Source organism: Lotus japonicus, chromosome 2, assembly GCF_012489685.1.
Source record: "Lotus japonicus ecotype B-129 chromosome 2, LjGifu_v1.2".
Taxonomy (NCBI): domain Eukaryota; kingdom Viridiplantae; phylum Streptophyta; class Magnoliopsida; order Fabales; family Fabaceae; genus Lotus; species Lotus japonicus.
Genome location: NC_080042.1, coordinates 48,122,031 through 48,194,119, shown reverse-complemented (window position 1 = coordinate 48,194,119; position 72,089 = coordinate 48,122,031). Strand labels below are relative to the sequence as shown.

The following is a 72,089-nucleotide window of genomic DNA, read 5'->3' as shown; positions in this document are numbered from 1 at the left end:
ATGGGATACATGGTATTGTCAAATAATAATTCATCTTCATAGAGAATGATTCCCTCAAGGACGTTTTGAGAAACTCATGTCTAGAGTTAGATAACCCATTCAGAGTTACCAGAAATGGTGAAAAGGCCTATAAGATCAAAATATCAAGGGATTATGGTAAAAATGTAAAATGTCAAATACTCAACTTTAGGACGAGTCTTTCAAATTTCAATTGGGTGAGAATGATTGCTCATAATCCTTGTGTCACAAATGTCAAGTTTTTTTACAAGTCTTCAAGTCAAATTGTCATGTTTTCTTTAATGTTTTGGAAAAAATAAGTGCATACTTTTTTGAAGTTAGAAATTGTGTAATTAATAAATAATTATAAAAAAGAGAGAAAATATAAATGGCTAGAAGAGGAGTTACACCACTACTAGTTTGGTGCCTTTGTGATGGTTGTTGGCAAGTTAGTTTTGGTATGAAATACTATTTTTTCTATTTCAACTCAGGAATCTGTTGTCCACATTTGATGTCTCATTTTTTATCCATCAGTCAAATTGTGTCATGTCATTCAAATATCACCCATGTAACTTGTAAGAGCGTAACATGTAAGAGCACCAGCATCAGTAGATTTTAGGGGTTGCTATCTAACTTTTTGTGGAGAATGGGTTACGCACACCATTGCAGCTTAATGGTTTCTCCACCATAGCATGCAAGAGTTGCTTACTGCAACAACTCTGAACGGTGAAAACTTAATCAGAAATAATATTATTATATTTATTTAGGGTAGACTGTAGGGACCATTTGGAAATTTTTTAGAATTGTTGGGTTGGAGTAAAAAGTTAGTAGAGTTGGTTAAAGTGAGGTAGGTGATGTAGCATTATGAAGAATTGTAAAGAATGATATAAAGTATAAATTAGAAATTCTAGTGGGTTGCTTGGGTGATGATGCTTTAAGGTTATATTTGTCATTCGCACACGTAGGCACAATTTGATTGGTATGACGGGAAATGAGACATATCTTTATATCCCTCAACTCAATAGATCTTAGCTGGATTCATATGATTTAAAGAGTTTTGGTTCACATACTTTAAAATACTCACTTTCATTTTTCGCCATCACGTTTACCTCATTGCATTGCTTCCCAACTGTCTTAAATAAAGGATAGATTGTGATAGCACGAAAATTGAAGGAATGAGAATGCTATCTCTGTAGTATATATTTGAGCATCCCGGAGTATCTTATCATTAAGTAATCATACTTTTTATTTTTTTTATCATTGGAGCAAGTCTAGTGGCACTCCAAAGAGCTTAAAAATAAGGTCTGGTGTTTCAACAAGCAACCATATCTTACGATTAAAATAATATTCTTTCTCTCTTTTGCATTACCTATTATTCATTCTCTCATACATTAAGTGAAAATAATATGAAAAAAATAAGAAACTATATCAATTGTTTAAGCGGTTGCTCTTACTATCTTAATACGGTGATTTTTTAAGTGACCCTAAGATTTTATATATATTGACACGCAGTAAACACAAATATATAAATAACACAACGTGCATATATATAATACTTTAGACCTATATGTAGATGAAGGGTGGTTGGCAAAATGTACCTCAATCATTTTCTCAAAGACAAGTTATCCATGCTAGGAAAATTTGAAGTTACAACACTATTTTTCGCAGCATAATCATTGTTAATAGAAGCACTTAAGATTCTGAACAATAATTATTTACCTGCTCAAATATTACCTCTATTCTTAAATAATTGATGTGAGGGTTGAGAAAGATAATAAATATTGTCTTGTCCACCATTAATTAATGTTTCGTAATTTTTATGTACTAGATTTGGAACAATGCTATATCAATCTTCTTGTTACTTTTTTAAAGAAGTACTAGTTCTTTTTTATATTTTACTTATATCAGGGTAATTACTGTCTAGAATAATGATTAGTCCTCTCATTGTGAGTGTTTGGTGCTCTAAGAGGTAAATAGCTGACCACCATGGGCAAGGACCAAACTTCTAACCTCATGGTTAAAGGATGGGTGAGTAACCACCATGCCACACCTAATAGTTCCATTCTTTTTTATCCGTCACATTAAAGTTTTAACACAATTATTAGGAAAATATTAATGGTTTTATCTTTATTAAAATTACTATTTAACTTCATAATAGGCCTTATCTCCCTTATATATTTTGACTCATCAATTTTCCTACCACCATTTAAAATTATTTAAGGTAAGAGTGTAATGGGCAAAGCAAAATTGATCTTGCCTTGAAATTTTAAAATTAACAGATAAATAGGAACATAAAATCTTTCAAAACTGAGATAAAATTGATTCAGTATAATTTTAATAAAAAATATATTTAATTTTACCAACATAGAATTATTAAATATTTTTTATTTAATGATTAGGGAGGTTATTAGGAGCATCAAGTACTATAATTTAAAACAATTCTTAAACATTTGATTAAAATATGATGTAGCTTTGAAGTCGAAGTTCTCTACAGCTGGGAGATAATCAAAGGACCAATTTGACCACAACACGAGGATCACATTGAAATAATTTAGCATCATTGGGGCTGAAATTTCAGAGCAATTCTAGGGTCAGAGGGTGCACTCTCTATTAATGGGTGACCACCTAATAACACTATGAATCTATGATGTGGTACGTGGAATATTTATATACCACATTTCTTTAAGTGTACTCTACTCTTATTAGTGTACCACACACACAATAGTACATACCACTTTCATACACCCTTTTTTGTAGCAGTTTTTGACACCCAAAAAGTTATGTGGTGGTAAAAAACCGCAACAAAATGGGTATAAGGGCTGTAAATATGAGTGTCTATTTTTATTTAAAAAAAACACATAAGTAAACTGAAGTGAAAGAATTGGAGGGAATGTGAGCCATGATATCTCTCTATTTTTTATATAATGTTAAGCTTGTGAGATGTTCTAAAATTTATGAAGATAGATGTAAACATAAATTCAAACATGACAGCATCATATTTTTCAAATTCTATAGATATATGCTCATTGTTCTCTCTCCACTCACTCTTCCTTTGCATGCTTTCATCACATCCAGCCATGTTATTTTCAAAAATGCATGCCTCAATTGAGTAACAAGTACTTGGTCCTAGACTCTTTTGGCTACTGGTATGAATTTGCATTATTTCTTTTTTCATTGATTGTTATTGTGTGTTTATTATGTTATTGTTGTGATATTAATGCTTAAATGCTTCTCTTGTTTCTTATTTATTTATTGAAAAGAGCTCAATGCACTGTATTTTGTTTGTTTTTTTTTTCCTGATTCTCTCTTCCTTTCTTTCTGATTCTCTGAACCAAAGAGTTTCTGGTGTAAGCACCACTGTCTATATATAAATCATAGAGTGAGACCGAAAAAACAAGTGAGTGGCAGTGAAAATAGTGTTAGCACTTTATAAATCAAGGTTGGAAGTTATTTGGTGGATTTGCACGTATTGAGAGCTGAAAGGTGTCTTTTGTATTTGGGAAAATGTTTGGTAGACCACCAAGGTGTTTAGACTCTCTGAGAGAGAAAAGAGAAGTAATGGATGCAAGATATGATGTGATGTGATAGAAAAGGAGAGATAGAGAATAAAATGAGGTGTTTGATTAGTGTTTGTACTGTTTATGTATCATAACTGTTGTATTTGTATTTATTTCACATTTGGTAACTCTTGAAGTTCGCCACGTCATGCTACTGTCTCCACAAGCTGGCTTTCTACATTCTTGACTGTAATTCGACATGATTGATTAGTGTTCACGTTCAGAGATATAAAAAAAGTGATTATTGGACCTTTTTTACTTTTTGGTTAACAGAAAACCAGAAAGGAACCAGAAAGGTAGAGAGAGTAACTGAATCTGGTATTGTATTATTGAAAGGGTGAATACAACTATGACTTGACTACTATATTTATACTAGAAGCAAAGCTTCTTACAGAAGCTATTACTATTATACTCTAATACTCCCCCGCTCAATGTGGGTTCCTTGCAAAGGAATCCTAACATTGAGCTTGTCCTTGAGCTCAAGAAACCTAGTAGGAGCTAATGTGCAACATCCCTGTTAGAATATAATATAAAACCATTAAAGTGACCCTTACCCAACAGCTTAAGCTTTTGGGACAAGTGGTTGTTTGACTTGGTATCAGAGCCTCTAATGGCCGAGAGGTCTAGAGTTCGATCCTTGCTCCCTTCACTTTCTAATTAAAAAGTCGAATTTAATTAAGCACATGGTAGGTGGGCATGTGCATTTATCCACGCTACAAGCCCAAAGGGCTCTTGCGTGAGGGGGCGTGTTAGAATATAATATAAAACCATTAAAGTGACCCTTACCCAACAGCTTAAGCTTTTGGGATAAGTGGTTGTTTGACTTGGTATCAGAGTTAAAGTTAGTCCTAACACATGCCTTGTGTTTAACCATTACGCTCGGGTGTCGCTTACCACCTAAATGTAGTCAGATCGGTCCTAACCCATAGGTTTAACCTTACTATCTACTACCAAAGAAACACTCTTGGTGTTCTTATGTGAAAACCTGATCTTCCGATCATTATGGTTTCACCGAGGCCCGATGTCCCACCGCTTTAGCCTCAATGTGAATGAATGATGCAATATGGTTAGCCAAACGTCGTATCATCCTCACAACGCAAAGTATCTAGCTAAGAATATTGTCTCTAAAACACCCTAAGGTAAATGCCGATTCATCGACCAAAACTCCAACAACAAAAAGAGTGCAAACACCCTTGATGACTACTCGAGTCACCTGACTTATCCTGTAGATGGTCGAAAACAGCTCAGCGAGCAAAAGAGTATCAACGTACTTAGAAACTTATTAGTCTCCCAGGCTTATCCTTTAGGTAGCCTAACAACAAGCTGCTCATCGAGCAAAAGGTGCCAAAGCACACAGGGTTTCCCCAAACTAGGATCGTCGATACTTCTCATTTTCCAAAACTCATTTCCAAGCCCTAAGTCTTCTTCAAGAGATTATCATCATTATTTTAAAGTGTTCTAGTTTTGTTTAGTGTATTATGAATTTTATTTGCAAATCAATTTTATTTTAAAGAGATTATCATGTTTCTTCAAGAGATTATCATCCCAGCGACACGATCGTGTCCCGTCGCAAACCGAGGAGGAATCGCTGGATCTTGAATCAAAACATGAAGATTGGTTCCACTTGCTGCTTCCACAGCAAGAAATTACGATCACAGAGTTTCTCAGAAATCGTATACGATGACAGAGATGGCAGCTTGAAGCGGTGCGGCGGCGGAGACGGCGGTAGAGGCGGTGGAGGCGGTGGAGGTGGTGGAGGCGCCGTAACTGCTTCCATGGTCTACAGAAACGGTTAGGCTCTGGATACCATAACAGAAAACCAGAAAGGGTGAATACAACTATGACTTGACTACTATATTATACTAGAAGCAAAGCTTCTTACACAAGCTATTACTATTATACTCTAATATTGGTTTTTCTCTACGGTTCAGATAATTCTTTTTCTTGTAAAATCAGCTTCTTATAATGTTAGCAAGTTGGCTTCTTTTGCTGAAGCTTATAGACGTACATATGTTTTGAGTTTAACTATTGTTGAAGTTTCAGGACAAAGTTTTCAATGATATGCTTTTTGTTGCAATTGAAATTACAGAGTTTGAGAAGCAAAAGAAGCTGGAAGTAATATGGAAGGTTTTTGGAACATGATTTGTGGTGGGGATTCTGGTTGTTCTGGGACAGGAGGAGAGCCTTTCTGTTATGATTTCAAGCTTATGAAAGATCCTTCCACATGCATCAACCATTTGTTGACCATTTTCTTTGATGTGTTACTTCTGATAATGATGTCACTCGTTATGATCCACAAGTGTTTGTCAGAACCAGTTCGGGGTCTACTCCGGGTAGAAAGATTACCAAAGTTGCAGCTAGTTTCTGCCATAACTAGTGGCTCTCTTGGGATGTTGCATTTGTGCATAGGCATTTGGGTTTTTGAAGAGAAGTTAAGGAAAACCCACAGTGTTCTCCCTCTAAATTGGTGGTTACTAGAATTCTTTCAAGGATTCACATGGATGTTAATCAGTTTAACTCAAAGTTTTCAGCTGAAACAAATTTCAAGAGCATGGTTGTGGGTGTTTTCTATTCTTGTAATCTTTGTTTCTGGCATTTTCTGTGCTTTATCCATATCTTATGCTTTTAGCAGCAGAGAACTTTCCCTCAAGGTAGCTTTAGATGTTCTGTCATTTCCAGGAGCAGCTTTACTCCTCTTATGCACATACAAAACATGCAAATCTGAAGACACTGACAGAGAAATTGATGAAAGCCTTTATGCCCCTTTAAATACCAAGTTCAATGAAGTTGATCCTGTTAGCTATGTAACTGCATTTGCCAAAGCTGGATTTTTTAGTAGGATGTCATTTTGGTGGTTGAATCCATTGATGAAAAGGGGTCAGGAAAGAACACTTCAGGATGAGGATATGCCAAGGTTGAGGGAGCCTGAACGAGCAGAAAGGTGCTATTTCTTTTTTGAAGATCAGTTAAACAGGCAGAAGCAAAAGGACCGATCATCATCACGTTCATCCATTTTATGGGCAATAGTTTCTTGCCACAAGAGAGAGATTTTGATATCAGGGTTCTTTGCACTACTCAAGGTACTCAGTTTGTCTTCTTGCCCTGTAATCCTGAATGCCTTTGTATTAGTTTCTGAGGATAATGGAAGTTTCAAATATGAAGGTCATGTATTGGCCATATCACTTTTCTTTATAAAGATCATAGAATCCCTATCTCAAAGGCAATGGTATTTTCGTAGTAGACTAGTTGGTATGAAAGTTAAATCATTACTTACTGCAGCCATTTATAAAAAACAATTGAGGTTATCCAATGCTGCTAGATTGGTTCACTCTGGTGGTGAGATAATGAGTTATGTGACAGTAGATTCTTACAGAGTTGGAGAATTTCCATTTTGGTTTCACCAGACTTGGACAACGATCCTCCAACTATGTATTGCACTAGTAATTCTCGTTCGTGCTGTTGGACTTGCAACAATTGCCTCATTGGTGGTGATAGTTCTCACTGTTCTTTTCAATGCTCCAATAGCAAAGTTACAGCATAAGTTTATGAGCAAACTGTTAAGGGCACAAGATGAAAGATTAAAGGCTAGTTCGGAGGCTCTAGTGAATGTCAAAGTGTTGAAGTTTTATGCGTGGGAAATCCATTTTAAAAATGCTATAGAAAGCTTAAGAAATGTGGAACTTAAATGGTTATCTTCAGTGCTGTTACAAAAAGGATATAATGTCATTATCTTTTGGTCTGCACCCATGTTTGTCTCTGCTGCTACCTTTGTGGCATGTTACTTCTTGAAAGTTCCTTTACATGCAAATAATCTTTTCACTTTTGTGGCAACTTTACGTCTTGTGCAATATCCAATTGCAACCATCCCAGATGTTATTGGAGTTGTTATTCAAGCAAATATTGCATTTACCCGGATTGTAAACTTCCTTGATGCACCAGAGCTGCAGAGAGAAAAAGTCAGAAACATGTGCTTTGACGAGAAGCTCAAGGGCACAATTTTAATTAACTCTGCTGAATTTTCATGGGAAGGTAATGCATCAAAGCCAACATTAAGAAACATAAATTTAAATGTTAGTCCTGGGAAAAAGATAGCTATTTGTGGAGAAGTTGGCTCAGGCAAATCAACTCTCTTAGCAGCAATTCTTGGAGAAGTCCCCAATACCAAAGGAAATGTAAGTTTTTGCTCCTTTTACGCTTATTACAGATTTATGTTATTTAGTTCCAAAACTCAACTTTCATTTTAGCAGTATTTTTAAATTGATGTCAGATTCTATTTTGTGATTTACAGATTGAAGTTTATGGGAAATTTGCTTATGTTTCTCAAACAGCATGGATACAAAGAGGAACAATACAGGAAAATATTTTGTTTGGATCAGCTTTAGATGTTCAAAGGTATCAAGAAACACTTCATAGATCCTCCCTTGTTAAGGACCTTGAGTTGTTTCCCCATGGTGACCTCACTGAAATAGGCGAGAGAGGAGTTAACCTAAGTGGAGGTCAGAAGCAGCGAATTCAACTAGCCCGTGCTCTTTATCAGAATGCTGATGTATATCTCCTGGATGATCCATTCAGTGCTGTTGATGCTCACACAGCCACAAATTTGATCAATGTAATGATTCCTTGCTTTTTTCACAAACTGTATTTGTATCTTCAACATCATTTTTACTGAATTTTTTTGAAATTTGACAGGAATACATATTTGAAGGACTTACCGGAAAGACAGTTCTACTTGTGACTCATCAAGTTGACTTCCTCCCAGCATTTGATTCTGTTTTGGTAATTTCTATCATCTTCAGGCTTTGTATTTATTTCTTTATTGTGTCTCTAACTATAAATTGTAAATATATAACAAATTTGAAGTTATATTTTTTTGTAATCTTTGGTCTCCACAAACATTCTGGAACGGAGACAGTAACTTTTATCTCTGCAGTTGATGTCAGATGGAAAATCCCTACAAGCTGCTCCTTATCACAATCTATTGACCTCAAGCCAAGAATTCCAGGACCTAGTCAATGCTCACAAAGAGACTGCTGGTTCTGACCGGCTTGTAGACGTTACTTCTTCCCAGAGACATTCAAATTCTGGTAGAGAGATTATACAATCTTTCAAACAGGAGCAGTTTAAAGCATTAAATGGTGATGAATTAATTAAGCAAGAAGAGAGAGAAAGAGGATACAAAGGGCTCAAGCCTTATTTACAGTATCTGAATCAGAGCAGAGGTTACATATACTTCTCTGTAGGCACTCTTTCTTTCCTTATGTTTGTGATTTGCCAGATAATTCAAAACTCATGGATGGCTGCTAATGTTGACAACCCCCACGTCGGAACGTTGCAATTAATTCTTGTTTACTTGCTCATAGGACTTGGATCCGTAATTTTCTTAACGATTAGAAGTTTTCTTGTTGTTGCTTTGGGTGTTCAATCATCAAAATCGTTATTTTCACAGTTAATGAACTCCCTTTTCCGTGCACCAATGTTTTTTTATGACTCCACACCTTTGGGAAGGATACTTAGTCGGGTAAGCTTCCTAGCTAGTTTTTACCCTTCAATGAGATGTAGTGAAAATATCACTGTTTGCTTCCTGGTTTAGGTCTCGGCAGATCTGAGCATTCTGGATCTTGATATCCCATTTAACCTCACTTTTACTTAGGATTTTGACTGTTTGCTTCCTGGTTTAGGTCTCGGCAGATCTGAGCATTCTGGATCTTGATATCCCATTTAACCTCACTTTTGCTGTGGGAAGTTCTATGTGCTGTTATGCTGATCTTTTAGTCTTAACAGCCATCACTTGGCAAGTCTTGTTTATCTCTATACCAATGGTTTATGTCGTAATACGCTTGCAGGTAATGTAACATATTCTAATTTTAATTATATTACGAATTGCAGTAATTAAACGGTGCTTCTTTTTAAACTAACTAGATCAGAAAGCAACCATATTTAACTTCACATATTCATTCTTCTTTGAAAGAAAGGGTTGGGGGGATGCTTTAGGTAATTTCTGGAATCTTTTGGTAACATGCTTAAACCACAGAATTTACAAATTTTTTGGTTGGTATCATGAACCAATATTGCAAAACTGAAGCAGGAATAACTCACAAAACCTACCAATATTAAGGTTAAATTCAATTTATTTAAGGAATGGAAATGTTAACGGACCTTATTCTTCACCACTTTGTTAAATCATTTATATGGTATCATGATGACCATCCCAAAAGCTCAAGGTATTGAGTAAAGAGTAAAGACAATAAATGATTTTTATATTTTCAATAGTTGGATATAGTGAAAATGTGAAGGATTAATCTTCTTTTTTACAATAGAGACACTACTATGCATGTGCAAAAGAATTTATGCGGATGGATGGCACAACAAAATCCTCTGTGGCTAATCATGTAGCTGAAACTGTTGCTGGATCTATGACAATAAGGGCATTTGCGGGGCAAGATCGTTTTATCAGGAAGAATCTTGATCTAATTGATGCCAATGCTAGTCCTTTCTTCCATAGTTTTTCCTCAAATGAGTGGTTGATCCAACAGTTAGAAACAGTCTATGCGATTGTTCTTGCCGCCACGACACTTTGCATGGTTATGCTTCCAACTGGGACTTTAACTTCTGGTGAGAATTCAGTTATTGTTACCATATTCTTTGAGTCTTGTAATGATCTTATGAATCATCTTCTTTTACCCTATAACAATAGCATTATCTCGCTTATGCAAATCTTTTATATTCATTATCTGTTATATCAGGATTTATTGGCATGGCTCTATCTTATGGCTTTTCACTAAACGACTCCTTAGTATATTCAATTCGAAGCCAATGCATTTTAGAAAATTACATAGTATCTGTAGAGAGGCTAAATCAATACATGCATATACCAAGTGAGGCCCGAGAAGTCACAGAAGAAAATCGTCCTCCAGTTAATTGGCCAGCTGCAGGCAAAGTAGAAATACAGGATTTGCAGGTAGTTATTACTTAAAATTTGCAGCATAAAGTTCAAAAATACAAAAAACTACATAATTTAACTTGCTTGCTTATGCCGCAATAGATACGATACAGGCCTGGGGGGCCACTTGTACTACATGGTATCACATGCACATTTGAAGGAGGGCACAAGATTGGTATTGTTGGTAGGACAGGCAGTGGAAAGTCCACACTTATGGGTGCTTTGTTTCGTCTTGTCGAGCCAGCAGGAGGAAAAATTGTAGTTGATGGCATAGACATCTCTTCTATTGGCCTTCATGATTTGAGATCAAGTATTGGAATTATACCTCAGGATCCTACCCTTTTCATTGGAACAGTTAGATATAATTTGGACCCTTTATCTCAACACTCTGATCAAGAAATATGGGAGGTAACACTAATACCTGCAACATTATGCTTTTCCATGCTATTCATAGAAAATGTTGACTAATTTGTAGCTTCCATGAAGGTTCTTGGCAAGTGTCAGTTGCGAGAGTCTGTGCAGGATAAAGGTGGCTTAGACTCTTCAGGTACGCTTTCTACATTCCAATTTCATTAAAAGGCAAATGCTCCCGCTATGTGCGGGATTTGCGAAAAGGTCTTAGTTTGACCACTTGGTCTATTGTAGACAGCCTTACGTTGTTTTACATAAGAGGCTGTTTCCAGAACTTGAACTTGTGACTTGTCTCTTGGCAACAAGGTTTTTACCGTTGCGCCAAGGCTCCCTTGTTAGAATTTTGGGTCACAAATGTAACTTTTAATTGTGTTAGGGTCATTATTTAATTAGCCAAAACTAAAGTGGTCTATTTAATATTGATCTTATGGCTAAGGGCATATGTGTTATGAAAAGGTATTGTGCGGATACCATAAGGCAATATTCTAATTTGATGAGGGGCCAAATTAGAAATATTGAAAACATAATTGTAACTGATGCAGTTACTTATAGGGTTATGGTCCCCAATTGTAGACACAACAACGTAACAACGTGAAAAGTTTCTCTTCATCCCCATCAGAAGAGAACATAAGGAAACCCTAAAGGTGATCTACAATTGGAAGATCACAACCCCAGATCCTTCAGCGATTCCCATGGCTCATTCAGGTACGCTTCCGCTCTAGATCTTCATCATGTTTTTTGGGTATGGGTTAATCAAGTGTGGTATAGGATTATGCTCCTATTTTCTATATGGGTAGAAAAGCATGTGGTTAGGAACAAATCCTTATTTGTTAGAAACCTACAAGTGGTATCAGAGCCACCCATACTTGATTCAGGTTGAATTTTGGTAATTCTTAAAATTAGGGTTTCAATTATGTGTTATTGGTTTTGAATTTCATGTCTTTTACCATCGGTTAAAAGATTTCATCTTTTAATTGTGTTATTATGCGTGATTGTTGGTATTATGAGAATCGGTTGATTTTGGTTTCACATGTACAGCGACAGAGATTGTATATATGCTATTTTGATTTCACGTATTATATATGATGTCTTGGTTTCAACATGTATAACTTGAATATCATGGATTTTATATATGCAAATTTAGTGTTTTGTGTATGCCAGTATATACAATTTAACAACGTCGCTATGAGCATGTCAGTATATGCAAATTCAGTGTTTTATATACAAGGTATTTATACTTTACACGCAGCATGTGATGTGTATTTGGGTATAATATCTTGGAGTTTCGTAACAAGTTTAGTTGGAGATAAAACACTATTATGTATGTACCAAATTCAGTTACGTTCCCAGTTTCTAATATGGATTATATATATACACATTCAGTTTTGGTTATGAATCCAAAACTTTGTTTGGAAGACATATAAGTTTTGGAATATATACTTGCTGGTTTGGAATCAAGTACATTCAGACTTTTCACTTGAATACAAGCCATCATTCTTTTGTTAAGAATGAATTTTAGGCTAAATTAAAAAAAAGTAAAATTATCAGTGTGTTCAAATTTTGGCTATGGTTTGTATTTTTATACAATTGTTTAATATTTTAAATGAGTCAATTAAAATAAGAAAGTCACAAAAGTGACCTCTTTTTATGGAGATTGCTCATAATAAATATTAAAAGTTTGTGAGTGTGTATGTTTATCCATGCGAGTATTAATGGACCCCAAAGAAAAAGTTAATGCTTGGCCGGATTTCATACACACCTGTGATGATAAACATGTGATAATTTTAAGGGTTTACATGTGAATGATAAATCAATCCAAAGAAGGGTTTGTTATTTGACATGATTTATTATCAATGTTTGATCATCACAACAAGAGTACCACTAGCAATTAGTATTACTGTCAAAAGACATGATATTGATGGCGCACTAGGTATCTTGAGATGGGTTATGCCATTATTTGAACGTATTGATGATTCAATTTTTCTTAATGTGAGTATATTTATAGCATTTGTTTTTGTTCTATTTTCAGCTACTATCGGTTCGATATCTGCTAATCTGAATTCGGTTCCGATCCTTGATGGAACAAATTTTAAGGATTGGAAAGAGAACATGGAAATTGTTCTTGGCTGCATGGATCTTGACCTTGCACTAAGGGTGGAGAAACCCGCTTCTCCTACGGAATCTAGTACCTCTGAACAGAGGAAAGATTATGAGAAGTGGGATCGCTCCAATCGCATGAGTCTTATGATCATTAAGCGCGGCATTCCTGAGGTCTTTAGGGGTACTATCTCGGAAGAGATAAAAGGTGCCAAAGATTTCCTTGCTGAAATTGAAAAGCGCTTTGCAAAAAGCGATAAGGCGGAAACAAGTACTCTTCTTCAGAACTTGATTTCCATGAAATATCAGGGCAAAGGAAATATAAGGGAATACATTATGGGCATGTCAAATATTGCTTCAAAACTTAAGGCGCTAAAGCTTGAGCTGTCGGATGACTTGCTCATTCATTTAGTATTGCTTTCTCTTCCTGCACAATTCAGTCAGTTTAAGATATCTTATAACTGTCAAAAGGAGAAATGGTCTCTTAACGAGCTCATTTCATTTTGTGTGCAAGAAGAGGAAAGGTTGAAGCAAGAAAGGAAAGAAAGTGCTCATTTTGTTAGCACCTCTAAAGACAAGGGCAAAAGAAAGAAAACTGTTGAGCCCAAGAATGAAGCTGCAGATGCTCCAGCACAAAAGAAACAGAAAGAGGATGATACCTGTTACTTTTGCAATGTGTCTGGGCATATGAAAAAGAAATGTACTAAATATCACGCTTGGCGTGCAAGGAAAGGTACATTTTTTGCTTTGGTCTGTTCTGAGGTCAATTTAGCTTCAGTACCTAGAAACACTTGGTGGTTAGACTCTGGTGCAACTACTAACATCAGTGTTTCAATGCAGGGTTGCCTAAGCTACCAGAAGCCAAATGATGTTGAAAGATACATCTATGTTGGAGATGGCAAGACGGTGGAGGTGGAAGCTATAGGGCATTTTAGATTATTATTGTGTACTGGATTTTATTTGGATTTGAAAGACACTTTTGTGGTACCGTCATTTAGACGGAATTTAATTTCAGTTTCTAATTTGGACAAATCAGGTTATTCATGTTCATTTGGAAACAGTAAAGCCGAGTTGTCTTTTAATTCAAATATTGTTGGAACCGGTTCACTTATTGGATATGATAATCTGTATTTGCTGAGCACCGTAGCCACCTATAGTGAATCCCTGAATGTGGAATCACGTGGTACTAAGCGTAAAATTGATAATAACAATTCAGGAGCATTATGGCACAAGCGCCTAGGTCACATCTCTAAAAATAGAGTTGAGCGGCTAGTGTCAGATGGAATTTTGGATTCCATTGACTTCACAAACTTTGATGTTTGTGTTGAATGCGTTAAAGGTAGACAGACCAAAACAAAGAAATTTGGTGCATATAGAGCTACAGGCGTCTTGGAATTGATACATACGGATATTTGTGGACCATTTCCAACACCTTCTTGGAATGGTCAACAATATTTTATATCATTCATAGATGATTATTCGAGATATGCATACTTATTTCTTATACATGAAAAGTCTCAATCATTGGATGTGTTCAAATCATTTAAGGCTGAAGTTGAGAACCAACTCAACAAAAGAATTAAGAGTATCAAATCTGACCGTGGTGGTGAATATTACGGTAGATATGATGGTTCAGGTGAACAACGTCCAGGGCCTTTTGCCAAATACCTAGAGGAATGCGGAATCGTCCCACAGTACACCATGCCAGGGTCACCTAGCATGAATGGTGTGGCTGAAAGACGAAACCGGACTCTTAAGGATATGGTAAGGAGTATGATTTGTCATTCTACTTTGCCAGAGTCACTCTGGGGAGAGGCACTAAAGACTGCAGCTTACATTCTAAATAGAGTGCCAACTAAAGCAGCTGCCAAAACACCTTATGAGCTTTGGACTGGGCGAAAGCCTAGTTTGAAACATTTTCATGTATGGGGATGTCCAGCTGAGGCAAGGCCTTATAGGCCAAATGAAAAGAAATTGGAATCCCGAACAGTGAGCAGCTACTTTATTGGTTATTCTGAAAGATCCAGGGGCTATAAATTTTATGATCCCAAATTAAAGACAATTTTTGAGACGGGAACAGCCATGTTCTTTGAGGAAATTGAGTTTGGAGGGGAGAACAAGATTAGGGACTTTGCTTTAGAGGAAGAGTCGGTAACAATTCCAAAACTGATTCATACAGTTGCTTCTGATGAAGCAAGTACGGAACCTCTACAAGACATTGTTGTTGAATCTCCTCCTACTCAAGATGATATGGTGGTTCATGAAGAACAAACTCAAGATCCTCAAGAACAAGTGTTACAAGAACCAATACCTTTGCGGAGATCCACTAGAGAAAAGAGAAATGCTATTCCAGATGATTACATAGTCTTTCTCCAAGAACATGAGGAAAATAATGGTATGATGGAAGCTGATCCAATCAACTTCCAGCAAGCCATGCAGGATTCCAACTCTGAAAAATGGATTGAAGCAATGAAGGAAGAGTATAAGTCCATGCAAGACAATAAGGTTTGGGAACTTGTCCCATTACCGGAAGGTGTGAAACCCATTGGTTGCAAATGGATATTCAAGACCAAGCGGGATTCTAATGGTAATGTGGAGAGGTATAAGGCTCGTCTTGTGGCTAAGGGTTATACTCAAAAGGAAGGGATTGACTTTAAAGAGACTTTCTCTCCGGTTTCATCGAAAGACTCTTTTAGGACAATCATGACTCTTGTTGCACATTATGATTTGGAACTCCATCAAATGGATGTCAAGACAGCGTTTCTCAATGGAAACATTGATGAGACAATCTATATGGTGCAACCAGAAAACTTTGTGTCAGGAGACCCAAAGAATACGGTTTGCAAATTGACAAAATCCATTTATGGACTAAAGCAGGCATCTCGTCAGTGGTACCACAAATTTCATGAAGTAATTCTCTCATTCGGTTTTGAGGTGAATGTTGTTGAAGATTGTGTGTATCACAAATTCAGTGGGAGCAAATATATTTTCCTGGTTCTGTATGTTGATGACATACTGCTTGCCACTAATGATATAGGCATGTTGCACAAAACCAAGAGATTTCTATCAAGAAAATTTGAAATGAAAGATCTTGGTGACGCTTCCTTTGTATTAGGAATTCAGATACACCGAGACCGATCTCGGGGTATTCTGGGATTGTCACAAAGGAGCTATATCGAAAAGGTACTTAAAAGGTTTGACATGCAGAATTGTACATCAGGGGATACTCCAGTTGCTAAGGGAGACAAATTTAGTCTCAGTCAATGCCCAAAAGGAAACTTAGAAATTCAGGAAATGCAAAAGATTCCTTATGCATCAGCTGTAGGGAGTCTTATGTATGCTCAAGTTTGTACGCGTCCAGATATAGCGTTCATAGTTGGGATGTTAGGCAGATATTTGAGCAATCCAGGAATGGATCATTGGAAAGCAGCCAAAAGGGTTATGAGGTATTTACAGAGAACAAAAGATTATATGCTCACATATAGGAGGTCAGACCAATTGGAGATCATTGGATATTCTGACTCTGATTTTGCTGGATGCCAAGATAGTAAGAGATCCACTTCAGGCTATATCTACATGTTGGCTGGTGGTGCAGTTTCTTGGCGTAGTGCCAAGCAAACTCTCATAGCTTCATCCACCATGGCAGCAGAATTTGTAGCATGTTTTGAGGCATCTAACCATGGGATTTGGCTGAGGAATCTTGTCACTGGGCTGCGAATTGTGGAAGGAATTGAAAGACCGCTTAAGTTATACTGTGACAATAAATCAGCCGTCTTATTTTCCAACAATAATAGGAGCTCGACCAAGTCAAAACATATTGACATCAAGTTCCTAGTTGTTAAGGAAAGGGTACAAAGTGGACAGATTTCTATAGAACACATAGGGACAAACTCCATGATAGCGGATCCTCTTACAAAAGGTCTTCCGCCTAAGGTCTTTCATGAGCACACTGCTCACATGGGTGTTTTGCAGTGTGAGGAATGCTTAGTTTAGTGGGAGTTACTCATATATAAATTTTGTGTTCTATGTTTGGTATTATGCATGCATACTCTAGTATTTGGATATTTTTTGGTTAATTATAAAGTTTGATATTCTGTTATTTATGCTTTGTACAATAAGGTTATTGAATGATCTCACTAAAGTAAAGTAGGACCAGTTGAAAATTGACAAGTACAGGCCACCTTCTTGTGATTTTCATGCTGCACATTTCATAATGAATCTATGTCATTTAGTTATGTCAGTACTAGTAATCATTGATGGGTTTAGTTATGATTGATATAACGAAAATCACTTTGGTTCTATGTACTGGCATGGCTAATGGACGAGATTATTTGGATATGCTTAAGGTATATAATGACATTTTTGAGCTCATAAAGTCTAACACATGTGTAGAGTTACATATGTGACCAGTGGGAGATTGTTAGAATTTTGGGTCACAAATGTAACTTTTAATTGTGTTAGGGTCATTATTTAATTAGCCAAAACTAAAGTGGTTTATTTAATATTGATCTTATGGCTAAGGGCATATGTGTTATGAAAAGGTATTGTGCGGATACCATAAGGCAATATTCTAATTTGATGAGGGGCCAAATTAGAAATATTGAAAACATAATTGTAACTGATGCAGTTACTTATAGGGTTATGGTCCCCAATTGTAGACACAACAACGTAACAACGTAAAAAGTTTCTCCTCATCCCCATCAGAGGAGAACATCAGGAAACCCTAAGGGTGATCTACAATTGGAAGATCACAACCCCAGATCCTTCAGCGATTCCCATGGCTCATTCAGGTACGCTTCCGCTCTAGATCTTCATCATGTTTTTCGGGTATGGGTTAATCAAGTGTGGTTTAGGATTATGCTCCTATTTTCTATATGGGTAGAAAAGCATGTGGTTAGGAACAAATCCTTATTTATTAGAAACCTACATCCCTTCTACATTTAAATTTCATTGTTATGACTTAATTTGATGCTAGGCATCACATTTTTCCTTGTTACTAATAAGTAGAAACAAAATGTTTCGTAGTTGTTGAAGATGGATCAAATTGGAGCACTGGGCAAAGGCAGTTATTCTGTTTGGGGCGTGCTCTTTTGAGGAGGAGTAGGATATTAGTGCTGGATGAAGCAACTGCATCAATTGATAATGCAACTGATTTGATTCTACAGAAAACCATTAAGAGTGAATTTGCAGATTGTACGGTAATCACTGTCGCCCACAGGATACCAACCGTGATGAATTGCACTATGGTTCTTGGCATCAATGAGGGTAAGTTGTGTATTGAATGTTAACTAAGCAGTCTAGTTAATCTCAATTCTCAAATGATACCATATTTGCTGTCTATGCTTGAAGTTTCACAAATGAAGTTCTACTACATACAAAGATTAGAAACAAACGTTTGAGATGTACTTGTTTCAGTTTAATAAAATGAAATGTCTATTTCCAGGAATGCTAGCAGAGTACGATGAGCCAATGAAATTGATGAAGAGAGAAAGATCTTTGTTTAGGCAACTTGTTAAGGAATACTGGTCTCATTTTCAGTCCGCAGAATCACATTGGAAGTTGTGAATTTTTTCGTGCTAGTATTTTTCATTGGTTTTGGTATTAGCTAAGAGCGAAGAACCCAATAAACTGTATTATTACTAGTTGAATGTAAAATATATTATGTAGCACCACAAAGAATGAACAATACCAAAACTTATATTGTAACAAATCTGCTTCCTTACGCTCCAAAGATGGCATTTTTTGCTTCAAACTAGCTTGAATTGAAAAACCAAGTCTATATAAAAGCACTTGCAACTAAAGATCTCAAACTGAATAGTGCAGGGGTTAAATTTGTCACCCCATCAACCAACTTGGCACCCGACTTTAAAGTGGGGATTGTCCATAATACCCCTGAAAATAGTGTCTTTCGGGATCTATAATCTCGGAAACGATCTTGAGCTTCATTCCGAGAGATTAAATCCCAAAAATCATTCGTTGATTCTCTCGGGTTTTAAATCCTGGAAGCCTCCAGGAATTGTAAGCACGGAAGCTCATTAGACGTTGATTTCAGGATATAAAACCCGGAAATCAAATGTAGTATTTCGGGTTATAAAACCCGGAAATAAGAAAATACCTAATAAAACAAATAAAAAAACACACTGCTAAATAAAAAGAAATATAACATACAATCACTTAAGCATACATATTTAATAAAAAGGTAAATAAATGTCAATACAAAGCCTAAAAATGTCAATACAAAGTCTAAATGTCAATCCAATCATGAACTAGGTCCCACACATGAGGTGGATCCCTATCCCCTATGCCTCTTACGGTACAAAAATGAGGAAGTGTTGCGCTGCCTAACATAATTTGAGGCCCTCTGAATTGTCCCTCGGCAAGGACCCCTAATCGGAGGTGCATCTTCTGCAGCCAGCGCCTCTGTGAGCCAATTCTCCATCTGTCGCGTGACATCCTAAAAAAGAACACAGTTTGGATGTTAGCAAAATAAGAAATAAAACGATGTGGAAAGAACACAATTTGGACATTTAAAATTACCACACCACCATGCTATGCATGCATAGAGTCCGAGATGATGAACGAGTGCGATACCTGACCATACCAATCCATGTAACCAACGACCGACTCTGCAGTAAAAGCTTTCGAGTACGAGGAGAGATGACTCCAGCGCCGAATGCAGCAAACGCCTCATCTATCTCCTCGATGGTGGGTACGGTGGTTAGGGGGGCCCTCAGCTCAAATTGGGCGTACCCGAGTTGGCAGACAACCCTCTTCGGGAGATAAGGACGACTAACATTCGGAGAACGGATGTACCCCGAATACAGTGGCACCTGCTGGAATGGGTGGTACTCCCTATGATCTCTGTAGGGCATCCATATGATAGAGTGTGCATCCAGGTCATCCAAATGCGCTAACCTCTCCTGAACAGGGCAAGTCCCCTTCTTGCCGCAATTCCACCTCACCGCTCTAGGCTACTCCTGCAAATAATCCGGTTTCTACTGTCGAAAGAAGATGCTGGAGGGAAAGTGCTCGTAGATCCACGCCTTGAGGAGAAAAGTGTATCCACTAATGTGTCTCGTGTCTCTATGAGATGCCACCCCAAGCTGATCATACAGAAAAGAAAGGCCTATGGCTCCTCCTGCATTTGTGCTCGCTGTAGCTAGGTCTCGGAAGGGCGTCAGGTACGCCACACCAATGTACTGCTTACTCTTGTTCGCGAATAGAGTCGCGCCAACAAGATACAACAAGTATGTCCTAATAGCATGTTGATAATGCTCGTTTTCAATAACAATTTCAATTTCAACAGTTAAATCATGTCCAATAATGATACAAATACTTTAACTAACCTCGAACTCTCACGACATAGTTGTTGCTGAGGGGCCAGGAGAACCTAATATTGTAGCTTCGAGTCCTCCTGAACTCGTTTAGCACTGAATCTCGGTCTACGCCTAATGTCTCTACGTAGGCCACAACACCCCCCCTCTCTACCGATCGCTAGAACCGTAAAGAAGGTCCCAATGATCGGGATGTGTAGCAAGCACGACACAACATCCAGCGTGATGGTCATCTCCCTGAACGATAGGTGAAACGAGGATGTCTCCTCATGTGACCTCTCCATGAAGGTTGAGATAAGGCCCTTATCAATCATGTTGTGAGAGGCGGAGACAAGTGGATACAGGCTCGACTGCTACACCAACTCAAACATCGCAATAGTCTTCTCAACCTTCATCTTCACCAACTTGTTCCCCACAAGTGTCCACCTCAGCATGCACCACCTGAGCAGACTCCACATGCGCAGGCTCCACATGAGCAAGCTCCACCTGTGCAGACTCCACCTGAAGAGGCTCCACCTGAGCAGGTGATGGTGGAGCTAAAGCTGAAGTTGAAGCTGCAGTTGAAGCCTTTGCCTCCTCGTCTGCACTTGCAGACCGATGCTTTCGTGGAACTTAATTAAGGCCTTCCAGGTTCTAAAACCCGGAAAATTTTAAAATTTCAACATTACAAGTTTCCGGGATCTAATTCCCGGAAAGTAATTTAGGTCTTCCGGGTTCTAAAACCCGGAAAATTCAAAATTAAATATTTCGGGATCTAATTCTCGGAACCTATTTTACGAATTTTGGGTTCTAAAACCCAGAAAACACTAAATTACAACAAAACTATTCCGGGATCTAATTCCCGGAACCTATTTTTGGGCTTCCGGGTTTTAAGACCTAGGAAACTAAATCTCGAGAAAAAAAATTGCAGATTAACGAAGATGGAGAAAATAGAGGAGAAGAGGATGAACAGAGGGTAACGAAGATGAAGTTGACTGTAAGGGAGAGGGAGAGCGAGGAGAAAGATGGAGGGTGGCCGAGAAGTTTAAAATGGAAAAAGGTGAAGAGGGGTATTTTGGGGTTTTTTTTATTTTTGCATGGGGTACCAAATTGGTCGATTTGGGTGAGAAATTTAACCTATACATAACTAGATATGTTGTCTCTATTATGCTAAAGCCCAATATTCATTTACATTTCCATCCTCGATCATTGGAATTCTGACTAACCATTACCACAAACAACCTACACTAAATCACAATTGGAAGAGCTGCTCAAAACCTTTGGGTAGAAGAACCTTACTTAGATTATTTGAGATAGTTTTGTACAATGCTTTCTTTTTTTGTTGTTTTTATAATCTGCCTTTGTATGCAGAAAAAAAGGCCATTGGATTGAAATAGTTTTTAGACAGAGAGATTGTAAATTTGTAACATGTTTTAATTGATATTGTAAACTTTTGTGCCAAAATATAACACAAGAGACTCAATAGTCTTCCATTTGCTCTTAAAAAAAATCTGGAGTCGTCCATAAAAAATTAAAATTTTGAGCTTATAAAAAATTGAAAATCTCATGTCTCATCCATTCAAAGCAGCCCCTTTGAGCTTAAATAACATTTTTATTGGTACACTCCTTTGGTGATTTTTTAGAGGACTTCTGTTGAGTGGTCCATAATAAGGAAGCATAGAAAAACTAAGTTAAAAAAGTGATGAAAATGTACTTCTATTTAATTGTGTTTTTTATATCTAACATAGGCATGTGTCTCACACACACAATAAAGAGACAATGTATTGGGTGAGTAAGAAAATGGAATATTGAAAACACCATTTGTTGAACTATTGCGTTAGTGGTTAGAGTCGAGATGACAATTGGGTCATTGTGATCAGCTAGAATTCTCTCATATTCTTTTTCTAAAAAAGTAACGTCTGGTTCATTTGTCTGACTATAGGGTTTAGCATTTCCTTTCAAGCTTCCAGGGATTTTCATCAGCGGATTAGGCAAAGCCTCCGCCAGTACTGACACCAACTTCCCCTGACCCATTGCTTCCTTAGAAACCATCACTTTCGTTTTCGTTCCTCTACTTATTAATTCTCTAGGTTGCCTTCTTGTAACACCCCGATTTCGGTGGCGTCACTTTAGTAACCAAAAAGAAAATAAAAGCGGAAAAACGTGAATATTTTTTTTTCGATATTTGTTTTAAGTAAATAAAAGACTTGTCGAATTTAAAGACGTATCGACGAAAGATAAACAAGACTAATATACAATATATATACAATCCCCACAGCAAACAGCATGCCACGTCACGAGTAACCTCCAGTGACGGGAAAGTAGTGCCTGGCGGCAAATATGTACAGAAACAAAATATAAGGTCAGTATTCTGAATACAGTCCTCCAAACGAAAGTAGGTCAGCTCAAAACAGCCCGAAGACCTCCTAGTCCGACCAACTCCTTGGGACTCCTGTAAAGAGAACCACACGAAAAGCTAAAGGTCGGGGACCTACCCTGCCCCAAAATGAGAAAAACTGAAGATCAGAGCCACGACGCTACTCCTACCCTAATCCTGACTACAGGAGTACTACACACCACTCCCAGCTACGCATCACCATGATCGTCGTCTCAATCTGAATCCAAGACGATCAGGTCAATGACTGCATCAGTCCTCACAGCGGGTCCTACAGGTACTGTACCCGATCCCAAATCAACAGCAGCCGCGACGGTGGGTGAGCTCGAATCTGATGAAGCCCCTCCTACAGGCAACTCCTCCGAAGGGTCCTCCTCGTCCTCAAGCGATGGTGGTGGTACTACAACTCCAGGGCCACAATGCACGCCCGGTGGTAGGTTGAAGCTAACGGTGTGGCGTCTCAAGACTCCGTGCGTCAGGTTTCCCATTCTGTCAACGCAGTCCTCCATTATTCGCCCCGTGTAAATAGCTCGGTGACCGGCGGGGTCGACCACCCAAGAGCCCGGGGTGTCCGTATCCAACAACTCAAACCTGGTCCCCCCGAGGGGACGACCATCTCGAACCAATCGGCCATCGACATATGACAAAAAGGGCATACATAGCCCCCCATACACAGGTAGCACGCGCAAGGGTCAACTCAAAGAATTACATAATAGTACATCCAATAGACAAAGTTTAAATAGTAGCCACATTGGCTTAGATATGAATGACACATTATAAATTGTATATCCTGCCAAATAAGAATAAATAACATTTGCTGGCAATTAACATATCTCAAACAGTGTTAACAGGTAACAAATACAATCGGCAACTAAATCAGCATGAATGGTGCATGAAATGCAAATGCAAAGGAACAAGATGCAATCCGGAGGGATGGGCACCAACGAGTCAGCCCTAACACCAGCCACGGTGGGACCATTTCTGCTCGGGCGTCTCTTACACCAAACAAAATGTAGTCAGATCAGCAGTAAACCCGCAGGCCTGCCATTTCCGTCTGCTACTAAGAATCACCGCAGTGTTCTTATGTGGAAATCCGGGTCTTATGACCATTTTAGAATCCACCGAGGTCCGGCATCCCACCGTGTATTAACCTCAAAATGAGTGCATGAATGCAACGTGATTAGCCAAACAACGTCTCCGACCTCACTCGTCACGTCGTCACGTGTTCTAGCTAACTTATTGTCTCTAAAAAGAATACCCTAAGGTAAATGTCGATTCTGCGACAAAAGGCAATTAATTTTAAAAAGTATCTCATGATGATTTCTCGAATCATCCGACTCATCTCCATCCGATGGTCAAAAACTGCTCAGCGAGCAAAAAGTACCAATGTACTTGGAAACTACCTGTTTCCCGGCTTATCTTTCAGATAGCCCAACAACAAATTTGCTCATCGAGCGAAAGAGTATCAACATACTCGGAAACTCATTAATTTTTCCCGACTTATCTTTTAGATAGTCAAACAACAAAAATGCTCATCGAGCAAAGAGTATCCACATACTCGGAAACTCATTGGTTTCCTTAAAAACTTGGACTCGGCGACACTTCTCATTTTTCCAAAACTAATATTCAAGTCCTAAGCTCTTATTTGAGATTCTGATCATTATTTAAAGGTTCAGAGGTTGTTTAATGTCTTATGAATTTTTCCTTGTAAAATAGTTTCCATTTAGTTTTGTCTCTAAACTTATGAGTTTAAAAGATCTCATAATCCCAAGTAATTCTCAGAGAAGGTCTCGATCCATCAAAACAACAAGGTCCGAATCTCTGTTCGTCCCGTCAAACTTTCTAAAAATCTCACGATAAATTCTGGCATAACTGCCCGTTATCCTCACTCTGACGAACAACAGATATATGTGTATTTGCATAATCAAAGCAACACAATCCAACAGTCATGGCACATATATCAACACATTGAAGAATAACCATGTAATACTTAGCATATAGGGCAAATATCACACATCCTAGATTAACCAGGTAGCACTTAGCATGTGAATCAATCTCAACAACAATCAAGCGATAAATGATTATCAATTGTCAGCCGTAGCCTCAGAAAACGTTTTTCCCAGTCAAACACAATCAAGTGCATAAACAGTAAATCAAGTCGAATTCGTCGACACCTAATTCATTATCTAGTATTCAGTGAGTAGCCCTCACCTGTAGGTTCTCCAGCTCGCTCCTCAAATTTTCCTTCACAATCTTCCTCTCCAACTCCACAAAGTTCCTCAAACGAACCTTAGAGCAAATTCACAGAAATCAGTCACAATGAGTCAGAAAATCAGCAAACAATACGTACTAGGGTTACACGAAGCATTATAAACTCCGAAGTACGACAATCTAACGCGTTAAGACAAGTTTTCGAAAAACGAAATCCCCCCCCCCCGCCCTAATGAGGAGCTCTCGGCCACACATCATAATTGTGTGCGCCGATTTTTCTTCGATCAAACTTGGTTCCTAGGTTATCATTAGCCGTAATTAAGACAAATCTAAGCTCAGAAAAATTTTCTGATCGAAAACTGTCGCAGGGGTATTTTGGTCATTATTTTCAGCTCAGAATTTCAAAACTGGATTTTCGAAAAACAAACTGGACGGGGACGTCACCAACGACGTTTATGACGACTAATCCTACTAGCGCTAAGCTAAGTCGTGAATTTTCAGCTTAAAGAACGAAACTTTGTCTAGAAATGGGTTTTTCCAACAGAAATGAATTCCGGCGGCATTTCGGCGACATTCGGCAAAATGTAATCCGCTAAACACGCTCATGGGCATGCAGGGAATAAGTTTAGACAGAGAAATCGAGTTATTTGGACAGTTTTACAAAAAGCTCAAAACTTTGAGCACAGAAAGACATAGAGAAAGACGACAGAATTGACGATCAAAAGTGATGGATAGTATCTATACCTCGAAGTCTTCGATTAGCAACGAACGGTGCAGCAATCGGGCAAGAAACGACGAAAATCACTTCCTCCTCCTTCTCCTCCTATGCTCGCGGGTTTTGGGAAGAAAATGGGTGAGTTTTTGAAAAATTTTCATTTTCTTGCTATTTATAGGTTTTGGAAAATTTGGAAAAATGAAAATTTCGCGATTCCGTTTTTTCCTGCATATTCCTCGGAGAATTCTAAGATAGGTTCTGGCGACAAAATTCCAGAACTCAAAACAGGTTTCTTGAAATTTAATCAAACGATCCAAAGTCGGTGTAAATCGGTTTTACCCGAAAAGTTACTTTTTGCAGTTGATGTCGGATGAGAAAACTTCGTTCTGAAGAAAGATTAGAAATATCAAGAGAAATAGGCGTTCGCGTGTGGAATCTTCGTTTGAAGTTCCGAATAGAAAAAGTCTTCATCGTCCGTTGATTTTAGGTTTCTTGAACTATCAGGGTTTTAGTTTCGGCAAACTTCCGAGTATTGGAATTTGACGTTCGTACATCCCAGGGTTTCGTATCGAAACGCTTGTTTATAGACGAATAAGAGAAGTTCTAACATTTCTATGAAGATTTTTGGAATTAGTTTCCATCGTGTCTTAAAGAGTAAATTAGCTATTTACTAGCGTTCTTGACCTAGGTTTAAGCGAATACTAATCGTGCTATAACTTTTATCGACTTTGGTACAATCCTTATCTTTTTCCTGAACTTTCTCCTTCACAAATTTATTCCATTCAATAAACACTTGTTCAGGTTTTCCTCCACGTTACATCAAATTAATTGTGAAAAGGAATTTTATTCGGTTTATTCCAAACTTAAAAACTTGGGTCTCACACTTCTGTTTCTACACACAAAGGAACGAGAAACTCCCAAAGGCGACACCTCGAAACCTTCTGCTTCACCACGAAGCTGAGGGTGATCCAACACATTAAACTCACAGAGGAGAAAAGGCCCAACCCAAGAGGAGTCAATCCCTAACACATCAGCATAATCAAAGTATGCATCGATCCAAGAAAAGAAGAAGAAGGGGTTTCCTCATGAAAACGACCATCCAAGAACACCCAACATAAGACTTGTGACACAAAGGACGATCCAACAGAGACTCCACCCCAGGAACACAGGAGAAAGACCACAAGGGAATAGTAGGAGAGACTCCCATAGAGGGGGAAAGTTCTTCAAACCCACCACCTCCAGAACCAAAGAAAGAATTCAAAGGCACAATAGCAACAAAACCCCTAAAAGTGAAAGTAAAGATATATATACTCTCTCCATCCCTCAGCCTAAGAAGGGATTGAATCCTTACAACCTTCTCTCTGTACCACCCATTGAAGGGGTGACAGAAACCTTAGGATATTACAAAGCAGACTTAATCCCTCCATACATACCATCATCAAACAATTAATAAATATCTTGCACGGTGATAGCCTCAACCCGCCGATACCTCAAAGCAATCTCAAGGAAAAAAATTTCATCTAGAATCCCAAGTTCCCAATCACAAAACCTCCAAAAGTTTGAAACTATCTCCTCTTCTACTGGAGAGAAAATAGACACACTTGTATCTTTCTCCTTCCCCATCAAAATATCCTTCCGTGACTTAGCAAACACTTGAGCTACCTACAAACATAAACCTTACCAATGCAACTAATAAGGTCATGCCACCAAATTTGCAACCATCTAGAGATCTGATAACCAAGAGAATTTGCTTCTAGAAGCAAATATTACAAAACCAGAGAATTTTTTGGCCCCGTTTCTTTAGACGCTGAACGAAGACCTTCGTCATTTTTCCGAGATGTTCAAAGAGGCATTGAATCTGGTGGTAACCCACCGAGTTTGAGACACTGTCAACAAATAGGTTGGTGTTTGAAGCGGTTGAGAACTCGAATGAAGAGCATCCCCATCGCCCAGCTCGCCATTTTCATTTGCCAGCTCATCGTCATCATCCTCATCTTCGTCCATCACCCTCATGAGCCATTTCCTACAACTTGCCACTAATGTCCCTGAAGTTGCTATTTGAAATCCTAATAGACCCTCTATTGTGCATTGAGAGGAAGGGAAAAAGAGAATTTTGATTCACTAAAGCTGTGGAAATTTTCTAAATTTCAGTGAAGAAGAGGAGAAGAAGTTGTTCTACGAAGCGATGGTGGCTGGCCTTTGACCTATGGATTTCGAGCAAAGAGGAGGAGAAAAAATAGTGTGTGGTTGTTTTTGTGCTTCAGGTTGGAGAAGAAGGAGAAGAAATGGTCGTCGAGGCAACAAGTTTCTCAGTATGGAAGACAGGAGAAAAAGTATATTATTTTAATATATATAATTAAGATTTAATTTATATGCACACTATAAGTATACAAAAATTACCCAAGCATTTCAATATATATATATATATATATATATATATATATATATTCATTTTCATTTTTTATTTTTTTGACATCAAGGCTTCAACTTTCATTAATTAACATCAAAGTGAGTACATGAGTCCAAAGACAAGATATGATTTAGACAGGAAGGTAAATCCTCAATTCAACATTATTAGGCATGCTATAACAAAGTTTTCACATAAAGTCAGCCACCTGATTACATTGGCGATTTACATGACTCAAGTCCATACAGGAGAACCCCCTGGACAACAACATGCAATCCTCCAAAATGGAACCAATGTAGGAGTTTGTCGAAGATGTGGTAGTCCAAGCTTGGAAGAGGAGCCTGCAATTGGTTTCAAAAACTAGAGCATGGAAGCCAGCTTGCAGCACAGAGAAATATACCACCGAAAACATGATGTTTCTGCCCCAATAGCATCTATCGCAGAGCCTGCATGAAGCGTTGTTGGAGCAAGAAGGAGACATTCATCACCACATGACACCATACCATAATATGCTCCTTTCTTCTTAGTGAACGCCACATTGAAATTGATTTTGATAATCCCCAGGTGAGGGCTCTGCCAACCCACATGCGAGGCACCTCCACCCATGGCTGAATCTGATGCATGGGCCAAATCAAGCCCTAGTAACATGAAACCCACAAATCGCAAGTTTTGTTCAACAAAAAACAAATAATACCAAAAGCCTTGCGGTTCCTCCGCATCCAAATAACCCAAGCCGTGGCGTAGATGCTAGAAGAAGTCCAATAGTCATCGCATTTAAAGAGGAAATCCACGATCCAATATCAGAAACAAAGCTCATCATGGCTAGGCATCCAAAAAACTAAAGGGGGCACAAACTAGATAGCCTCTATACCTAGACAATGCATCAGGGCATGGGATATAGACTCCTCCTCCATTCCGTATACATGACAAACTAGATAATCCACAATACCTTACGCGGCTAATATGGTTTTGATGGGCAGAACAATCTTTCATGCATGCCTTAACATATCCAAAAGATTTAATTTTTTTTTTACATCAAGGCTTCAACTTTCATCAATTAATATAAGAATGTTTACATGAATTCAAAGAAAAAAATATGATATAGACCAAGAGGTCCATCCTCAATCCAACATAATTGGGCATTCTATAACAAAGTTTTGACATAAAATCAGCCGCTTGATTACATTGGCAATTAACATGACTCAAGTCCATAGAGGAAAATGAAGGTATGAAAACGGTAGAAAGGGGGGGTTTGAATAACGTTTTCAGTATAAAGCTTCCACCTTAAAGATTTTGACAAATCTTTCGAGAACTTAAGTGCTAAAGATAAGAGATAGAAAAGCACACAAGGATTTTATCCTGGTTCACTTGATAAATCACTCAAGCTACTCCAGTCCACCCGTTAAGGTGATTTCTTCCTTCTTAGAATGAAGGCAATCCACTAATCAGGTAAGAGTTACAACTGCACTTGAAACCTACAAGTGACTAACAATTACACTGACTTAGCTCACACTAAGATTCACTCTCTTAGTCTTCTCTAGGATCCGATCAACCTTGATCTCCTAAAGGAACTAAACAAACTGTTTATCAAAGAATTGTTTACAAGAAATTTGCTTATAAAAAGCTAATAGTAAACTCAATGAATTTCAGATGAAAGAAAGCTTAGAAGAATTTGAATTTGTCTTGCGCGTATGTGAATGCTTCTAGCCGCTTCTTTCAGTCTTCAGCCTCTTTATATACTCCAAGGATTAGGGTTGAGCGTTGCATGGAAAATGCTACCGTTGGAGGGCAGTTCTGGAAAATCCAGCTTCTGCTGTGTCTGAGACTGTTAGGTAGGTCGTCAGGAAGGTACAGTTGCTTTTGTACCTGGATAGCGACTTGACCTTTAAACCTAGGAGACTTCTGATCAGGGAAATGCTTCATATTGGAACTTGTGAAGCCGGTTGATCAGAGTCAGAGGGAAAGCCCAGATCCTCTGACCATTGTTTCTTCTGATTCTGAACTCAGAGGGAAGTACATGGTCTTCAGAGTATCTTGCTTCTGGACATCAGAATTTCACTAATCAGCTTCTAGATCTTCAGAGTCTTCTACACCATCAGAATATCTGAGCCTTCAGTGTTTCTTGGTTATCAGACTTTCTGGATCTTCAGAACTTCTAGTGACTGAGTCCACATCAGAGTTTGTATAACTTCAGAACTTCTAAAGCTTTTCCACTGTTCATACTGAACATGGTGAATGCGAAAGCGTTGCTTGGGTCGCTCTTTAACACAGTGCTTCTGATTTGTGTGAGATTGAGTTGAGGTCAGAGCCTGTAAATAGCACACTCAGAAAAACACGTTAGAGTACCACAATTGTTCGTATCAAAAGGTTAACTTGTAATCATCAAAACATAGAGTTGTACTACTAGATCAAAACTTGATCTTACAATCTCCCCCTTTTTGATGATGACAAAACTAAGATTTTTGATGAACAATTCTTAAACATTAAACTGAATTCACTCAGAGTTTAGAGATATAGAATAAGACTTATCCTGATGTGAATAGTTTATCTTGCTCATTCTGAATTCAAGTCACTGCTTGATTCTGAGCTTAGCTCCCCCTGAATCTAATACTTGATGAAAACATTTGTAAAGTCTAGATTCTGAGCTAAATGATATAAGAGTTCAGAGTGAAAAACTTATGACATAGATGAAAATAGAGTAATCAGAGCGCATAAGTAATCAGAGTCACGGACATGGTATCAGAGTCTTGGGTATCAGAGTCAAATTAGAATCACTTCAGAATAAGTGAAATGTATTCCTTGTATTTGCCCAGTGACACATCTATGGTCATAAAGGTGGAACTCTTAAATTCTCCAAAAGAAAAATAAATCACACTAACACATCTTACACATCAAAAACTGGGTTTACTCCCCCTTTTTGTCATAAGCAAAAAGCTTGGGGTGTGAAAAACTTAGCTTGAAGTACAAGGTACTCCCCCTTAGAGAAGGTCTAAGTTTAAAGAAAATGAAAACGATGCATGAATCAGAGTTAGGCGAAATAAATAGAAGAGTTAATGCAAGATAAGAACGGTTACCACCGGCCAAGGGAGTAAAGAGGAGGGTCAGTTACCAAGAACTTAACCTCGAGAAACTGTAGGAGCATTAACTTTCAGAGAGAAAGTGAAGCCTATATAAAGCGTTGGAGAGAGAGGTAAGCTTCACAACTCGAGAAATTTTCAGTAAAAAAAAATGGCATCATACATCGTAGCACTAGAAGAGCTGAGGGTACAAAGACCATCTCAGAGCTAACACGGACACTGCTGGAGGAGGACCTACGTCCAGAGTTGAAGAGAGACTTGAGGGAATTTCTTGCCTTCGTGGAGGAGGTGCAAGAACTCAGCCAGCTTGAACTCAAGCTGCTGGAAGAAAAAGAGATTTTTGAAGAGAAGCTCAAGACTGTAGAAGAGATTCTGGAGAGGGATGAGCTAAAAGACAGGCTCAACAACATCCAGTATGCACTGGAGCGTCTGGAGAAGGAGAGGTCAGAGCAGCGCCTGGAGTGCAGAAGAATGAGGAGGGATCCTCCATTCTAGGATTTTAGGAAAAAGAAAGAGAATGTATGATGTAAAAGCATTTATGATGAATACTAATAAAAAATTAATTTGCAAACATAATGTCAGAAATATATATATATATATATGCATAGATAATCACAAACGAACAAAGTAAAGATTAATAAGAAAGAGCTAGAGGTTAGCGAAATAAAACATAGATAAAGAAAAAGAAATCAAAGCGAAGAGATCCTAAAGCTAGGGTTTATCCGATCGACGCAGAAGTTCCATCATCATTTGCTTCATTTCAATCAGCAGAGACTCATTAGTGTCAAGACGTTGTTCCACAATGTCGAGTCTGGACGAGTTTGGCTGAGCAGAACTAGAAGGAACATTCTGAGCAGCGTGAGGATCTGGAGTGGAAGCAGAAGCAGCAGGAGTAAAAACTACGGGTGCAAGTGCTTGGCATCTAAGAGCTTCAGCCTCAGCTTCAAGTCGTTCTGTCTCTAATCTGGCTTGTTCAGCTTGAGCTGCTGCTTGATGTGCAGCTTCTTCTGCTTGTTCTTTCTTTCTTTTGGCTTCTTCAATAGCTTCAAGTAGCTTATGTCTCTGTTCTTGTTCATGAAGAGCCACCCTTCTAGCAAACCTTTGCTTTGCAGCCTCGATCCTCTGACTTCCCTCTGCATGCAGGAGCTGCATCATAACTGGAACTTGAGCCACTAGCCAAGTGCCCAGATTGTTCCACTCTTCAGCCACATGTTCAGCATTCTCGCTTAGGTCAGTCTGACCTTGCACATTGCGTAGCATCAAAGAGGCTTCATGATAGAAAATATTGATGCACTCAGAGAGAGATGTGGGTCGGAGGTGAGTGTAAGGAATTATAGAGAGGTTGGTTTCAGGAGAGGCTGGGTGATTGCTGTTGTGAGCTTCAGAGGCACCTTGTGGAGAGCCAATGTTAAACATTTGAGCATTTGGTTCAGAGGTTCCAAGGTGAGGTTCTGAAGTTTCAACCAGAGGATGGGGTGATCTAACTGAGGATTGGTTAGACACAGATTGTTCTGGTTCAGGTTCTGGTTGAATAGGCTCTTGTTGGTCAGGGGCAGGGTGAGCTTGTTGAGCCAAAGGGTCTGCCTCATGTAAAGGATTGGCCAAGATAGGTTCATCTGGGTCAACTAGACGTTCGGGTCTAGGGCCAGGATATCTCCTAGGGCTTGGACAAGTGAGATAATATTCTTCTAAGGTAGACACCTTTTCTTTTCTAACTTCCATGAATTTTCGAAGGGATTCAGAGTTGTTGGAAGGAGAAGAATCAGCAACATTTGTTGGGAAGGATACGGGTGTAAGGGCTGTGGAAGAGTCAGTATCCGTGGTTCTGGGAGCCAGACGTTCTGATGCTCTTGGGACAGAGTGATCAGAGGTTCTGGGTCCAGGTTCTGTTTGGTTAGGCTCTGGTTGCTCATGAATGATGGGTTCAGAAGTTAATGGGTTGTACGGGATGGTAATGGGAGAGGTTGGTTCATCTGGCCTAGAGGGTTGGTTCTGGAGCAAATTCCAGAGAGGTGCTTCAGTAGGGGAAGGTTGAAAAAATGAAGACCTTGGGGAATGCGGTGGAGAGGTGGTTTGTGCAGCTGGTTGGGACTCAGGAATAGGAGTGAGGGGATTTGAAGATTGTTTGAGCATGGCTGATATGGGGAGTGCATCAAATAAATTCAAATCATCATCAGAAGCAACTGCAGACTTACTTGAATGTGCTGATGATCTTGTCACTCTGGCAGGAGTTTCAATCCTTCTGATCACTTCAGCAGCTGGTTCCACCCGAGTAGGCTTCACCACAATTCTGACCTGCTTCTTCTTCTTCTTAGGAGAAGGAGGACCATCCTCATTATCACCATCATCACCATCATCGGGCTTGCTGGTTTCATCATGTTTTCTCTTGGATTGACTAGCCTTCTTCTTTTTGGTCAGAGGGACATCTGATTCCTCAGAAGATTCTTCTAGGATCATCTTCCTCTGAACTTTCTTCTTGATAGGAGAAGGAAACTCTGGAGCTGGCGGCAGTCTGCTGAAGAATTCATCGAGATCAATTTCATAGCCTTGAGCCCTTAGGTCTTCAACATAGCACCTAATGGCTTCAGGATTGTCTGCCTGTGTCCACAGAGGATAGTCATTCAGAGGCACCCTTCTACTTCTGATTTCAGAAGATGTGTCTTCATGGGAAGGAGCAATCTTCTTCTTGACTAGGCCCATTTTCTTTAGAGAATTTGCAGTGAAGACATCACTGACAATGGTGGTCAGATCCTCTGTGCATCCAGCATTTACCAGATCTTGAATGAGGTCACTCTCAATGAAGAGATCAGACAACAGTCTCCCAAAGGGAATATACTTGATTGCTGACTTGATGGAGGCAGTGGTACGAGACTTCCGGATACACTCCTTCAAGTAGGAGAACAGGAAGTAGGGAAGGCAGATCTTCTTCTTGTCTTGGATGAAGAACAACATCGCCTTCTGGTTGAAGTTGATGTAGTCTGGGGAACTGCCCTTTGGTCTCTGGTTTATGCAGTGGAGCAAAATCTTGTGCCAGATCCTGAGCTTGGGATGAAGGTCCATCACTTTGTAATTAGTCTTGCCCGGTTTGTAATTGGTGTACAGGGCCTTGTTGGTCTCATCCTTCGTCTTGGGTTTCAGCTTTGATTCAGTGAATTGGAAACGATACCCAAGAGCAGTTTCTGCACCCAGCAGGTTCACGAAAGACTTCTCTGTAATGATGATCTTTCTTCCAAGAATGTGAGATACCACCTGAGTATCATCGCAGTCGGCGTGCTTCCAGAATTCCTTGATCAGTTTATCATACACCGGTCCTCGAAGCCTGTTGAAGTAATTTCCCCAACCTTGAACTTGGACTTCAGGACGAAGATCATACCCATTTGTAGCAAGGTTGTCGAGGTCGAATCTCCATTCTGCCAGTACTTGAAGTTCCTCAGGAGCATATACGCAGTGAACGGCACAGCCCCGTTCTGCAATCGGAATAATCTGCTCTTGAGCTTGACCTTGATCTTGAGTCGGATTCTCAGGACCCCTTTGACCTGTTGCTAGACCAACTACCATATGAGGGAACTGGGTTGCATCTGCAGTAGCTCTTATGGTTTGACTCACCATTTTTGGAGCGGTTGAAGGTTTAGGTAGAAGATGAAGGTTGAAAGATGAAGAGAGATCGAGAGAGAAATCAAGGATAAGCGGTTTTGAAATAGCAAGAGAGAGAGAGAGTAAAAACCGAAAGTGAAGGAGATCGTGTGTGTATAGTGGGTTTTGACAAATAACCGTTGTTGATTCAAAAAGCAATTTAAAATCAACGGTTGAAAATTAAAGATAGATAGTAACAGTAAATACACATATCACACACAGGAGAGAAGCACATCTACACGCAACATGACAGACTGTCACACGGGCACAAGGAACTATGCATCAGAAATACTGACACACGTGTTGCTGTCTCAGCTTCAGAGTCAGTACCAATGGGTACACACACTCTGATTGAGTTACCTTCTGGACTAGACATCTTCTGATCAAGAAGTATCATAGTCAGAGGTTCTGATCCATCTTCACTCTGGACAAAAGTCCATGTTCAGATTTTTCAGAATAAAATTAAATCTATCCTCTGCTAAGGGCTTTGTAAAGATATCTGCCCATTGATGGTCAGTATCAACAAACTTCAGAAGAAGTACGCCCTTCAGTACATAATCTCTAATAAAGTGATACTTTACCTCAATGTGCTTTGCCCTTGAATGCAAGATAGGATTCTTACTCAATGAGATTGCAGCAGTGTTATCACAATAGATTGGGATATTGCTCTCAAGGATCTGATAATCCTCCAGATGATGTTTCATCCAGAGCATCTGAGTGCTGCATATTGCTGCTGAGATATATTCTGCCTCTGCAGTTGATAGTGCAATGGTTGATTGCCTCTTGCTTTCCCATGAGACTAGATTGCTTCCCAGAAATTGACAAATTCCAGAAGTACTTTTTCTCTCTGTTCTATCTCCAGCATAATCAGCATCACAATAACCTGAAAGCTTATACTCTGATGTTTTCTTATACATCAAGCCAAGGTTAGTGGTGCCTTTCAGATACCTTAGGATCCTCTTAACAGCAGTTAAGTGGGTTTCCCTTGGATCTGATTGGAAACGAGCACATAAATGAACACTAAATAGTATGTCTGGCCTAGATGCAGTTAAGTATAGAAGTGAACCTATCATGCCACGATAGAGCTTCTGACATACTTTACCACTTTTATCTTCTTTCTCCAGAATGCATGTAGGATGCATTGGAGTCTTGGCCACTGTTGATTCCAGCATATTGAACTTCTTCAGAAGTTCTTTAGTGTACTTGCTCTGATGGATATATGTTCCTTCTGGTGTTTGATCAACTTGTATTCCCAGAAAGTACTTTAATTCTCCCATCATACTCATCTCAAATTCAGCCTGCATCATCTCAGAAAATTCTTTGCATAGAGATTGATTAGCAGAACCAAATATAATATCATCAACATAAATTTGCACAATTAAGATATCATCTTTATAAGTCTTGCAAAAGAGAGTTGTATCTACTTTACCCCTTACAAACTCATTCTCCAGAAGGAATGAGCTGAGTCTCTCATACCATGCTCTGGGAGCTTGCTTCAGACCATAGAGTGACTTCTTCAATTTGAACACATGGTCTGGCTTCTTCTCATCTTCAAAACCTGGGGGTTGATGAACATAGACTTCCTCTGAAATATAACCATTTAGGAAGGCACTCTTCACGTCCATCAGATGTAAAACTATGTTGTGATTCACTGAAAAAGAGATCAACAGTTTGATTGCCTCCAGTCTTGCTACTGGAGCAAATGTTTCAGTGTAGTCTATTCCTTCATGCTGGCTGTAGCCTTGAGCAACTAGCCTTGCCTTGTTTCTGACTACATCTCCTTTCTCATTCAGCTTGTTTCTGAATACCCATTTTGTTCCAATTACATGGACACTCTCAGGCTTCTTCACTAAGCTCCAAACATCGTTCTTGGAGAATTGATTCAATTCTTCTTTCATAGCCAGAATCCAATCCTTGTCCTGAAGAGCTTCATCTATGGACTTGGGTTCAATTAAGGACACCAATCCTTTCAGACTGAGCAAGGTCTCTTCAGAGGGTCTGAAGGCTGATCTGGTTCTGACTGGTTCGTCTTTGTTGCCCAGAATCAATTCCTTAGGGTGAGCTGCAGTGATTCTGCTCTTCTTCAGAGTTTGTGAGTTAGAGGGACCAGCTTCTTCCTCTGGTTCATCTTCCTCTGGCTCAGCTTCCTCTGGAGCTTTGCCTTTGTCAGAAACATTAATGCTTAAATCTGCAAACTTCTCAACTAGCTTTGACTGGTCAGAGTCAAGCTTATCGTCAAATCTAACATGAATAGATTCTTCAATAGTCTTAGCATCAGTATTATAAAATCTAAAACCTTTAGATCTCTCAGAATAACCAAGTAATAGACACTTAGAAGACTTAGCATCAAATTTATGCAATCTATCCTTAGTATTGAGAACATAACAAACACAGCCAAAAGGATGAAAATAAGAAATGTTGGGTTTTATGTTCTTCCACAATTCATAAGGAGTCTTATTCAGAATTGGTCTCACAGAGATTCTGTTCTGAATGTAACATGTTGTATTTACTGCCTCTGCCCAAAAGTGCTTAGCCATGCCAGTTTCTTGGAGCATGGTTCTAGCCATCTCCTGAAGAGTTCTGTTCTTCCTCTCAACAACACCATTTTGTTGAGGAGTTCTGGGACAAGAGAAATCATGTGCAATTCCATAGGAATCAAACAGACTCTCAAACTTGTCATTCTCAAACTCTCCACCATGGTCACTTCTGACACGCACAATCCTACAAGCCTTCTCGTTTTGCACTTGGGCAATGAAGGTAGAGAACACAGCATGAGACTCATCCTTGCGGGTTAGAAACTTTACCCATGTCCAGCGGCTATAGTCATCAACGATAACCATCCCATATCTCTTGCCACCTATAGACTCAGTTTTCACTGGTCCAAAAAGGTCGATATGCAGAAGTTTCAACGGCCTTGAGGTTGAGACAACATTCTTTGCCTTGAAAGGGACTTTTGTGAATTTGCCTTTCTGACATGCTTCACAGAGAGCGTCTGAAGCGAACTTCAGATTGGGTAAGCCCCTGACAAGGTTTAGCTTGCTCAGCTGAGAAATCTTTCTCATACTGGCATGCCCTAACCGTCTATGCCATACCCACTGCTCTTCATTAACAGACAGAAGGCACTTCACATTCTGAGCCTCCAACTCAGATAATCTGATCTTATAAATGTTGTTCTTCCTCTTGCTGTTAAACAGAACAGAGCCATCGATTTGACTTACAGCCCGGCAGGACTTTTGATTGAATATAACATCATAACCCTTGTCAGCTAATTGACTTATAGACAATAAGTTATGTGTTAAGCCGTCTACCAATAACACATTATCAATGCATGGACTACTATCTACACAAATAGTACCAGTACCAACAATTTTACCCTTTTCATTTCCTCCAAAGCCAACTTCGCCTCCAGGCTTAAGTTTCAGCTCTCGGAACATACGCCTTTCTCCCGTCATGTGACGCGAGCATCCACTGTCCAGATACCATGATTGGTGTTTCAGTGGAGCTATCAAGGATATCTGCAACATAGATAATCTTGTCCTTAGGTACCCACTTTCTGGGTCCTCTCTTGTTGGTTACCCCAGAGGTTCTGATCACCTTGGGTGTCTCAACATGATATTTTAAAGGAATATTTGCATGATATTTAGTCATAGAGACGGATCCCTTTTTAAGAGGGTTTTTAGCAACTTTAGCAGGTAAAGGATCAGGCAATATGGTACCAGAGGGAACAAAGCATTCATACAAGGATTTAGCTTTAGACACAGAGGGCTCATTTCTAATTGGTTTAGAATAGCCAATGCCATGCATTCCATTTCTGCTTACGCCATAGATCATTGAAGCCATTAAGCTTCTATCCACGCTTTTAGCTAGGAATCTTTGAAAAGACTTTTCATACTTAGACTCATTTCTACAATCAGAGGCATCACAGGCAACAATTTCTTCTAACTTAGCAATCTGGTTCTTAAGCACAAAGTTAGAATTGATCAAAGCATGATTATCATTTTTCAAATCAGAAATAATTTTCTCATGTTCAGAAGGAGTCTTGGAAACAGCAGATAAGTCCTTTTTCAGCTTCTTATGCTTAGACAATAAGGAGTTATATTTATCCATGATATCAGACAATGCATGTTTCAGTTCAGAGGTAGAGAAAGAAGCGAATACCTCATTTTCATCGTCTGAGTTAGGATCTCCTTCTGATTCTGAGTCAGAGTCAACAGCTCCCTTTGACTCTGCTTCCTTGTCTTTGACAATAGCCATGAGTCCTTGGACTTCACCATCAGAGTCAACATCCTCTGACTCTGATTCATCAAATGTCACCATCAGACTCTTCTTTGTCTTGAAGTGCTTCTTTGGCTTCTTGTCCTTCTTCAACTTTGGACAGTCACTTTTGTAGTGCCCTGATTCTTTGCACTCAAAGCATGTGACTTCCTTAAGTGAGGACTTCTTCTGACCTGAGGATTCAGACTTTCCTTTTGCCTTTCTAGAGCCTTTGTATTTGCTCTGCCTGTGCTTCCAGATGCGATTGAGTCTCTTGGAGATCAGAGTCAGCTCATCTTCATCAGAATCTTCTGATGCTTCTTCAGATTCCTCTTCTTCAGCTTGAAGAGCTTTTGACTTCTCAGCCTTAGCCTTTTCAGATTTAGATTTCAAGGCTATGGACTTTTTCCTCAGATCTTGCATCTCTGAGCGCTTCAGCTCATGGCATTTCAAAATGCTGATGAGTTCTTCTAAACTCATATTCTCAACATCTCTCGTGAGCTCTATTGAAGTCACTAAAGGCATCCAACTTTCAGGAAGACACCTGATGACCCTTATGACATGATCTTTTGTTGTGTAGCTCTTGTTGAGAGGTCGTATGCCAGCTACAAGCAACTGAAATCTGGAGAACATTTCTTCAATGGACTCATTTGGCTCCATGATGAAGGATTCATACTTTTGGATCAAAGACAATGCCTTTGATTCTTTGACTTTCTTGTTTCCTTCATGAGACATCTTCAGAGATTCGAAAATGCCTTTCGCAAACTCACGATCTGTAATCTTCTGGTACTCTTCATAGGAAATAGCACTTAGAAGAATTGCTCTTGCTTTGTGATGTTGTGAGTACAGCTTCTTTTGATCTGCAGTCATCTCTGACCTTGGGATCTTCTTTCCATCTGCATCAACTGGACGCTCGTAGCCATCCACAATAATATCCCAGAGATCTGCATCGAAACCCAGAAAGAAACTTTCCAGTCTATCTTTCCAATATTCGAACCTTTGACCGTCGAACATAGGAGGCTTTGCATTGTAACCATCTCTTTGAGTTTCACTGGTGGTGGCAGCCATTGTTTTTCACACCGGCCCGGATCACCGAACACTGTTAGGTGTGGTAATCAAAACTTGCGCTCTGATACCAATTGAAGGTATGAAAAACGGTAGAAAGGGGGGGGGGTTTGAATAACGTTTTCAGTATAAAGCTTCCACCTTAAAGATTTTGACAAATCTTTCGAGAACTTAAGTGCTAAAGATAAGAGATAGAAAAGCACACAAGGATTTTATCCTGGTTCACTTGATAAATCACTCAAGCTACTCCAGTCCACCCGTTAAGGTGATTTCTTCCTTCTTAGAATGAAGGCAATCCACTAATCAGGTAAGAGTTACAACTGCACTTGAAACCTACAAGTGACTAACAATTACACTGACTTAGCTCACACTAAGATTCACTCTCTTAGTCTTCTCTAGGATCCGATCAACCTTGATCTCCTAAAGGAACTAAACAAACTGTTTATCAAAGAATTGTTTACAAGAAATTTGCTTCTAAAAAGCTAATAGTAAACTCAATGAATTTCAGATGAAAGAAAGCTTAGAAGAATTTGAATTTGTCTTGCGCGTATGTGAATGCTTCTAGCCGCTTCTTTCAGTCTTCAGCCTCTTTATATACTCCAAGGATTAGGGTTGAGCGTTGCATGGAAAATGCTACCGTTGGAGGGCAGTTCTGGAAAATCCAGCTTCTGCTGTGTCTGAGACTGTTAGGTAGGTCGTCAGGAAGGTACAGTTGCTTTTGTACTTGGATAGCGACTTGACCTTTAAACCTAGGAGACTTCTGATCAGGGGAATGCTTCATATTGGAACTTGTGAAGCCGGTTGATCAGAGTCAGAGGGAAAGCCCAGATCCTCTGACCATTGTTTCTTCTGATTCTGAACTTAGAGGGAAGTACATGGTCTTTAGAGTATCTTGCTTCTGGACATCAGAATTTCACTAATCAGCTTCTGGATCTTCAGAGTCTTCTACACCATCAGAATATCTGAGCCTTCAGTGTTTCTTGGTTATCAGACTTTCTGGATCTTCAGAACTTCTAGTGACTGAGTCCACATCAGAGTTTGTATAACTTCAGAACTTCTAAAGCTTTTCCACTGTTCATACTGAACATGGTGAATGCGAAAGCGTTGCTTGGGTCGCTCTTTAACACAGTGCTTCTGATTTGTGTGAGATTGAGTTGAGGTCAGAGCCTGTAAATAGCACACTCAGAAAAACACGTTAGAGTACCACAATTGTTCGTATCAAAAGGTTAACTTGTAATCATCAAAACATAGAGTTGTACTACTAGATCAAAACTTGATCTTACAGAAAACCCCTGGGCCAACAACCTGCAATTCTCCACAATGGAACCAATGTAGGAGTTTGGCGGTGACGTGGCAGTCTAAGCTTGGAAGAGAAGCTTGCAATCAGTTTCCAAAGCTAGAGCATGGAAGCCCAGCTCGCAGCACAGGGAGATAGACCATAAAAAACAAAGTTGATCATGATAAAAAACAAAGATAATCAGTATATTCTGCACAAAAGTACTCTGACTCTCATCAACAATAATCGGAAGGACCAACTTGAGGCAGTTTGCAATTATCTTCGTGATGAGTTTGAAAATAACATTATAGAGGATAATGGATCTGAATTGGCTAGCAAACTTCAGCTATTTAACTTTAGGGATGAACACAACTAGAGTATTGTTGAACCGTACAGGGGAATCACTACCATTCAACACACTCTCAAGCACAAGTCAACACATCCTACCCAACCACATGCCATAACTTTTTAAAGAACAGAGCCCGCAAACCATTATCTCTCATAAGGGCCTTGTTCGGGTGCATTTGACATAAGGAAGCATAAATCTCATCACCAGAATAAGGGGAGTCCAAATAGACAAGTGAGCCGTGAACAACCTGTTGGAGACCAAAGAGGTTACTCCTCAATGCCAGACAACTCGGATGAATAAAAGAGATTCTGAAAAATAATTTTTCAAAACAAAGGGCAATATCTTCCACATCCACAAACTCACGCCAAGAATCATTCCAAAGTTTGTCAATTGAGTTTCTCTTCTATCTCTAGGAAGTCTTCCGATGGAAGAACTTAGTGTTCCTATCACCATGTTAAGTAGTCCCAAACATGTGAGCCCATATAATAAATGAATGAAATCTAATTGATAAGTATGTAATGTTTTATTTCCAATTTCCAATATCTCATCCGAAGAATCACCAAAAAAACCATATAAACAGCTATAACCGTTTTCTTTCTTTGCCTCGAAAACAAAAATGTAACGGCAACGCCCGTTACACTTGAGCCTACACGAGATAGATCCTTCATTCCAGAACTGCCACGTGTGGATACTGCCAGCAGATAGCCCATCCTTTTCACCTCCTCCCCCATCACCCAAACCTCGAACACAGCACCCACCCTTTACATATCAGTCCCTCTCACACACACTACTATATCTTACTCAATTATTATAATAAAATGCACGAACACACACACACTTTAATCAGGTTTTGACTTTAAATTGTCAAGTTCCAAACCAATTCACAATCACAGGTTGATCTTGAAAACAAAAAGTGATTATCTTATCACTATCGAAGCAAGAGTCAAGAGAGAAAGAAAAGTGAATTAAAAATGGATCACAGCGTAGATGCACATCGCACGGATTTGATGACCATAACCCGATTCGTGCTGAACGAGCAATCCAAACACCCTGAATCACGCGGTGACTTCACCATCTTGCTCAGTCACATTGTTCTCGGTTGCAAGTTTGTTTGCTCCGCTGTCAACAAGGTCCACCTCCACCACAATCTTCCCTAATAATACTCTAATTAATGTAAATTGCGAAAATATGATCGTGTTACTTTGATTATATGTGCAGGCTGGTCTTGCTAAGCTCATTGGACTTGCTGGAGAGACCAATGTTCAGGTGAGTGTGTTTGATAATTAGGATTAGGCTTGGTGCATAAGCAATTGCGAATTGAAAAATAAAAATAATTCCAATTAGGGTAAAGTAGACCGTAAATGCATGCACCTGATGAAATTTATTGATATTGGACTGTTAATCTTTTGTTATAGAGATATAATTCCGTGATTTATTTGATGAATTATATAGTTTAGGAAATTCGAATTCTGTAATATGGTTGTTTGTTTATTGTTTGGAATGAAGGGGGAAGAGCAGAAGAAGCTGGATGTTCTTTCCAATGAGGTCTTCATCAAGGCTTTGATAAGCAGTGGCAGAACAGTGAGTGGTTGTGTGATTTATTATTTATAGATTTTCTATTTGGGCTGTGTGTTGAATTGAGGCACTGAGATGTATTGGCTAAGCTTTTGGTGATTGTATATGTGTGTGGTATTTTCGCAGCGCATCTTGGTTTCGGAAGAAGATGAGGAAGCAATATTTGTGGAACCTTCTAAGCGTGGAAAGTTGTTCACTCTCTCTGTTGCCTACTACTCCTAGTGTTAACATTTACAGATACTTTGAAGAAGGTTTTAAATTGTGGTTGGATCATTGTTGCGGTTATGACATGATCCTTAAAATTGTGAAAAATTGCATACCTTCCTTATATTGTGGCTGCAATTGTGATTTTGGACGACAGTTGTAAATCAGGATTGAGGATGTAGTTAATTATGGTTGATTCAGTCCACAATCATGACTGGATGCTTTTGCAATTGCCATCACAACTCAGATATTGCGGCCGTATCACATGATGCTGATCACAGTTTAAAACCTTCTAGAAAGGGCTTAGCTTTGATTTATTGATTCTGATCAGTTAACATGGTTTTTTTTTCTCCTGATGATTCAGGTACTGTGTTGTTTTTGACCCGTTGGATGGCTCATCTAACATTGATTGTGGTGTTTCTATAGGCACTGTATGATCCCTTTTCTATCTTCCCTGCAATTCCTCTTCTACTATTATTGATGTTGCTGATATTATCATTACCATTATATTGCTTTCCAAGGAAATTCTTTACTGCTTGAGTTATGCACAGAAGGATTAATATTTAATATTCCAGGCTAACTAGATATCAATTGAGTATGTTGTAGATTTTTGGGATTTATATGGTGAAAGATGGCCATGAACCAACCATAGAAGATGTCCTGCAACCTGGAAAGAACATGGTGGCAGCTGGTTATTGTATGTATGGAAGCTCTTGCACGGTATAATATTAATAAACCAGTATCCTTTTTTATCATTTCTGTTTTGACTATATTTTTTATTTTCTTTTCTTTTTGGGGGAGAGGTGGATGAAAGAACAATTTTAGTTGTTTTTTCTCTTTTTTGGTATATCATGCGATTGAGTATTCATGAGTTTCCTGACTTCATTCTAAAATTACAATTTGGGATCTATTTATTTTGCAGCTTGTGTTAAGCACTGGAACCGGTGTCAATGGTTTCACTCTTGACCCCTCTCTTGGTGAGTTTATCCTGACTCACCCTGACATTAAGGTATTACTTTGCTCAGTTATGAATCTCTATCACAAATTTTCCCTCTCCCTATTTTAACATATTATACTAATTCGTATAAAGCATATGGGAATGTATATCCATACCATCTGTGGATTACTTGAGACATGTGTTAATTGTTTGGTGTGTGGTTCTCTGAGCAGATCCCAAAGAAAGGCAAGATTTATTCTGTGAATGAAGGAAATGCTAAAAATTGGGATGCTCCTACTGCTTCGTATGTATAATTTTGTAATGTTATAGTATTTTCACGCACTTAAGTGCAAGTTTTGACCATCTTGTAATTTGTTTTCTCTTCTGTTCAGTTATGTGGAGCAATGCAAGTTTCCAAAAGATAGTTCACCACCAAAGTCTCTAAGATATATTGGAAGGTATTACAGATTCTCAACCCTTGTGAGAGGGCAGAGCCTATTTGCTTACTTCCATTGCTGTAGTCCTCTCATGGTTCAGAGACAATTTCCATAATGAAATTAACTTACAAAACTTACATCAAACAAGATTATCATCATTAACAATGCAATGGCCATTCAATTCTGTAGGTTTCTATGATTTATTTACTGCCTCTGTTTATATATGCATGAAATTTTGATTTATTAGATCATTAAAATCACATTACATTGACTACTTGCCTTTTATCATACGTTGTTCTGATATTATAAACTATAAGAAAAATTGCATCTTCCTTCCTCTTGCACTTCTTTCATTTACAACAACTTATATTCTATAATGCAGTATGTCATATCATCATCTAGTTTCCATTGAATTCCTACTTTTAGCAAAATCATCAATTGTCAAGTAGTTGAGTCTTCAATTTTCGATGCAAAAACACTACTTATTTAGTTTAAATCTGATAATAATCTAACTTATTAGTAAATCTTTTTTTCCTGGTTGAAAATTTTCTGAACCTAAATAAGGGTAAGTGACGTAAAATATAATAGAAGATCAAAAAGATATGCAACATAATCCATACTTGCAATTCTTAAATTGATAATTCAGCTCATTTGTTCACCCAAAAATAAAAAGGAAGAAACCAATTGATATTTTGAGTGCTTAACTTCTGAAAAATGTCATGGATCAATAGCAATTTATGCTCAAAACTGACTAGCATATTCTTGAAGATATCAACTAACACTGTTTCTTTAAGGTTATTTTAACAAGTTCATCTTTCCTATGCATCATCCTCATTAACTATTGCACTTGAATGTGGCTCCTGAATTACTTGTTTTGCTTCTGCAAGAAAGTTTATTTAAGGTTCAAAGTCTTATTTGAATTTATAACATTTCTGTTCATTAACAGCATGGTAGCTGATGTTCATCGCACATTGCTTTACGGGGGTTCCTTTTTGTACCCTGCTGATAAAAAGAGTCCCAATGGAAAACTTCGGTATGCCATCTTCAACCTCTGCATTTTCTTTTACTTACATTTGGCATATCCAAGCTTGACATAGTTTTTCTGATGTCTGTCTATTCTAAAATTGATTGCTTTGTTAAATTTTTGGTTCAGTGTTCTGTATGAAGTCTTCCCAATGTCATTCTTGATGGAACAAGCAGGAGGTCAGGCTTTCACCGGCAAGCAGCGGGTAATTTACATATCTTTTTTAGTGTGTGATTGGAATTCCTATAGGTATGGGTAAAAGATGTTTCAACCAAAATTCATGTCTGATGGTGAATTGAAGAACAAGTACTTTTAGGTTAATCATGAATGGAACAGAAATCCCATTACACACTAAAGGAAATGTATATTTTTCACTTGAAATTAGGACTCATCCCTGCCTGCAAGCTGTCTTGTAAAAGGAAATTACTTTAGCTGCATATATTGAGTGTGAAAGCATCATTTTCCAATGAACTGATAAACCTTCTATGTCATCAGGCACTTGATTTAGTTCCAACGAAGTTGCATGAGAGATCTCCCATATTCCTTGGCAGCTATGACGATATTGAGGAAATCAAAGCTCTTTATGCTGCTGAGAGTAAATGAGAATGTTACTTGTGCTAAGCATCCTTGTCTCATTGGCTATTTACAAGCACTTGTTATCCAATTGATAGGCTAACAATCGCTTATCAGAAAACTTGTTACCTGGTCATGTATATATTAATAAAAGAGTAAAATACACTCACCCCACTCAAGATTTGTGAGAATAACACTTAGCTCCATTCTTATCCAAAATATGCACTCCACCCCAATAATAATCTCACAATTACACTTAACTCAATTCTTCTCTAAATTCTACACTCCACCCCACCCCCTTTAACATCATCTAAAAGATGCTAACGGAATATTCTTTTAACTCAAAATTAATTAATTTAAATATAAATACATTGCATTATCTTCCAACTAAATAATAAATATACTTTTTTTTTAAAAAAAAAAAGTAGCACGAGATAATCATTTCTCATTCAAGTAAACAAATCCTTGTTATTTGGAGGGCAGCACAGATGATTTACAATAAAGCATGTTCTGGCCTTCTTGGTGTAATTCCAAATTCATAGAACTAGAACATTTCTTAAACGAGAACAACTTATGTTTTACTTCTTCCGGATCTGAGTTACGTAGCTTCCAGCTAAGTTTGAAATCATCCTCTTCAAGGCAACAACATTTTCCATCACAAATTTAGCAAAACTTAACTCAATGTCAGAACCATCAAAACTCAAAAACTTTACCACTAAGTTTACTAAAAAAATTTGTCAATAAGTTTACTAAACTTTCAAAATATAATTGTGTTATGACGATATGTGATTATCTTAGTTATTAGGTTGTATGAGCACTTAAGCACATGACATTTTAAGTTCTAAAATATAAGTTGTTTAAGGTTATACACAGGTATTAAGAACTCATCATTTGATAAATATTTTGACTGAAATACTCCATATTTAAATTTGAGTTATATTAGAGAGAGAAATATTTTGACCATAATAAACATGAAGTTTAATTATTATTTTTTATTTGGAGGTATTTAAAATATTTTATAAATATTTAGAATATTTACAAAATTATAGTACAATTATTATTTGGTTAGAGGATAAAGTAATTTATTTATCATTTATATTTTAATTAATTAATTTGAGTTAAAGGAATATTCCGTTAGCATCTTTTGGATGGGGTTAAAGGGGTGGGGTGGAGTGAAGATTTCAGAGAAGAATTGAGCTAAGTGTAATTATGAGATTATTATTGGGGTGGAGTGTATATTTTGGATAAGAATTGAGTTAAGTGTTATTCTCACAAACTTTGAGGGGGTGAGTGTATTTTACTCTTAATAAAACTTGTTACTCTGCTTGGCATGGTTTTATAGTTTATTCATGGATAAACAATACCTAGATAATTTCAACAATTAACAAGTTAATGAAGAAGGATATTTGGATAGCTAAATGTCGAAGTAAAATCCCCGGACAGTTACTACAATGTCATTGACACTAGTAGATACACAATTATCACTATATTGGACGTTAACACAGAATTACTTATGAAGTATCTTTTTTCTCCAAAAGTAGAGCATAGGGATACAAATACCGCATCTTGTTATATTTGACGATCATTAGGATAGTAACTTAGTCATATTTTTATTGCTTTGTTTGCTTTATGCTATGTGTGGTTGGGTAGAAATTTGGAGGAATGAAAAAGGAAGAAAAGGTAGATATTTCAAGGTTGTTTGATTGGAGAAAAAATAGAAGGAAAGAGAGAGAGAAAAGTTCTCTCCCATTTAATTGCGTAGAATGACGGGAAAAATATTTTTATAAAATGACTTAAATTCCTACAATAAAGAATTATAATATTTTGAAAAAAGTATTTATACAAAGGATGTTTTTATATTTTCTCTTTTCAGAGAAAAAAATTTAAATAATTTTGGTAATACGACTTTTAAATGTAAAAATAGAAATTTGATCCTCCAAATACAACACTATAATGGATCTAAAAGTGGAGGGGTTTCAACCCTTTATATTTAATTTAATCTTTATACTCTAAATAATTACTCTAAATAATAAACTGAAGAATTCAAAACCCTTTCATTTTGAAAGGTACCGGAGAAAAGACATTCTTTTAAAAACTTGTAAATTTCATGAGAAATTGCACTATTCATGAAAATAAAAATTATATCATGGTATTTATATCATTTTAGAAGGGGCTTATATAAAGTTTTAGTTCCTTATTTTGCAGTCGGATTTGGTTTTGTTCTTAAATGAGGAGAGAGAGAGAGAGATTTAACTAAGAATGTTGATTAAATTTTCTTTAATGTAATGTATGTTTTTACTAATAAGTAAAAGCCTTATAAACACTGTTTTAGTGTTTCTCTTCGGAGTTAAAAACAATTTAACATTTTTTTTGTCACTTAAAAACAATTAACATTTGATGAGGCCTTTTTAAAACTTTTCCTTAGTATTCCGCAACCTTTATAGGAATACACCAAACTTAACTATCATCAGAGTTCATTGATCTCCAATTGTAACTAGAGTGAGAGAAAAAAATATAGAAAAGCCAGCAAATCAATTCAAGGCATGGAGCCTATATATAACGACAGCTCCATGCTGCAGCCAAAAGCCTTGTTCATGAGCATGCCCTGATTCTCATGCTAAAAACAGAACGTAAAACTGTCTGTTTAACAGAAATCACTAGCAAACATACCAAATGAGAAGCTAATCTAATCATATGCAATGAGATCAGTACTTTACTTAAGAAGTTATACAATTCCTTTTACGATGATTGTCATTAAAATGATCACAAGATTCATCAGTCCATGTCATGCAGTCCTCAATGGTGGAGAAACCAATATCACCCCATCTCCTCTAACAAACAGGAAAGGAACTGTTCTCTTTGTAGTCTGAAATCAGAACAAAAAAAAGTCATCCAAGGAAAAGCATCATTAAAATAAATATGCACATTTTCTCTTCGTTAGACAAAACAAATTTGGTGGTTGATGGCTTGATGCAAGGTTGAAGCTAGTAAATATGCATCTGGCATTCCCAAGATTTCAAAAAGTGCTCATTTTCTTGTCTGGGGTGATTTACTTATTTAGAGAAGTGAATTTTCTCTTCACCAACCGAAAGTCAAGCAAATAGCCACCCTCTACCAACATTTGTTGACATCCAAGTTCTGAATTGATAAGCGCAATAGTGGGAGAACATGGCAAATATTTTATCTACAAACTACCCAAAAGTGTCTAGCTTATACTATACACGTGCTCATCTATACGCACTTCATTCGTGTCTTAGTTATTTTCAAATGATGTTTCCAAAACAAAAATTCAATCAATTTTTCTACTTAAAATACCTTTTAACTAGTAAAACTATAACCATCTCTTCCAAAACAGGAGATTGTATATGGATGCTGCCCTCAACCATGCTCATTAACAGCTCGATAATCTATGATTGATCAAGTTTTCAAGCAAAATTTCACCACTCTACCATTTAGCTTTGCTGAAAAAGAATATACATATATTTCTCATTTTTGTTAATGACAACTTACCCTCACAATTTCTTCATATGTCTCATCATCAATTTCCACAGTAGTAACAATTTCTTCAACATCACCAAGAATCATATTGAGATGCTGATCATAAGCCTGCAAACTCAAATTGAAACCCCAGTCCAAAAAGAAAATGGGGGGAAAAGCATATCAAGCCAATGAAATCTTAAAGATCATTTATGCAACCTAAATACATGAATGACCTTAAGAGGAAAGAAAGGAAATGGAATGAAGCAGATACGGATTTTAAAAGAATTCTCCCTTAACAAAATTTCATTCATGCAACCTAAATACTCCAAAACTTTCATCAGCCTAATAAAGATTACAAAATGTAATTTTCAATTCAATCCATGACAAGAAGCAATCAAGAAGAATGGATATATAAACATGACAACAGCGCCCTGCCAAATGGGAGTGGTAAAAGAGGTAAGGATAATCTTAGCTTTGAATCAAATGAGTGATACAATGGGAAGGTCTCCATGCTGCGATTAGAAAGGCCTTATATGGTTCCTAAGCTTGTGAATTTGTACTTATATGGTTCTATGTTGCAGACTTGCAGAAACTATCAAGGCTTTGTTTGGGAGTTTTTGAGGGAGGGGAGGGGAAGACTTTGAGGGGAGGGGAAGACTTTGAGGGGAAGGTAGGTAGGTAAGCTCTCCATTTGTTTGGAAGTTCTATATTTCACAAAACCCCAAATTGGGGGAACTTCACAAAATAACTAAAGAAGAGTCTTGAAGGAGTTTCCGAAGGAAAGGGTTTCAAAATTTCCCTAAACCCTGCCCCCTTCTTAAAAAACTCTCAAACATGGGGAGGGCTTCTCATAAGCCTCCTGTTTCCCCCAAAACTCAACACACAAACACACCCTAAGTTTTTCTCTTCTTCCTCATTATCTAATTGCCTTGGAACTTTGCAGGTCTTAACATATTTGGAAAGAGTTGTAGGTTCAACTTTGCCAAACCTGTTTATCTTAAAACACAGTACCCAAACACATTACATTTTTCATTCAGCAACAAACACCAATTCCCTACATATACTAGAATTCAGAATCACAAAGACCTGATCCCCACTAACAAGTACTAAACTATCAGTTATCCTCAAAGATTATACATCACCAATTTCCAAAAAGGTTGAAACTTTCCAACAACGGTAATAAACCCAAAATTCATCTACTTTAAAACCAAGTCAAAAACAGTTATAAGGCACTAAAAACACAATTGCAAACACTATCTGTTGGTGGGTAATCATGAAAAGCAGTATATGAAATCCATGAAAAGGAGAAAGATTGAAGAAGAAGAAGTACATGAAGCTTGCCGCGAAGCTCTCTGTCAGAACGAAGCTTGACGTAGATACGCTCGTCGAGGCTGAGCCGAATGAGATCCAGAGGCTCCTTCACCGCGATTTCTTCCTCCGCAGCCATTCTCACTTCAATTCTTGTTTCAGACTTGGGGTTTTGTTAACCCTGGTTCGATCGATCGTTTTAGAACAAAATATTTCTTTTTCTTTTAAATTTTTTTATGGGCCTGACCTAAAGTAATGACTCAGCCCGTGTATATATGACAATAATTGATTTGTCCATAAACTTTTGTTTTAGACAAAAAGAAATAATGGATAATATAAGGGTTGTTTTCTCAAATGGCAGGAGTTGGGGTACATATGGATTGAATAGGGGGAGGTCCAGAGATCGATTCATGGCGGCGATATAAAAAAAAAAAAGGGTTGTTTTCTTTCTGCGTCTGATTTAACTCTTTGATTTTTATAACCAGCAACTTTATTTCCTGAATTTTTAGCCTCCTAACAAGATTTACTAAATTCAATGATTGTTCCAAAGGATGCGAACGACCAGTTATTAATAGAATTCCTTATCGGCTCTATGTAAAATACTCATTCGGATGGGGACTTCCAAATACACCATAAGCTAAACCGGAAGGAATTTTTATGAATTAGAACCACAAGAAATAACAATTGAGCTTTTACAATAGAAAGTAAAATATATCATTTAGGTTTTTCATTTTAAGCTCATTCCATTTTTTTATTTGGTAATTCGGTTGTGGAAAATTGAATACCGAGTTGGTCCATTTTCCATAAATAAACATATTCATTTAATTGCTTTCATAAAAATTGACAGTCTCTTTTATATTTTCACTATTTTCGAATATAACAAACCTACCCATAAAATCTTTACCTTGTCCGAATTTCCAATAAAATACTACATAGAGGTACAATGTGGATCCTTATTAGTAGTTATTGAAAAAAAAGAAGGATTAATTCAGTTTTTGGTCCTTGAACTTTGGCCGGATTTTTGTTTTCGTCTCTCGCTGGCGTAACTTCCGGATTAGGGCCTCAGACTATGGTCGATGTTTGATTTTTGTCCCTGCCAGAGGGGTGGCGCTAATCGCCGAGGACACCTGTCAATTTGAGCCTGTGTGGCCTTGCCACATCAATTAATGAAGATGATGTGGAGAAAATTAAAAAAATTATGAAAATATTAAAATAACCCTAATTCATTTGAAAACCCTAACTATCCCTAACCCTAATTTAATTACTATCAGATCAAATTAGAAAGGTTCCCAAAATCTCACACTCTTAACTTCTTATCCCTCACACACTTCACTTCTCATCTTTCACGAGTAGAGCAAAGGTTAGAGGTTGAAGAAGGACCATTGAGGAAGACGAAGTTGCGCAAATTGAAGACGAAGATTCCACCATCGAAGAAGCAGGAAGACGAAGTCGCGAGGAGTGTTAGACAAGGTGAGTACAATGTCTCCTTTCTGTTGATGTCAATGCTTGGTTTCTGAGATTGCGTTAAATAAGTTGGTTTGTATACTTTAGTTTCATCCATCACACTCTTTAGTATCAACACTCTCATTTTAGGATTTTCAAAAAGGGTTTTTGTTTTAGGGTTTTCATGCGTTTGCGGGTTTCTGAAATTGGGTTAAATAAGGATTTTTCGTTTGAGTTTTCATGTGACTGTGGGTTGTTGTGTTAGGGTTTCTTAATGGGTATTTGCTTCTCGGGTTTTTTCAATTGTGTTCAAGAAATGTGGCTTCCTGCATCTGACTATTGTGATTGTGTTCAATAGGATGTCTTTCTCTGTGGTGGTTCATCATTTGGGTCACTTTATTTCAGAGCTGAATTTACAGAGAATGAGGGATTCATATCTTTTGGGACCTTGATATTGACAAATGGAGCTATTTCGAATGTCTTGATACTGTCAAAGACCTGGGCTATACAAGGGGGAAGTTCAAGGTATGGTGGAGGGCTGAAGAAGATGTTGAGTCCCATAAGTTTAGGCCTATATTGACAGATAATGAGGCTATGGTGTGTGCTTCCTTTGTACTTGACAACAAGGTTGATTTACATTTTTTGTGGAGCATGATGCTGAAGACCTTCCTTGGACACCTGTTGATTTTACTTCACTTTCTTTGTAACATCCTGACTTGACGACTGGCCTCACGGTAACAACACGAGTCTTTTCAGCGCACTTTGTCCTCACTCGCGCGCTTCCCGGGAAAACTTCCCAGGAGGTCACCCATCACGATATTGCTCCAAGGCAAGCACACTTAACCATGGAGTTCTTATGAGTTGGGCTCCCGAAAAGAAGTTGCAACTTGTTGTTATGGGTAGTACAATCAAATCATATATGCCCTCCTCAACTGTATAGTCCATCCCTACACAGTCTCGGATTACCTCTTGTTCGGGTGTGAGATCGGTTCAGTCATGTGCCCCTCCGCCTAGAAGCCTGCCAGGAGCCGCTCCTTGTCCGTGCCTCACTGCACCGGCGATCACTCCCCGCCCTCGTCGGCCCCGGGTGTCACAGGCCCACCAGCTTCCGCTTGGTTCGTCCTCGAACCACACCGTACTGGGAGAGGTTGGCTCTGATACCACTATGTAGCATCCCGATCTGAAGGGAAACCTGAACAAGAGTTTATTGGATGAAATAAATTTATGAAGGAGAAGGTTCAGGAAAAGTTCAAGGATTGTATCAAAACCGATAAGAGTTATAGCACGATTAATATTCGCCTAAGCCTAGGTCAAAGACACTAGTAAATAGCTAATTTACACTTTAGGACGCGATGGAAACTAATTCCAAAAATCTTCAGAGAAATGTTAGAATTTCTCTTATTCGTCTATAAACAAGTATTTCGATGCAAATCCCTGGAATGTACGAACGTCAAATTCCAATTCTCGGAAGTTTGCCGAAACGGAATCCCTGATAGTTCAAAAACCCTAAAATCGACGGACGATGAAGACTTTTTCTATTCGGAGCTTCAAATAAAGATTTCATCCACGCACGCCCACTCTAATCGACGTTCCAAATCTTTCTTCAGAAGGAAGTTTCTGCATCCGAGGTCAATATCATAAAGTGCATAAAGTGCATTTTTAATGCCGGTAAGCATTAAAAACAAGCCTCGAAAACCAAAAATCATACTGATATTTCTTTGAAGAATTAGAAGATTCAGCGGGAAGAATATCGTGTCTAAAATACGTTGGAATCAGTAGGAAAAATCGGAATTGCGAAATTTTCATTTTTCCGCATTTTCCATTTCCTATATATAGTATGAAAAATGAAAAAAAAAAAAACAAAAAAATCCCAAAACACACACACACGGCCGAGAGCTCTTGGAGGAAAGGAGGAAAAGTGTTTATTTTCCAATTCTTGACCGATCTTCGTTCCGTTCGTTGCTAATCGAAGACATCGAGGTATAGTTACTATCCCTCACTTCTGATCGTCAGATCTGTCGACTTTTTCTATGTTTTTCTGAGCTCAAAGTTTGGAGCTTTTTGTAAAACTGTCCAAATAACTTGATTTCAGTGTCTAAACTTATTGCCTACGTGCTCTAGAGCATGAATATCCGGTTGTTTTCTGTTGAATCTCGCCGAATTGCCGCCGAGTTTCAATTCTGCTCAAAAACCCATTTTTATGCTGAGGTTCCGCTTTTTGGATCAAAAACTCTCGACTGAGCTTAGCTTTAGTAGGATTAGTTGTTATAAATGTCGTTAGGATCGACCCCATCTAATTTGTTTTTCGAAATTCTGATTTTGAGTTTCCGAGCTAAAAATATTGACCAAAATACCCCTGCGACAGTTTTCGACCCGATAATTTTTCTGAGAGTTTCCCTGGCCTAGATATCGCCTAAGAATACCTAGGAATTGATTTAGATCGAAGAAAAAGTTCGAAAACCCTATTTTCCATAGTGGCCGAAACCTATTTGCTTGGGTACCGTGTCCAAAAATAATTTTTGAGTCTCTATGACCTGAGCCATTGCGTAGCTCTTTCAATTGTCGAAATTTTGGCGCTGGTTTTGTGTCATTCCGAGTTCTGTAGCTCGAGTTATGCACGTTTTAGCGAATAAAGTGTTTTTGTACAAAACTTGAATCGAGTCAAAACTCATCCATTCAGGGGAAGCCCTTCCATTCGTGCCTAAATGTTGTACTCTGAAGCTTCTCGAGCTTTGTCGACCATTAGTTAGGATTGTTTCGACTGTATCGACTTGTGTTGATTCATTATTGCTTTGTTTGCTCAAAGGTTCAATTGTGGAAACCTTGGGATTGACTGAGCAAGCTTGTGAGCGAGACCTGCACCGCGAGACTAGAACAACTCGAGGTTAGGGCAACTTACTTACTAGCTATTTGTATTGTAGGCGTCGATAACTTCGACTTGAGTATTGCTTGATATTGAATATTGCTTGGATATTGTTTATCGCTTTGAATTGGAAAATGTTTTCTGGAGGCTTCGGCCGGGTGAACTTATATGAGACGTGTGTCTCCGTTTTCTGAGAGGCTTCGGCCGTTTACTGGTTTCTGTCTTATCGCTTTCTAGTGGATATGACAAGGTTATGTTTACAGTACTGCCATATTGATTCATCGCTCGATAGAGCTTGATGTATTTGCGTTTATGATTAAATTGTGCTGACTATATTCGTGCATTTTGATGCCACTTTTGGAGTGTAGAATACACTTACCTTCGTCATGACAAGGACGGGTTAGTTTTGGGAACGTTTGTTAGGTCGGACCAAGGTTCGAACCTTCATTGTTCTAGGGGATCTAGTGTTTTCTCGGGGAGTTGTTTGGGTTTGATGGAAACTTTGAACTTAGAGTTTTGGACTGAAAATAATCATAATCTGTTTTATGTAAATAAATCCATAATATATTTATTAAGAATATAATGTTTTTAATTAATGACGATGATTCAACGGAAAAGACTTAGGAATGAAAGTGAGTTGGAAAACGGGAATGGGTCGGTGATCCTAGCTTTGGGAACTTTATTTTGAAAGGTGTTGGAAATGAAAAACTGAACTTTGGAATTAACGACATAATGGACTAATTCACGATGGAACATTTTGCCTAATAAGAGAACTATTGTTTTAAGGGAACTCATTTTATGGGAAAGAATTTGAAGACGGGCTTTAGCCAAGGGTCTGGGCGTTAGTAAGGTACCTAGTAGAGTACACTTGGCACAACAGGTAGTGACGGTCAGCCGTGTAGAGTTGTATCGTGCCTGTTGATGTCTGGCGTAGCAAGCAGAATGGTTAAACCCGTGGGGTCACAACCGACTTGACTATAGCCTAGGTTTCTCATTGTAGATGCCTTTGGTCAATGAACCAATTTTACCTGTGAGGACGAATCGTTGTTTAGCTAACCATATTGCACCCATGCATACACGCGATGAAGTGCCAAGTGGAGTACTTCGGTATAGCAGGAAGCAACGATCAGCCGTGTAGAGTTGAATCGGTCCTGACTATACCTGGCACAACAGGAGGTAACGATCATCCATGTAGAGTTGTATCGTGCCTGTTGATGTCCGGCATAGCAAGCAGAAATGGTCGAACCATGTAGAGTTGGATCGTCTTGACTATAGCCAAAGGTGATAAGCGACGCCCGAGCAGAAATGGTTAAACACGAGGCCAGTGTTACGACCGTCTCGAGGTGCCCAGCCTTTAAGTGTGAATACCATTGGTTTGTCCCGTCGCCAAGCAGAGTGACGTTATTCGGGTTTGTGTCAGCATATTCTGCATTGGCACACCATGCATCTTATTATGATTACCGTTGTATGACATATCATGCACTCTAACTATAATTGTTGAGACTTGATGATTTGATGTTGATAAACATCGTTATGTGTTTTGATGATTGAATTGTGTAAGAGATTTGATAACATGTCATGTATATACCTTAGGGTAGGCAACGCATAACTTATATGTACATATACAACATATATATACCCCCTTTATCGCATGTTGGTTGTATATCTATTGTATTCTGTAAGTTGACCCTAGCGCCTTGGCTTTGTTTGTATGTTTGTGTTTGGGCGGTCGGCCTGCTGCCAGGCGTCCGTCAGCCGATTCGTGATGACTCGTCACTCGAGGAGGACCAGGAGCGTAATGACTATTACTGAAGCTTTCGACGAGGACCCGGACTTCAGGCCTGATCGAGGAAGGGTCGATGAAAGTAGTGTGGGATATGGGTGGTTAGAGTCTTTGAGTTGGTTGTTAGAGTCATAGCTCTGATTGTCATTCCTTATTTTGGGGCAGGGCAGGTCCCCGACTATTAGCTTTTCGTGTGATTCCCTTCCATGAGGATCACAGGGAGTTTGTCGGACGTAGGAAGTCTTTTGAGGCCGTTTTGGGCCGACTTACTTTCGTTGGAGGACTGTATTCAGAATACTTGACCTTTTGTTTTAGTTTGTACATAATTGCCCACGGGCACTACCTTTCCGTCACTGGAGGTCACTCGTGACGATGTTTTTAGTTGCAGCGAGGGCTGTGCTTGTATTGTATATTAATCGCTGTTAATCGCGATTGGGTTGAGTCTTTATTTCGACAAGTCTTTTTATTTAAACAAAACGAAAAAAAATACCTGCTTTTCGGCTTTATTTTATTTTGAGTTACTAAAGTGACGCCACCGAAATCGGGGTGTTACATTCTTGATGGTAATAGAAACGAGCCTGCAGCAGCAATCAACAAGCCACCACCTAAGCTTGGGCCAAGCAAGCCTTTCAAGCCTCCAGCTATGAAGCCAAAAACAAGAGTTCACGTGTGTACCTTCCAATTCCTACATCTCTAGAATTTCCTCCCTGGGATTAAGTTAGTGTTGGAGGTCAAATATAGTAGCATTTCTCCACAAGAACACATTCCACGTTTGACCATTGCACTTTTCATGGATAAATATGAAGATGAGCAACCCCCAAGAAGATGATGCCCTTGACATAGTGATTCGAATGAAGAAGACGATACAGATTGCAGTAAACAAGGAGAAATTGAGAAAATTAGGGGTGAGAATTAACGAATTTGCAATTGTAGACTAGATAAAGAAATTGGGGAGGAGATGAAGATTTTGGGGAAGAATGGAAACCCTATGGGTTCATGCTGGGACGAATGAGGATGGGAAGAATTGAGGATGAGGACCTTTTTATTATTTGAACTGATTGTAATTAGATTATTACTAGGGATAATTAGGGTCTTCAAATTAATTAGGGTTATTTTATTGTTTTCCATAATTTTTTTAATTTTGTTTCTAATTTTTTCCACATCATCTTCATTAATTGACGTGGCAAGGCCACATAGGCTCAAAGAGACAGGTTGTAACACCCCCTTTTTCCCATTGTTTTATTTAAAAACGTTTATCAGAGTTTAAAAACATATCAAGGGAATATTACACTTCTTCACGAAAACTCATTAAAATTAACATTGATTGTGTTTGAAAATTTATAAGTTCATATGCTTTTCAAAGAAAGAATTATTTATGCCAATAAAATTTCTAAACCAGCCAGATAATCCTAAGATGCATAAGATCACTTATTTAAATAGGTTTATCTTCCATGATATTCCAATAAAATTCATCATACTCAGAACTGAATTTCATAAGCACTTCGGCCATCAACAGTACGACATCGCCAGAATTTAGAAAATCATTCAACAACTTCCATAAGGAGAGGTTATAAAATCCTCTCAACAGAAATGTAAAAGTAACGTAAAATATCTACCCAGTGTTACATTACAAAGCAAGACACTTATTTTATTATAATAATAATAATAATATAATATATAATAATAACATAAACTAAGACTCTCTGAAGCTACTCCTCATGAGCCACATCTCTATCTCCAGTACCTGAGCGATGTTGCATAGAACATCATTCCAACAGAAGGGTAAGAACTTACATTGTATAAAATAGAGCATAACAAAGAGCAAGTAAACAATTCAGATTTTGCTTTATAAACTCTTCACCTTTTCTTTAAAATCTGAGTGATTATAATATTTGCTCTCAAGACAGTTTCATAATTCTTATTGTTGTTTCGGAAAATTATAAGTTTTAAGAAGAATAATAATTCGACTTTACCACAACAACAAAACAATTCACCAAACACATAAAACCACTGAAAACGTGAAACTTAGTGTGTGAGACTCTAATGTATGCATGTGGTACCAATTGTTAACCTTAGCGGTATCACCGCGTCCACTCCAGACAGTTAACCACCAATGAAGTCCACTCCAGACTTCCAGAACCACTCCAGTTCTGGGACAGACCTCAGTTTTCCGATGAAAACCGACACGTTGCCTCTTGACTAAATGAAGTGTATTTCGTGCAAAAACTCATAAATTAAAACATGCAATTTGATACCACTCCAGCCCCAAATATATAACATATTTTCTCACCAAATTCCATAACGGAAATCACACCAAAATTGCACAAAATAACACTTCAATATAATTATCAAATCATTCACTATTCCACCGACAAACTAGCAACACAAAATCATCAAATGTTTCACATCAATTACCAGAATCAGTTTCAGAATCAATCCCAGAAATAAGCAGAAACATAGCAAACTTGCATATAATCCTGGTACTAAATGAGCAGTCCAAAAATTATGAAAATTTTACCAAACATAGCCTTATACGTTAGCTTTCATATAAAATTGGTTTCACTCAATTTGGAATTCTGTAGAGAGAGTTATGCTCTCTACAACACAGACTGTTAGGGTATCTGCGGGCAGAACAGAATAGAACCCAATTTTCCCCATAACCTCAGTTTCGCTCAAAATCAATTTTGCTCACCACATGTTAACACTCAACACAGTCTCTCAGTTCTGAATTTTCAAAGAAGATATGGGTTCCTTCATGTTAAACTCAACCTCTGTTATTCTACAATTATACAAGGTAAATTCAAACCCTTACCTTCTATGACACCGGTACAAAGCCTCCTTGACCCTTTTCTTCTTGAAGATCAAATTCTAGGTTTTCTCCACCTTTTCTCCTCTCCTTCACCTTTCACGTGTTCCTCTGTTCTGCTGCTTCTCTAATCCTAATTTTCTGATTTCTCTCTTTTTAATTCTCTCATAACCCTTAAATAATCTTACAATGGGCCCCACTTCCAACTACTCACTTAAAACCTAAAACCCTTATTTATCTATATCACATAATAACTTAATTATCTAATAAAATCACTTAATGACATTATCATCTAATTAAATCACATAATTACATAATCATCTAATTAAATCGCATAAATTATCAAAATACAATATAGCATAATAATAATTAAGATAAAATAATAAATAACCTAATAACGAAAGTTGGGGTGTTACACATGTGTCCTCGGCGGTCAGCGCCACCTCTCCGACAGGGACGAAAACCAAACGTCGGCCTTAGTCTGAAGCCCTAATCCGAAAGTTACACCGACGAGGGAAATAAATTAATATTCGGCCAAATGTCAGGGACCAAAAACTGATTTAACCCAAAAAAAAAATTTCTTCAGGAGACCGTTGTTAATGGAATTTTTGAATTCCATAAAGTAGAACGAAAAATAAAAGCCAACTTTATCACTTTCTTCCGATCCACATATAAATGAGGACTTATTTATTTACATTGAACAAGAAAAAAAACGAAAAAGTTGACTCAATATCTCTATAATTAGAGTTATATATATTCCAACAGTTTTCAAAAAAAAAAAGAGTTATACTCCAACTGTTCCATCATGAACATTGAGATGAGGTATAGTACCTAAGGTGCAAGGAACGTGATGTGAGATTCCTAGAGAGAATGAGAGCGTAACCGCTTAGAGAGAGAAAGTAACTGAATTTCAAGCTTGTTATTTCTCAAATGAGCCAAGAGTCCCTTACAATTGATATTCCTCCCCTATTTATAGCTGGGAAGTTGGGCCTAGTGCCTCTAACTCACCCTAATGGGCCAGTTGGGCCTCCGGGACAATGGCCCAAGTCCCTGATGCACTTCTCGCCTTAAGCCAGCGTCCCTGGGCGAGGGACCCTGGGGTCTCGCCCAGTCAATTAGACACCGAGCTCGAAGCATGAGAGCTAAGTGTGTCTTTAAACAAAAGAGACAAGGCGATGGACGTAAGAAACTAACTAATGCTAAACATAAGGCACGAAAGTAAAGAGCAATTGCCAACATGGCTTGGTAATCTAAAGCCTAAAAATTTAAAATTTTGAACGCCTCGTCGCGTTCCCTTGGCGGCTTGAGTCTAGTGGCGGCTTGAGTCCACAAGCCAGATTGTGGAGATGACATGTTATTTGCCCGCCCCGTCGTGGCCACGCACGCGTCTTGCACTATGAGACCTTGACGCCTTTGGGCCTACGACACATGGCAGCCTAGGTCTGCAAAATCTCAACTGCTCCCCTGAAACGTCCCCTCGAATCCTCAAAAAGCATGCCAGTTTTGGATACTGGGCCAATTATCTTCAACCGTTCGCAATTTCCACTTACTGAGTCATTCCCACTTCCGGAAATCCCGCAACTGCAATCATTCCTCCCGTTGTTATGGGGCACGATCTTCCACCTTTCCTCCATATTTTTCAACAACTGCCCTCAATATCCCTTCACACGTTCTCCTTAATCACCACCTTTTGCTTATAAAGACGTTTTTCCACCTATTCCATAACCTCCGATGCGCTAATCCCCCTCTGCAAACCACTGTTCCCTCCACAAACCACTGTTTTTACTTTCATAGCTTCCCACTCGCCGCCCTTCCTTCCGGCAGATCTCCACAACGTTAAGGTGACCCCCACTTCTTATACCCGTTTTTGTAATGACACCGAAACGTCGTACCAGAAACCCCAAACGCAACGTCAGTGTCGCCACCCTCCTACGGTGCGTTCCTCCTGTTGATCTGCTCCCCCCTAGGGGGAGCTCCGCTTGAAGAGAAGGACATCGTTGCTTTCCGAACGAGAACCTGGGAATCCTTGTCGGTCCCCGCCGTTAGGGCCCTGCCTGCCGGGACGATGCCCAACCAACCATCCAGCTTGGTTCAGTGGTCATCCATTTGCGAAATATCTTCGGAATCCGGTGGGTTTTGCCATGAGAAACCTCTTGACAACCTTATGAGTTACGGCGTGTGCACAACCGCCGAATGTCCCTGGCTCCGTCCCCAAGACAACCACATGGGTGTTCCCCACATCTTCTATGTATATGGATACATGTTCACCAGTTTGGGAATTAGGTTTCCCTTTTCCCCTTTCATATGCTCCGTGCTTCATAGCATCAATGTCGCTCCCAGCCAACATCACCCCAACAGTTGGGCTTTCCTACGATGCTTTGAAATCCTCTGCGACGTGATTCAGCAAGAGCCTGAACCCTCCCACTTCTTCTATTTCTATCGCGTGTCCGCCCAGCCGTCGCCGCCACGTAACTGGGTTTCCCTGGAAGCTAGACCCGGACGTCAGCGCTTCAACCCTTTTTGGCCCAGCATTGTTGTCGATTTGGCTCAGAAGTTCTTCAGGGTCGTGGTGTCCCATGAGTATCCTGAGGTTTTTACCCATAGGGACGGCACCGCACGATTCCCCCTCTAATGGACCCAAGAGGTGCTCCAAGTGATTGACCCACCTGAAGATTCCTTAACCCCTGAGGACAAAACCGTCATCAGGTTCCTGGCTAGACTCCCGGTTTTGGACTGCACTCGTGTAATCGGTAAATCTTTTCTCACTACCTACTTCGTCCTTCCAGCTTTCTGCTAGCTTACCCTTGCCGCTCTTTGCTTCAGGAAAAATACGCCAAGTCAGCGAGGGCCTTCTGTCCGCCTTTGAGAAGAAAGGAAACGTCTCGTCCGCCCCCCCCCCCCCGAGTCAACCTGAAGGGCGACAAAACGTCCTTGTTAAAAGTGAGTGGGAAGAGGCCTCTCGGCGAGGAGGCCTCTCGCCCGTCCCCAAACAGACCACACTCCGCGGCCGCTACATCATCTTCTGGCGGGAAAAGAACTCCTGCCATCTCCGCAGCTTTTCCCGGACCTGAGGAGACTCCCAAACCGAACTAGCCCGGCGAGCCTTCACTGGCGACTCTGGTTTCCTCGCCTCGCGCCCGGGGTGATTCCGTCGACAAGCCTCATCTCAGTGCGAAAATTATCCTATCGCCTCCTGGTCAAAACTTAATGTCATCTGCTAGTGCTTCACCGTCCAATCATAGCCCCGCCCCGCCCCAGGGCCTTGCAAATCGAGAGCCTCCATATTCCTTGTCCCTGACGCCAGCGCAAATTGCGAGGATGGACGAAGTGGTCAGGTAGCAAGGCTTGGACAGGGTTTCAGAAGGTGCATTGGCGACGGCGTTCCACGCTTTTCATCATTATAAGAGGTCCGCCCAGGATGTCGAGGTGTTGCGATTAGAGGTGGCGCGCCTCCGCGCCCTCAACGCTGGATTTGTTGAGGAGCGTAAGGCGTTCCTCGCCCAACTGAACGCCAAGGAGACCTCGTTTGCCAAAGAGTTGGCCGAACAAACTAGCCGCGCTGAAGTCAGCCTGGAGTTCCGAGACAAAAAAATCTCTGATTTGGAGAAGGCCCTTGCGAAGCTTCGGCAGGAGGCTCAGGAGGAATCTGAAGCAAAAGTGGATTTGGTGGCCTCCAAGGATCAAGCCTTTTCCTCAATGGAGACTGAACTCGAACACCTTCGTGCTGAACTAGCGAAGAAGGGTGAAGCTTTATCCACGATAAGGACACAAGCTCAGCTCGACGCGAAGGCCTTAGAGGAAAGAATGAGGTCAGACGCCGCTGCCTCCGCCGTTTTTGAGCGCGACCGTGGCTTTTTCCTCGCCAAAGCCCAAGTTCAGCACCTCTATCCCCAGATCGATCTTCACCAAATGGGAGCATTCAAAAAAGTTACCCTCACTAGGTTGGTTGGTGTCGACGATCCCCAAGGCTTTGTCGCCGAGCGTTTCTTGAACGAAGAAGATGTAGAAGGAAACAAAGAATGTTAGCGGTTTTTAGGTTGATTTTGTAATTACGATCTATTTTTTTGTGGTTTATCTTTTAATGCGAATTCCAGGTTTCGATTGTGCTCTGTCTTGCTACGTTTTATTTGACGTTTTTTTTTATATGAGTACCCCTGCTTCCCTTCCCCGCCGATGCTTTCGCCGCAGAGTTCTAGCCGTGAACCGTGCGAGTCACCTTTCCTTTGGAGTCTTAACCTTTGTACCTGAAACGCCTCTTTCCCAGATTTCAACAGAAGGTTACCATTGACCACCAGCCAGGAACACTTATGACTTTAATGTTCGTTGCACCATTCCTCAAGGAAAACCCCTCGAGAAACTGCCTTGGCAATAACTCCTTGAGACTGAACTTAGTGTATAAATAACATGTAACTCATAACGTTCTGCACAGAGCATCTTCATCTTGTAGTACATACGACAATGGCATCCGTTGAGAGTTGCATCAATGAGCTTAGGAGGAAGGCATTTGAAGAGGATCTGTTCCTCAATGTCAGGCACCCGGAGGACCCAAGCATCTACCAACTGACAAATCAGTTGCTAGGAATGGGGCTGAGCCCAGAGATGGAAGCTACTCTCAGAGAATTCCTTGGGTTTGTAGAGGAACTTCAAGACCTTTTCCAGCGGGAACTGGACAACTATGCTGAGGTTCGTGCGGTGGAGAATGCACTTAAAGCCATGGCGGAGGGTCCTAAGAGGCAAGTGGTTTGCCAGAGCTTGGTCCAACTGGAGTACAAACAACACCGCCTAGATCTTGAAAAAACATAGTTTCGTTGTCAATGTAGGATTATGAGGAAAAATCCTCCATTTTAAGATGTAATAAGAAAGTTATTAATAAAAAGTTTTTTTTTATATATAAATGCCTCTAGATGTGTGTTGATATGAATGCGAGAGCAGATAGATAATGAACGGAAAAAATGAAAACGAGTGGATAGGTAAATGGGCGAGGCGAGCGGGCCACCCAGCCTTGCCCGAGACTTTCAGCCTAGTTAAAAATGCTCGCCCGTGTTTCGGGAAGACTTGACTCGCCCATATTTCGGGGAGGTTCTTTGGATAAGAAACTTATCCGCACACGTCGCCTGCAGGGGCTACGGTCAGCGCCGGACTTTCCGGAGCGATCCCCAGACATCAAGGTCATGTTGGGATCGCCACCTTCAGGGAATTTTTCCCACCAGGCTGCCGTCTCAGGTTAGTAGTTAGGAGTATTGCTGAGAATATCCTTTTGTATTTGGTTTTCGTAAATTTTTACATCGAGGGGTGCCTCGTTAAAAACTCCTGTGTCGGAGAAAAAGAGTGCATCTTTATTTTTAGTCCTAGTTTTTTGGGTGTTTTCCTCACCATATTCCCACTTTGCGACCGCTCCCTTGATCAGAGTATCGTACCCAGTATTTCGTCCTTGTCGCCCTGCTTGATGCATGGGGCTGATTTCGTTGGCCTCTTACTCCTATCCTCCAATTGTCCGCGTTTCCTCTTATCCTGACGACACTACAACTGACTATCTTTCCTTTCTGCCTCTCCCTCTTCTTCAGTCCCAACTCGCCGGCGAATTTCCCTTTGTCCTGCCTTTAACTCTGCCCCTTCTTCCCTCTCTCTTCCCTTCTGCGCGGGTGGGCTGAATGTGGGCAGCCCCTCGAAAGTGGTTTCCTTTCGTTCCCACCTAAAAAGGTCAACGTTGTCCTCTACCAACTCACTCAGGCGCCGTTCCAGCTCAAGGGTGAGCTTAGGCTCGATCGCCAGTACGCCTCTTCTGGATGCATCCATGTCCCAGCTCTCTCCATACCGCTCGCTACTTGTATGAGTAAAGTATCCCTCTCGCCCTGCCTTCTGGGCCCCCTCGCCCAGACTTTCCCCTTTCTTCATCTTATTCGCTTTTCTGCTATCCTGCTTTCCTCGCCTGTCCACGCCGCTCTGGAGTTGTGTAGCCGGACGCTCTTGCCCGCCTTCAGTTACCACGGGTTCATGACACCTGTGTCCTTCGCCAGCTCCCCTCCTACCATACAAGTTTATGCAATCGCTGCAGCATTCCCTCGCCCCCTTTTGATCCATCGCTATTTTTCCCTTCCTCCCGCAGAGTAGTGGATACCTTGTTGCGAGGTGAGGCGTGGATGTCACTGCATGGACGTGACTTAAAGTGTCTCGTCCTATGATGACATCATAAACTGCTACAAACTGTAGGACCAGATACCTTACCCTTAAAAGCTCGGCTTCCTCGCCCTCTCCAAAAACTGTGTCCAATTCTGCACCGCTGCGTACCCGAACCTGCTTTCCTGAGAAACCTACCAGGTTTCCTGTGTATGGCATCAAATCCTTGTCTGTTAGCCCCAACCGATCGAATGCATCCCTGTAGATGATATCCGCGGAGCTGCCTTGGTCCAAAAGCACCCTCTGCACATTGAAACCATTAATTCTTACCATCACCACCGGCGGGTCATCTGCATGGGCCTCGACTCCTTCCAAATCTGCGGATGATACTACTACATCTGGGTGTTGGCGCCCAAATGGAGCTGGGTATCCCTGGACCGGTGCCACCGCCTCTAGCCGTTTTTGCCCTGCCGCTGATGTGACGTTGGTGCCATAAAGGCCCCCTGTGATTGTGTTAACCGCTCCGGCCATCGCCCCGCCCCTGCCGTCGACGTCTCCCCCTGTTTGCTTTCCTCTCGCCCTGTTCATCTTCTCGTTTCCTGCATTCGGCGCTTGCTTCATGCTGTCCCTATCTAACCCATGTCCTGCGACCCGTGGTAGTCTTGCCTTGATCAACTGCCTAATTTGGCCCTTCAGAGATAAACAGTCACTGGTTTTATGGCCTTCCAGGTTGTGATATTCACACCACTTGGGCCGACCTTTGACGTCGTGCTGGGGGTCAATTCCGTATTCGCCATCCTCTCCTGTTTCTGTAACCGTCGCCTCCAGGAGCGACTTTACCAATTCTTCACCCGCGTCCCCCTCTGACCTTTTGTGTTGGCGAGAGTTAATTGCCCGCCGAAAGCGCTTGCGCTCCACGCTATCTTTTCTCGAATAGAATGGTCTTTCCTTGAATTCCTTAATTAATTGACTAACTTCCTTAACCTTTCGCACATTACTTGCATTTTTGTCCTGTATCTGTTTCCTCGCCAGCGACACCTTTGCTGCCTTAGCCGTTTCCTCTCATGCGCATCATTTTCCTCTTCTATGATGTAGTCTCTCGCTCGGGCACGCATCTCCGTCATCGAGCGCGCTGGTTTCCTACTCAGCTCGCAGCTCAACTTTCCTAACGACAATCCGCTCCTAAAAGCGCATACGCATGTTCGAGGCTCCGCCTCTTCAAATCATGCGGACGCGGCGCTGTACCGTTCCACGTACTGCTTCAACGTCTCTCGCTCCTCTTGCCAAATCTGAAACAGATCTTCGACTTCGCTGGCAGAGAACTGGCCCAGGAATTTCGACGCGAAGTCGCGGAACTTCTTTATGGATCCCTGCGGCAGGGCCATAAACCAAGTCATTGCTGCGCCTCAGAATGTGGAGGGAAGCATTCTACAATTTACCGCATCAGAAACCGCGCTCATCGCCATCTTCTTATTGAAACGTAGTAGATGATCTTGTGGATTGGTTCTTCCGTCATACGTTTCCAACACGAGGCTTGTCATACCGTCCGGTACGGTCACCTCTCGCACTGTTGCTGAGAAAGGTTTGACCTCCGCAACGGCCTCAGCTTCCTCCTCCTCCTCCTCGTTCCACTTCTTAAGGTGATAGTACTATAACCGCTCCTGCATACACTCATTTTGCAGTCTCAAGTCGCCACTCATGGCACTGCGTGCCTCTGCCCGGCGGTGCCTATCTAACCTTGCGGTGCGCGAGGAAGAAACGTGGCTCCGTTCCGGCTCCTCACTATGCTGTTGGCGAAACGATTCCATCAGGCTCTGTCGACGAGGCAAGGATTCGATCAAAAATCTCCAAATCGCAGAAACCTCCTAGAAAAATCAAATTTCTTCAAACTCAACTGCAAACCACGTAGTCCGGGAATCGAAATCTACCGATCCCCACAGACGGCGCCAAATGTTCCATCATGAACATTGAGATGAGGTATAGTACCTAAGGTGCAAGGAACGTGATGTGAGATTCCTAGAGAAAATGAGAGCGTAACCGCTTAGAGAGAGAAAGTAACTGAATTTCAAGCTTGTTATTTCTCAAATGAGCCAAGAGTCTCTTACAATTGATATTCCTCCCCTATTTATAGCTGGGAAGTTGGGCCTAGCGCCTCTAACTCATCCTAATGGGCCAGTTGGGCCTCCGGGATAAAGGTCCAAGTCCCTGATGCACTCCTCGCCTTAATCCAGCGTCCCTGTGCGAGGGACCCTCGGGTCTCGCCCAGTCCACCAACAGAATTCAAAAAAGATTATACTCCAACAACTTAGTTCACATATAATAGGAACTTATTTATTTACATAGTATAACTCTTATTGATTTGGTTTAGTTCTAGCAGTTTAGGACGCTGGCTGAGACATAAAAAAGATTAATTTCAGCGTTATTGGTTAGGAAAACATTGGTAAGAAAATATATTATATTCATTGCACAGTCGCCTTACTATATACGCCCTTGTTAATAATCTCTAATAAAAATTCAATCATACGAAGCTTTAGAGGATTGTTAGTCATCAAAATATTCATTCTATTTATTACGTTAGGTCAAAGCTAACAGAATTTGCAACCAGATACTTTCATTTCATATATGATCTTTGCCTTTACAAATTAAAGTGACATATACCAAAAGGTCATTAGTTCATCATTGTCTTAGGGCTCGTTTGACACGCCGTATAAGGTATGATAGTATAAGCTTATACAATACATTATGAGTTTATTCATTGTTTGGTGATGACATTGTATTGTATAAGCTTATCCATCAAAGTCTCCTTAAACGTTAAAATGACGTATTATTTAATCCATCATGTGAGTGATGGATAAGGCATGATAAGGTTGTGACGTATAAGACACCATCACCACCACACTCAATTGCTGCCAACTTACACCACCATTGGCACCACCACTGCCACTGGTGTTGCCACCACCACCCGATCACCACCGTCGCCGCCACCACCGCCCTACCGTCACCACTGATGTTGCTGCCACCACCACCGCCGCCGCCCTACCGCCGCCACCGACACCACAACCACCACCCTATCGCCACCACCACCATAATCGCCGCTACCACTCTATTGTCACCACCACCACCACAACCACCACCACCACCTTGCCTCCACCCTCCACCGCCGCCGCCATCCTACTGCAGCCGCCACCGCCACCACCACCCTATCGTCGCCAACACCACAACCACCATCGCTGCCACCACCCGATCACCACCACCGCCGCCCTACCGCCGCCACCGCCACCACCACCGTCGCCGCCACCACCGACACCACAACAACCACCCTATCGCCACCACCACCGACACCACAACCACCACCCTATCGCCACCACCACCACCATAACCTCCACCCTCCACCGTAGCCGCCACCCTACCGCAGCCGCCACCGCCACCGCCTTACCACCACCACCACCACCACCCTATCATCGCCACCACCACAACCATCATCGCTGCCACCACCACCACCAACCTATCTCCACTGTCACCACCACCGCCACCAACACTAACCTACCATCATTGCCACGACCACCACCAACCTACCACCACTTCCTTCACCACCGCCACCACCGTTATAATCACCTCCATATTTGATTTTTATTATATATCATTATTCAATACTTCACTAAACATAAAATTGCATTAACTTAAACGATATGGTAAATTATACAGAGTATGGCCAAACGCTGGATAGTATAAGAAAGTTATCAGGGCTTATACTATCAGGCCTAATACTATCAGGTCTTATACTATCAGGCCTTATACTATACGTCGCACCAAACGGACCCTTAAATTGTCATGTTTATTAACCAAATTTCAAGATAAACTTTGTCAAACCATGGTGATGTACACCTACCAGCATGGTCGGATGATTGCCTAATTTTCATTTTCATTTTCATGTTAATATTGTTAGGATATAGTAAATATGAGTCCACCAATTATCCGTAACCCAAAGAGAATTCATACATCATGATGAAATTAAGTAGAGAGAAAAATCGTATAGGATGAATATGAAAGAATTTGCATTTCACATTATATTTGGTTTGGGTTTAGAGGGATGTAACACCCCATTTTCTGATTAGCAGAATATTTATTAATTTATTTTAACTTTTATGAGGTTATATAGTGATTTGAATAAATAGGAGATTTTACTATATAATAAGGTGATTATGAGATTTTATTATATAATAAGGTGATTAAGTGATTTTATTAGATAATTAAGTGATTATGTGATATATGGAGTGAGTAAATTATTTAAATTATATATGAGTGATATATGTGATTATTATTTAAATCTTATGTGATATAGTATAAGATTTATATAAATAAGGTTGTTAGGTTTTTGTGTGAGTAAATGAGAGTGGGGCCCATTAGTATGATTATTTAAGGGATATGAGTGAAATAGATAAAAAGAGAAATCAGAATTTGAGAATTATAGAAGTTAGCAGACAGAGCGAACACGTGAAAAGCAAGAAGGAGAGGAGAAAAGAATAAAACCTAGACTTTGATCTTCAAGAGGTAAGGGTTTGGATTCATGTTCTATGAATTAGTATGATAGTGGGTAATGATAGGAAGCATGAGTTAGGAACCCTAGGATGCATAAATTCCCAAATTGAAATAGTTAGGTTTTAATTTTAAGATGAATTTTTGGTGTAGAAGATAGGCGCCCATGATGCGCGGGTTGCGCGCGGGAAATTTACGAGCTCTTAAACTCTTTTTCGAGTGTGTTATTGACCGAATTTGAAGAAGTAGTCTTCATAAAAGTTGTATCCCTTTCTGTTATGAAACTTTTTCCGCTGGTTTCATGTCATTCCGACGTATGTAGCTCGAGTTAGATGCGTTTTAAAGAGGATAGGTTAAGCTGTCTCGTTTCTCACAAACTGCTGTTAGTGTTAGATTTTTCCTGCATTTTGTACTTCGAATTTAGAGTTGAAAGTTTACAGGGATTTACAAAACGTGTATAGGAAACCATGATAACAATATTGGAGTTTTCTGAGTGTATTTGAGGTATTTAAAAATTCGCCTAGGTTGTTGTACAGTTTATAACCGTTTTGAATAAAATGAGTCATTTTAGGTGCAAATGTTGTTTTCAAAAAAAGATGCGGTGCGCGCGCGCGTGGTAATGCGCAAGGCGCAGTGGCGCGTCGACATGGCGAGGGTTGCGCGCGAGGGAGGTGGCGCATGTAGGTAGTGGTGCTCGCGGTAGCGCGCGCATGAGTGAGATGGTGCTGGGAGATGACGAGTTTTTGGGGAAAATTAGGAAGAATCCAGTTTTTGTATAATAGTTGCAGAACCTGTTATATATGAATTATATTTGATTTACATATGTTTAATAGTTCATTATATGATGTTATTTCTGAATTGATGTTATGCTTTAAGTTGTTAAGTTACTGTGATTGCAAGTTGTGTGATTGATAACATGTAAGTGTGTGTTTTGTGAAATAGGAGATGATTTGAATTGTTGAGCTGGTGATGAATATGCTAAAATATTTAAGACTTGGAGATGGTCTGAATATGCATATGTTAGTTGAATTTTGCACAATACACTGCATAGTTGTCAAGAGGCAATGTTTGCTAGTTCTCGTGGAGGATAGTGACTTGTCCCAAAACTGGAGTGGTTTTGAAGCCTAGAGCGAGGGCTTTATTGGTGGTTATCTGTCTGAAGTGGACGCGGTGATACCGCTAAGGATAACAACTTTGGTACCAAAGACATTTGCACGGGTCTCACTTGAGTCATATGTGTTAGAGAGTTGTTGATGCTAATTAATGATAATTGTGATATATTTTTTTTGAGATTTGATGTTGTGGT

The 72,089-nt window shown here is 39.6% G+C and overlaps 3 protein-coding genes across 4 annotated transcripts in view; 2 read left to right on the top strand and 1 right to left on the bottom strand.

Moving 5' to 3' along the window:
• LOC130738180 (ABC transporter C family member 10-like) overlaps nt 1-18,769 on the top strand; it is a 29,764-nt gene extending 10,995 nt beyond the window's left edge. The window contains exons 5-15 of the mRNA XM_057590110.1: nt 5,644-7,726; nt 7,843-8,163; nt 8,244-8,330; nt 8,485-9,072; nt 9,233-9,397; nt 9,872-10,166; nt 10,298-10,512; nt 10,597-10,902; nt 10,981-11,041; nt 18,028-18,267; nt 18,446-18,769. Of these exons, the coding sequence (XP_057446093.1) occupies nt 5,675-7,726; nt 7,843-8,163; nt 8,244-8,330; nt 8,485-9,072; nt 9,233-9,397; nt 9,872-10,166; nt 10,298-10,512; nt 10,597-10,902; nt 10,981-11,041; nt 18,028-18,267; nt 18,446-18,567 (4,452 nt within the window). The 5' untranslated portion in view covers nt 5,644-5,674 and the 3' untranslated portion in view covers nt 18,568-18,769. The remainder of the gene's footprint in view (nt 1-5,643; nt 7,727-7,842; nt 8,164-8,243; nt 8,331-8,484; nt 9,073-9,232; nt 9,398-9,871; nt 10,167-10,297; nt 10,513-10,596; nt 10,903-10,980; nt 11,042-18,027; nt 18,268-18,445) is intronic.
• A 23,647-nt stretch (nt 18,770-42,416) lies between these two features.
• LOC130738182 (fructose-1,6-bisphosphatase, cytosolic) lies at nt 42,417-46,666 on the top strand. Its single transcript, XM_057590113.1, has 12 exons — nt 42,417-42,827; nt 42,916-42,963; nt 43,204-43,278; nt 43,399-43,460; nt 43,841-43,907; nt 44,083-44,196; nt 44,399-44,485; nt 44,647-44,717; nt 44,806-44,871; nt 45,797-45,883; nt 46,004-46,079; nt 46,370-46,666. Exons 1-12 carry the CDS (start codon nt 42,669-42,671, stop codon nt 46,475-46,477), a joined length of 1,020 nt encoding a protein of 339 aa, XP_057446096.1. The 5' UTR covers nt 42,417-42,668; the 3' UTR covers nt 46,478-46,666.
• Nucleotides 46,667-48,978: 2,312 nt separating this feature from the next.
• LOC130738184 (sm-like protein LSM3B) lies at nt 48,979-51,453 on the bottom strand. Of its 2 annotated transcripts, none has more exons than XM_057590116.1 (3): nt 51,258-51,441; nt 49,958-50,053; nt 48,979-49,313 (listed from the first exon to the last, which is right to left on the bottom strand). In XM_057590116.1, exons 1-3 carry the CDS (start codon nt 51,372-51,374, stop codon nt 49,233-49,235), a joined length of 294 nt encoding a protein of 97 aa, XP_057446099.1. In that variant the 5' UTR covers nt 51,375-51,441; the 3' UTR covers nt 48,979-49,232. The 2 variants fall into 2 exon arrangements, with proteins under 2 accessions (XP_057446099.1, XP_057446098.1); XM_057590115.1 differs by lacking the exon at nt 48,979-49,313 and adding an exon at nt 49,735-49,854 and having other exon boundaries at nt 51,258-51,453.
• Between the last annotated feature and the right edge of the window lie 20,636 nt (nt 51,454-72,089).

Bases quoted from the DNA above. Each gene is read 5' to 3' on its own strand.
- LOC130738182 (XM_057590113.1), top strand. From the start codon at position 42,669: ATGGATCACAGCGTAGATGCACATCGCACGGATTTGATGACCATAACC. The intron at 44,486-44,646 runs GTATTACTTTGC...TTCTCTGAGCAG, and splicing joins TGACTCACCCTGACATTAAG to ATCCCAAAGAAAGGCAAGAT. The intron at 44,872-45,796 runs GTATTACAGATT...GTTCATTAACAG, and splicing joins TCTCTAAGATATATTGGAAG to CATGGTAGCTGATGTTCATC.
- LOC130738184 (XM_057590115.1), bottom strand. From the start codon at position 51,374: ATGGCTGCGGAGGAAGAAATCGCGGTGAAGGAGCCTCTGGATCTCATT. The intron at 50,054-51,257 runs GTACTTCTTCTT...TTGAGTTTGCAG, and splicing joins AGCTTCGCGGCAAGCTTCAT to GCTTATGATCAGCATCTCAA. The intron at 49,855-49,957 runs GTAAGTTGTCAT...GATCAATCATAG, and splicing joins CATATGAAGAAATTGTGAGG to ATTATCGAGCTGTTAATGAG.